The 65523-nt window shown below is 45.0% G+C and overlaps 1 protein-coding gene across 1 annotated transcript; it reads right to left on the reverse strand.

Moving 5' to 3' along the window:
- Nucleotides 1-18435: 18435 nt before the first annotated feature.
- On the reverse strand, nucleotides 18436-56634 carry LOC136648458 (calcium-activated chloride channel regulator 1-like). Its single transcript, XM_066624570.1, has 14 exons — nucleotides 56476-56634; nucleotides 50190-50330; nucleotides 49323-49473; nucleotides 47512-47620; nucleotides 46106-46274; nucleotides 45766-45987; nucleotides 44027-44251; nucleotides 33805-33982; nucleotides 32471-32577; nucleotides 29775-30005; nucleotides 27533-27803; nucleotides 23963-24130; nucleotides 22477-22719; nucleotides 18436-18860 (listed from the first exon to the last, which is right to left on the reverse strand). Exons 1-14 carry the CDS (start codon nucleotides 56632-56634, stop codon nucleotides 18436-18438), a joined length of 2799 nt encoding a protein of 932 aa, XP_066480667.1.
- Nucleotides 56635-65523: the final 8889 nt, after the last annotated feature.

Here is a 65523-nt window from a genome sequence, read left to right on the forward strand (position 1 = left end):
TCCTCTTAGTTCTGATGGCTCAGCTCTACCTCCAGGCTCAGAGGCAGTGGCAGGGGAACAAGGCTGGGAGAAGGCCATGCCTTCTATCTCCTGCTCATAGGCTACCCAGAGGCAGCTAGTTCAGCAGCAGACCTAATGCTTGGCAAATGGGGCAAAAGCCCAGGGTGCTGAGTACACAGCCTCTAGGATTGCGCAGGAAGCCGCATGGAGGCTCCTGGCACGGTCGGAAACTGTAAGTACAGAAAAACTGTAACGGTTTTCTGTAAGTACAGTTTAAGACTGTGGGGAAGCCTCTGAAGGGTTACCCTGTTGGTGCAAAGGTCATGCGAGGCTCCGTCACGCTTGAAAGGCGAGGGACAGCTTCACACTCGGGGGGCTGCATTGCGGACCTTTGCCCCGGGAGTGGGGAGGGTTAAGTCTGCCAAAGAGCTGTGGCCACTGTGGGAACCAGGATGCTAGATTAGATGGGTCTCCGGATTGACTGAGTGGGGCTTTTCTTATGTTTTTTTTCCTCACTCACATGGACTAGAGAAGAAACTGAAAACTGGTAAATATGTAGTCTAAGATACCTCAGTTAGCAGAGTTTGAAAATGGTGTACTTTTATATGGGATCTCCCCATATTTAACCCATTTCCATATGACTTTCTAACCTGAAACTAGGTGCAACAGGCTGTCACCTGATAGCAAAAAAGCCTGTTTCAATTTAATGGTCAAGACCCTAGACAACAGTTCCCTCACAACAGAGGCCTGTCAAAGTAACAGAACCACTCAGAGGATGGAATGTGGGGCTCTGAGAGTTCCATGTCTGCTTCATACACTTGAACAAACAGGGCAGGGAGAGTGGGGACTTCCATTAATTTAATATGTATTTCTTCTTGCAGGATGGAAACCAAATTTTCTAGAATGTATCTAATTTGGCAAAATCACAGATGGCTAAACTGCTCATTAAACTAGTCACAAAGCTTTAAGAAACTTACTTTTATGCTGTCAAGAATTTGGGGGTCTTCTGGGAGTTGAGGATTAATTGCAATAATGATGTCCTCAAATCCACCATTTCTGAGTTTGATCGATGTCCCTGACACCCCATGTAGCCATTGTAACACCAGTACAAGAAGCCTTCTACTGAGCAGCATCTTTGCGTGTGATAACAGTCACTTTTGAAAAATCACAACACCAGAAGGCTGTTTAGGGAAGGGCTTATGTTATATACACAATAGAAGCCCTGTCTGTGTCACAACAAGAAGCCGAAGTTCTGTCAAGAAAATTGAGCTACATGTTAGTGTGGTTAACCCCACCTCTGGTTACATGATAGCAAACAAGAGACTTCTCCGGGTCTTCCCCCTGCCCCAGCCTCCTATTAGGGCTAGCACTAGAGGGCTGCTCTGAGAAGCACATTAGTGATACTTTAGGAGAAGGTGTCTAATCCTTTCGTTCTAGACCAGTGGCCCCCAACCGCTTCCCTGGTGTGACCCACTTCGCTCACTCACACCGGGCCTGGGACACACTCCATAGGCCTCCACAGGTCTCAGGAAGCCTCTCAGAAGTGATAGGCAGATGCAAACCCGGAGGTAAACTGGAAGTTGCTTCTTGTTACTTCCAGTAGGCTTTTTGAGGCCTTAGGGGTATGTCCCAGGCCTGGCACGACCTGGGAGCAGCCTCCAAATGTGGCCAGAGGGCTCCAATTTAGAGCCAACTAGAGACAAGGGCAGTTGGGAGAGGCCAACCTCCTTGGCCTGCAACCTGCTCAGTTTGGGAAATACTTTTCTAGGTAGGGTTACTGTATGTCCCAGTTTGACTGGGATTGTCCCGGTTTAGCCCTGGATGCTGTTTAAAGAGAGGTGCCAAACAGAGAGGTGCCAAAACTGCAATGGATGGAACAGGGACATTGTTAGGCAAGCATGAGTGCCAGGGAGATAAGGAAGGAGACTAGGAAGAAGCTGCAGGGGAGGTATGGGACACAGGCAGAGGCACGTGTGCGTGCATGCATTAGTGTTCCATGTGGTGCGCTGGGGGGCAACACATTGCAGCCTCCAAGTGCCACACTATGCACTTTTACTCACGAGTAATCCCATTCAGCCCCATCAGTAGCCCACCTGCACCCCAATCTTATAAAGAAGACTGTTTGTTTCCTTCCTCCACATTCCCTCCGGTTTGTCTCTCCCCCCAGAGTTGTCTCTCTCTCCCTCTCTCAGCTCGGGTCCCCCTTTGACTCTCCCTGGTCTCTCCCCGCAGCAGGCCTGAGGGAGGCACAGGGGGGTGGAGAAGCGCCACAGTTTGGACTTGGCATTGCCCAAGGCAAGACGGCTCTTTTTTGGCACAGAACCCAAATGCCTCCCTCCCAAGTGGCAAGAAGCCAGGTGGGTGCCACGCCCTGGGGCTGGGGGAATCTCCAGCCATTACCACCCCTGGAACACTGCAACCTTCTGCCCTTACCCTGCTTGAGGTCTGCAGACGCTCCAGGCCTGACACTCTCTTGACACCTGCCAAGAAGCCGGGGTGGGGGGGAAGAGATGGCTGTGAGAAACTCCAGCAAACCCAGAGAGAAATGAACCGGCAGCCCCAGGAGCAGACAGCTCTTTCCCTAACCAAAGTGCCGCTCCCCTCAAGTCACAGCCCCCTCTTACATCCCTCCTGTTCACTTGGAGGAGCAGGGTTGCCTTCCCCATCTCCCTCTGTAGCCTGCCGGCTAAATAAATTCACTTGCAGCCCAATCCTCTGCATGTCTACTCAGAAGTAAGTCTCACTGGAGTCAATGGTAAGTGTGGATTGCAGCCTTGATGGAACATCTCCCCTTTTCTCTGCAACCTGCCGGTTCCCCCAAGTGAATTTATTCAGCAGACTGCAGAGAGAGGGGGGGATGGCTGGAAGGTGAGATACTGGCTAGGAGACATCTCCCATGTGGCAGTTTAGAAATCGCAGGCTAGGAAGCTGCTCTTGCAGTAAAAACAGTGAAGAGCCCAAGAGAGGAGTTCCACCCAGTGCCGCGCCTGGCAATACCCTAGTGCTGGGATGGGCAACCTGTGTTTTTAGAGCCGCATGTGACTCAGCCATCTGCTCTGGCTCCTGCAGGCTGGGATTTAAAGAGGCAGGATGGGCGGCTGCTGCTTTCCCCTTGGGCGGAGGGGGAGATTGTTTTGTGCTGCGGGGGAGGGAAAGGGGGGCTTGGCCGCTCCTGCCTGGGAAGATGGTGTGCTGGGGCTTCGCCTGCTCCCGTAATGCGCTGTGCGCCCTCTACGTCGTGTATATGGTGAGTGTGGCTGACAGCAGCCAGGCTCCCCTCCTGGCTTCCTGCCACCCTGAGTGTGGCTGGCAAAGGGTGGGGGCGCCAGGTGGGTGGGCTTCCAGTGGGGGGGGGGTCGGTGGGGGGCGCAGAGGCAGGAGGGGAAGCCCAGGCAGGGCTGCCTGGGTGGCGGGAGGCAGGGGCAGCTCCCAGGAGAGGGCAGAAGGTGCCTGCAGTCCCCTTGTGGGCATCTCCTGTGCAGACAGCTGTGGTGTGGGGCTTGGCACAGTGAGGCAATGGGGATGACCTCACTTTTGTCTTGTAGGGCAATAGGTGAGGCAGAGCAGTGAGGGGGGAAGTGTTGACTTTGCAAGGGTGGGTGGGTGGGAAAGAGGGAGGCTGTGGAAGGGCTGCCTGTGTAACTCCATCTTTACCTTGCTTTTCTGGGGTGCCATGGGGAGCAGGAGGGCAGAGATGGGGCTGTGGGAGCCTTAGAAAGGGGTGCTCTTTCAGGAGCAAGAAAGATGGGGGTTGACCTGGGGAAAATGAAGAGTGCTAAATTCAAGGGTGCCGTCTTAGCATGCACCGTCCCAGCGTGTGCCCAGAGGTCCTCTTTTTCCAGGACAAGTCCTATTTTTTAGCCCCATGTCCTGGAAAAGAACTTAAATGTCCTGCTTTTCCCTGTGAGCAGGCAACGTATCCCCTCTTGTAATTAATAAATTATATGTAAGTCAGTTTTAAATTCAATAATAAGTAATTTTAAATTAGGCACATGAGATCAAGCTAACTTCCTCTCAGGGTTTAGCAGGGGCCTGCTCTTGCTGGTTGGAGGCTTGGAAAAGGATGTGGTGCAAACAGAGCAGGCAAATCTGGGTCAGGGAGCCAGAGACAGGGATCCGATCATGACCAGGCTGAAGGCAGAGTTCTGGAAAAGCCAAGCCAGACCAAGCCGCAAGCTTTTCAGAGGAGCAGCACAAAGGGAAAGGCTTCATAGGTGTGAGGGCTGAACTGTACATTTTTAGCAGATGAACTTCCCAAGGAGATGGACCAGAAGTGGTGCTTTTATCTTAAAAGGACTTCAGCAGGGAAGTGTGGTCTAAGAGTGATCAGGAGGCAGGCGCATGACGACCAGGGGGAGGGGTAACACTTTCCCCATGGGGGGAGGTAACAATTCATACCACCGCCACTTAGCCCTATATACTTGTATATACTTCGACAAATTTATGCCTTGAAATTCACTCAGAAAACCTGGGTTGACTTCTACATGGATCAGTGCTGTAAGCCCAGCTTGGCTTCTAAGAAGCTGCTTGGTGAGGTGGTGGTGGTGGGGGAGACCGGGCGGAGAAGTGGGACTCACGGGCGGGCGTGTGTGTGAAAAAACAGCCATCTTACCGCGCTCCGATGCACCATGGAAACGGAGCTATTCTCCCAACAGAAAGGAACGTGAAGGGACTTGTGGGAAAGAATGCTGGTTAGAATACAGACCACCTGGCCTGGCAGTTCCAGCTCAAGTCAAGACTGGGCTGTGAATTGCCTACCTCTAACATGAGGATTGTCCATGGTTGGATATATTTGAGTCTCTTTGGAATCCATTTCTTGTAAAAGCTTTTTAAGTTGGTGAAGTGTGCAATTTAAGTAATGTTTATGCTTGGTAACCAATGTATCCTTTTTAAAAAAATTCACTGTACGCAAGTCCTTAGTTGTGCACTTTTTAATTGCTTTTTTAATTTAAAAAAGGACATCCAGCTGCCTAGCATTGAAGCATATTCATAGTACAGTGTGGGTCGGGACCCACTAGGTAGGTCGTGAGCCAATTTCAGGTGGGACCCCATTCATTTCAATGTGTATTTTATTTTTAAAATAGACTTGATGTTAGCATGGTATGTGACTGCATTTGGAGAAATGTTACAGATCTGTACTATGTTACAGGCCACTATGTATAAGCTTTTAACAATAATAGTCAATGGGGCTTACTCCTGGATAAGTGTGGACTGGATTGAAGCCTTTGGGATGTTTGGGGAATTTTATTTTAAACAGATCAGCAACTGCTTGGAAGGGTTAGGATGGTTCTTTATTTTTAATAAATATTTAAACTTATTGTAAACTTTTAATTTACTTACTTGATTGATTTGATTTGTTATAAGGGGGTGTTAAAAATTTTTCCTGCTTGATGATGTAACCTCTGGCCATGACATCACCTCTGATGAGTCCCAACAGATTGTCATTCTAAAACTTGAGTGCAGGTGCTAAAAAGTTTGAGAACCACTGTTATGGCTGATGACTGAGCACCCAATCCTATCCAACTTTCTAGCACTGGTGCAGTTGCAGGGCAGCTCCGTAGTATGGGAACAAATGTTCCCATTCCTTGACAAGCCCTCTGTGATTGCTTCCCCACCACAGGATTCAGTGCACACCCCATTGGCATGGCTGCACTGGCACCGGCAAATGGGATAGGATTGGGCCCTGCATTGACAAGAGATTTAGCAGGGAGGAGGGAAGGCTATTCTCAGAATTAGGATGGGGGCCTTTGGGAAATCTGACACCAAGTTCAAAGTCAGCTCCAAATGGTGCTGCAGCCTCATCACTTTGAAAGGCACCATGAAATCCACTCTGCTGTCAGCAGTCTGGAAAGTGGGAAATCCATGCTGTTGTCAGCAATCTCAAAATAGGAAGTTTCAGCTCCCTTATGCATCCATCACTTCCTCCTGTGGCCCATCGGCATTTATACCTCCACATCACAGCCTTGGGCAAGTAGAATCAGCTGGCAGCACTGCTCCCAATAAGGCACTACAGGAAGCAACCAGTGGGTTGCAACACTGTTTGGGAAGCTCCATCAGGAAGTTGAAACCTGTCCTTTGTGTTTCAAAGGATGCTTTTCCTTGCTCAGGAGCCCAGGGAAGTGGCTAGGATCATAAACCATTCATTCTGCTGTTCAGCAGGAGTTAGAGATGAAAGGATTCATCTCCATTTTGGAGGTGTGAAAACTACGCTAACAGAAACAAGCTCTGTCTCACTCTGAGCAATGAATTCCAGACTCAGATAGGAAGTGGGTGGTGGGGGAGGGATGATTACATGGTTTGAAATCTGAGTGTGGCCAGAGAATCTGTGGTCTGATCCCAGCAGTCCTTCTACTGGGCAATTTACTGGTCTGGCCTGTTGCTTTCTAGGCAGGTGCTTAGCACCAGGTAGCCTTGTTACAATGTGTGTCTCCTGCACATCTTGCATTAAATAGAAATACAATATTGACTATGTTACACAATGTTTATGTACAGAAACATTCTCAAAACAGTTTTCTTAGCAGAAGATCTTAAAAATCAGTTTTCAGTCCCTAAGGGATGTGACAGAAAAGTTAACATTAGGTTGACCAGGTAAAATCAGAGCAAGGAAAGTCTCTGCCTTTAGCCATGTTGCTAGGCCTGAGCTGCAAGGCCCAGCTGCAACCAAGAGTTCTCATTAGCACATACCAGGTCTGAGAGAACTGTGGAAGCGGCCGCTTTACAGGGCCCTCAGATAAGGTATCTAGCTGCTAAATTGGCTCCAAGGCTACTTGATTAACAACAAGGTGCAGCTGTGAACTTTTCAGGTTGGGGAGTCCACCATGAGAGAGAAGGCTTGTGGCATATCCACACCTAGAATGTTTGGCTGGACCCCAGTTCTAATGGGTCAGGAGACCTATAAAGGTGGAAGGAAGTAGCTGTCTTGGGGGGCTGAGCTTCTGATCATTCTGCCAAGATGGACCTGCCTTGACTGCAGCAAGGATGGGTTGGACTGGAACTCTGAAAGTGTAAGACTTTGGTGAGTGATAATTAGAGTTAGGCGTTAGCTCTTTATTGTTTTATTATTGCTGGGTGTTGTATTGTACTGAAATGATCTAATCTAAATTTGGAAATCTATGACTGATGTAGTGCCTGTCTGTATAACTATTTCTTTAACTTTCTTTTCAATAAATCCCATCTATTACAGCTGACTGGATTATTGGACTGATGGAATGAGGGGACTTGGTTGTGGGAGCTAATCCAGAGTTGGTTGGCATGTGAACTGGAGACCCCAGTAAAGGAGACCTGCTCCTGGGTTCAAGCTGAGTCAGGGAGGCTCAGGCTGGAGTACGGCTCAAAGGGTTTACTAAATTGACCTGACTGGTCAAGTAAGCATTTACTATTGACCTGACTGGTTTGGAAGCTCTTATGGTTATAGAGCAATTGGCAACTGAAACAGGAGAAGCCTGAGAGATGTTAAGTGGCTGGATGGTTTTATGGCCAGCTAATTACCTCTAGGGGCAATAAGCAGACTGCGCAGCCCTCTGGGGGAAGGTCGTGAAGCCTGTGGCAAGGAGCTCAAAATCTAAACTAAAAAGATACATTACCAACAGCCACAGGGTCAGACACTATGCTGGGATGAACAGGAACGGTTTCTGCCCCCTTGCTAATATAAGAGAATTGTCACTTCAAAAGGTGCCTGTTTCCCCTTTAGCAGGGTTAAAATGTAAGTCCATCAGAACAGAAAATCCCCAACCACTATCTAGTAATCACTTTATTGGTATTTCCCACCCAACACAAAAACTTAAGCATGCTTTTGAGTTCTCCAGCAGTGGGGTAGCTAGTGGGGGGCAGCGGGCAGTCTACCCTTGGGGGAGTGTAACACCACAAATGTCACAACATCCCTAGCATTGCTAAGGTTAGGAGTAACTCCATCATGCCATATACCGCTGGATGCAGAATTTCCAGCGGAATGCAATGCAAAAAACTGGATTGAAATATCTTCATCAAACGTTATGGCCAAATAACAAGAAACAAAAAATGTATTGAACCCTATGGAAAATGAAACAGCCATATTTTGCGTTTACTCGTGATTAGATAAACTTGCCATAGTTTGTCAGAAAGGGCAGGCTGAGAGGAATCCAGAATGGTTCCTATCCAATGAAAGCAGCCCCCCAAAAACACCCAAGAAGGAAGTCCCTCCCTCCAAGCAAATGAATGTATTGAGCCCTATGGAAAGTGAAAGTAAGCCACATGGTCATGTTTACTCATGAGTAAGCAAATGTGCCTTGGCTCCTGGTCAAGTCAGACAAAGAGGAATGCAAGGCTAGCTGCATGGACCCCATCTAATGAAAGTGGAGCTCAACAAATGCTCCAGAAGGCAGCCCCCCCCCCACAAAAGAATAAACCAGAGGCTTGAGCTGGTAAGGTGGGCACTGGGGAGGGCTGAAAATCTCACTGCTTTATTTGTGGGGAGGGTGTTATTGCAGGCAGCAATCCCTCCCCAAAAGAATAAACCAGAGGCTTGAGCTGGTAAGGTGGGTACTGGGGAGGGCTGAAAATCTCACTGCTTTATCTGTGTGTGTGTGCGGGGGGGGGGGGTTGTTGCAGGCAGGCTACAGAGAAAATTCACTTGGTGAAACAGGACTGGCTTCCCCTTATTTATCTGTTTTTCTTTAATTTAATTATAATTATTTTATTTTGCTTGATGATGTCACTTCCAGCCATGACATCACTTCCAGTGGGTCCTGGACAAATTGTCATTCTAAAAAGTGGGTCCCAGTGTTAAAAGTTTGAGAACCACTGCCTTAACTCAAAACAGGCCAATGAGATATCGGGGGGGGGGGGTGATAGGTGACACCCTAGTGACCAAAATTCTGGAAATTATGGCTTTTAGGAATAATACCATCATGTTATATACCATTTGATGCAGAATTTCATCCATTGCTTGTGGGGAAATATTCACTGCATTTATTTTTCTGGCCATTATTATTATTCATTCCATGTCATGACTATTACTATCTCTGTCTCAGCTACCTCACTGGGTTGTTGTGAGGACAAAATAAGGGGAGGAACCATGTGCACCACTCTGAGCTGCTTAGAGGAAGGGTGGTAGAAAAAGTGAATTAATTAATTAAACAATATAATTAATAATTAATTAATTAAGCTCCATATGGGGTGACAAAAATTTATGGGCCCCGGCTGTCAAATGACCTAGCTTTGCCTCTGTTCTTCAGAACTCTCCATTGGGCTGGTACCAGAAGTTTGGGTGCAGTTTGGGATCAATATTTAGCACCCAGTGAGGCTAAACAACAAGAACCTTCTTCATTCCTTCAATCCTGCAGACTCTCACACCATGCCCAGCTGCCACTTAACATCCATAATGATGAAAAGTTCTGGAGGACTAGAAAATTTGCTTAAGTTTTTGTTACTTTTGCATTGGTTCCAATAAAAGTATCTAGCTAGCTAGCTAACTAGAGAGGAACTAGCTAGCTCGCTCACATTTTTATACTGCCCTTCTTCCAAGGAATGCAGGGTGGTGTATATGATTCTTTCCCTTTGTCCTGACAACAACCCTGTAAAGTAGGTTTGGCATAGAGATGTGAAGGCCTGGACGAAAACCGGAAAAATTCAGAAAAAACCAGTTTTTTTCTGTTTTTTTCCTGAAGACTTTTTTGTTTTTTTCTGAAAAGTTGGATAAATTGAAAATAAAATAAAAAATTGATTATGGAATGTTTTATTTTAACATGATGAATAAAATATTTTAAGACAAACTGTTCAAATATTTTCCAAATCATTTTTAAAAAAATATGTATGGTATCAGATTATTCTAATTTCTGTGCACAGAGGAAAAGCAAGTCTGAGGTTACAAACTGAACCCTTGAATGCAAGAACAAGATACAAGATGCATTTCTTCCTTTAGGAGATGCTGCCATTGTCACAAGAAAAGAAAAAGGTTTCAGTTTTGTTTTTGCATATGGATGGGTATGTTTGGTTCTGTTCTGTCCTCTTCACTAGGCCTCAAGACATTGGAAGAAAATACAGAGCAACAAAAAGGACATGAAAGTATATACTTAATTTTAAAAGGTAAGAGTTTAAATTTATCTGATTCCAGAAAACTGAATCATTTAGCTACATTAGTTGATCTTTATATATGTTGGCAACCTTCAGTCTCGAAAGACTATGGTATCGCGCTCTGAATGGCGGTTCTGGAACAGCGTCTAGTGTGGCTGAAAAGGCCGATTCGGGAGTAACAATCCCTTCCACACAGGGAGCAAGTGCAGTCTGTCCCTGGTCTGTCTCCCTGGCTATGGGCCTTCCTTCTTTGCCTCTTTGCCTCAGACTGTTGGCCAAGTGTCTCTTCAAACTGGGAAAGGCCATGCTGCACAGCCTGCCTCCAAGCAGGCTGCTCAGAGGCCAGGGTTTCCCACCTGTTGAGGTCCACTCCTAAGGCCTTCAGATCCCTCTTGCAGATGTCCTTGTATCGCAGCTGTGGTCTACATGTAGAGCGCTTTCCTTGCATGAGTTCTCCATAGAGGAGATCCTATGGGATCAGGCCATCATCCATTCTCACAACATGACCAAGCCAACACAGGCGTCTCTGTTTCAGCAGTGAATACATGCTAGGGATTCTAGCATGTTCCAGGACTGTGTTGTTTTGAACTTTGTCCTGCCAGGTGATGCCAAGGATGCGTCGGAGGCAGCGCATGTGGAAAGCGCTCAGTTTCCTCTCCTGTTGTGAGTGAAAAGTCCATGACTCGCTGCAGTACAGAAGTGTACTCAGGACACAAGCTCTGTAGACCTGGATCTTGGTATGTTCCGTCAGCTTCTTGTTGGACCAGACTCTCTTTGTGAGTCTGGAAAACGTGGTAGCTGCTTTACCGATGCGCTCGTTTAACTCGGTATCGAGAGAAAGAGTGTCGGAGATCGTTGAGCCAAGGTACACAAAGTCATGGACAACCTCCAGTTCATGTGCAGAGATTGTAATGCAGGGAGGTGAGTCCACATCCTGAACCATGACCTGTGTTTTCTTCAGGCTGATTGTCAGTCCAAAATCTTGGCAGGCCTTGCTAAAACGATCCATGAGCTGCTGGAGATCTTTGGCAGAGTGGGTAGTGACAGCTGCATCGTCGGCAAAGAGGAAGTCACGCAGACATTTCAGCTGGTCTTTGGACTTTGCTCTCAGTCTGGAGAGGTTGAAGAGCTTTCCGTCTGATCTGGTCCGGAGATAGATGCCTTCTGTTGCTGTTCCAAAGGCCTGCTTCAGCAGGACAGCGAAGAAAATCCCAAACAAGGTTGGCGCAAGAACACAGCCCTGCTTCACTCCGCTTCGGATGTCAAAATCTTTATAACCTTTGTATAAATAATGATTTAATTATTACTAATCTGGTTCTTTACTTCCCCTACCCACAACCGTAGATTAGTGTCTTCTTGCAAACTAGGCATTAAATTATTTTTCTTTCCTGCTTTCCTCAGGAAAATGGTGAGACCAACATCTAGCATAGGAGGCATTTTCACATTAGAAGTTCTTCTGAGAAGAAAAATGTGATTTGCAAATATTGTCCGATGAAATATTCATTTCCAAATGCTACCATGATGACAAAACACATTCTTGTATGTAACAAGTGTCCTGTAGATATTAAAAAATCCTTCATGGATCTAATAGGACCACAATGATGAAAATGCACATTGAGAAAAACTATGTTCTCGTTCAAGAAGTCCTCTTTCTACTCCATCTGTAACATCAGCAGCCACACAAAGTGTTGTTGTCCCATCAGCAGCATCTTCAAGTAAACAGATACTGAAGACAGCTGCATCAAAAAATTGTTCAATAACTTAATTTCTAGACAAGAAGACACCTGAAGATCAGGAAAAAAAAAATGATCAAGCTCTTGCAAGAGCAATATATTCTTCTGGAACACTATTTTCAATAACTGAAAATACATGCTGGCAGGAAGCTTTGAAATTACTAAGACCATCATACCATTTGCCCAGCAGACATTCTTTGAGCAAGCCTCTTTTGGAGTTGGATTATGAATGTGTCATGGAATCTGTGCAAGGAAAATTAATGAAGCACTGTGTCTTGCACTACTTACAAATGGATGGACAAATGTGAGAGAAGAAATTATAAATTTTGTTATAACAACACCTCAACCAGTTTTTTACAAAAGCATTGAAACAGGAGAGAACAGACATCCTGCAGAGTATATCAGCTGTAAAATATGTGAAGTAGACTACATGCTAACATGGTATGTGACTGCATTTGGGGAAATGTTACAGATCTGTCCTTTGAACAGGCTACTATGTATAAGCTTTTAATAATAGTAGTCAATGGGGCTTACTCCTGAGTAAGTGTGGACTGGATTGTAGCCTTTGGGGTGTTTGGAAAATTTTATTTTAAACAGATCAGCAACTGTTTGGAAGAGTTAGGATGGTTCTTTATTTTAAATAAATTTTTAAACTTATTGTAAACTTTTAATTTACTTTTTCTACAGAAGATTGGGAGTGGTAAAGTATTTGCTTTGCTGACTGACAATGCCAGCAATAAGAAAGCAGCATGGGAGATCATAATGGAGAAATATCCACATATTACTGCAATAGGATGTGCATCTCATGGGCTCAACTTGCTTCTTAATGATATTATGAAACAGGACACCCTTCAAATGATCTATAGAGGAGCAAAAGAAGTTATAAAACATGTCAAAGGTACTCATATTGTAGCTGCAGTTTTCAAGAAGAAGCAAGTAGAAAAAAATGCAAAGAATAAAATAGTGACACTGAAGCTCTGTAGTCAAACTTGGTGGTCTGGAGTGGTGATCTCCTTTGAAAGTTTACTAAAAAACAAAGAACCTCTTCAAGAAACAGTTAATAGCTGAAGATCTTAAAGTACCCAGGAGTGTGAGGAAACGCTGTTCTTGATCAGGATGTCTTTTGGGTGCAGCTGCAAAATTCCCTGAAGACTCTAAAGCCAATTGCTGCAGCAATCACTGCATCTGAATCAGATAGTGCACTTTTGTCAGAAATTCCTTATTAATGACCAAGATAAAAACCTCAGTATATCTCCACTTGCAACTATAAAAGAAAGTAAAGCGAAAGATTTTATTTAAAAAAGGGAAGAATTTTGTTGCCATCCAATTCATGCTGCTGCAAATCTGCTGGATCGAAGATTGAAAGGTAGAAATATAAATGATGATAGCACTGCGTTTGACTAGATTACAAAACAAGCATCACATTTAGGACTTGATGTTGGGACTCGTACTTTCAAATGTTGCAGAATATAGAACATCTTCAGGGATTTGGTCCAGGAATGCAATCTGGGATTCTGCCAAACATATTCCTCCTGCAACACTGTGGCAAGGTCTTTGCACAACACATCCTCTGACTCCTCTTGCTTCTTGCCTTCTTCAGATTCCTCCATCTTCTGCAGCATGTGAAAGAATCTGGTCTATGTTTGGAAACACTCATGCTAAATCAAGAAATAAACTGACATGTGAAAGGGTAGAGAAGCTTGTTTCCATCCTGGCAAACCTTCAGTTTTTAGAAGTCCATAATAACTGATAATGACAGACACAACAGAATAGCTGCAGAAGCAGAGACTGACACTGATAATTACAGCTCAGAAAATGATTGATTAAATTTCATGCCCATTCATTGAAACTTAGTCCCACTCCCTTCTATACATGTCCCCCCTCTTCAATTCTTTTTATCAGAATGGGGTTTTTTATTTTTATTTAATACTGTGGAGAGGAACTATGACTAATTGTTACTTCCGAATTTTTAAGAATTGTTTTGTGGAGGTTTTCTTCTCTGTTCCACATAAACTAGTAAACAGTTCAGGAGATTGTAATTGTAACAAATGGAGCAACAAATATTAAAAAAGTAAATTCTGTTTGTAATAATTGTTTGGATACACTATATTTTTAATATGCTAGTAGTGATAATTTTATGCTAAGTCAAATTGTCCATAGTCATATTTTATGTTCCTAAAGTAACAGAATGACTTTCAATCTGGAAAAGAAAAAAGTGCTAATGTAGCATTTTTTCAATTTTTCAAAAAAATTCCATTTTTCCCCAAAAAAACCCTGGTAAAATTACCAGAAATTTTACATCTCTAGTTAGGCAGAAAGATAGTGACTGGCCAAAGGTCACACAGGAAGCTCCATGGCTGAGTGGGGATTTGAATCTAAATCTTCCAGGTCTAAGTCCAACACCTGAACCACTACTTCAGCATCCTGGCTAAGTGCAATCATATGCATGTCTATTCAGAAGTAAGTCCCACTGTGTTCAGTGGTACATTCTCAGATAAGGGTGCATATATACAGGTTGAGTCTCATTATTTCCATTCCCAGAACTCACATGGATGGCAAAAATCACATTAAAGCAAATTCATTTAAAAAACAATGTCCCTTTGCTCAGTGATTTAAAAACAGCCTTGCTGACCTTTGTGATATAAAAGAGTCATTAGGCAGACAATCCATCAATCATTCTCTCTCCAGGAGCTAGGAAAGGCTTCACTCTGAGCCAGCAACCCCTCCCTTTACCCAGAACAAAGTGATTATCTTTCTTTCATGTGCTCAGGGGGAAGGGAGGGGTTGCTGGCTCAGAGTGAAGCTGTTCTAAGTGCCTGGAGAGAGAATGGTTGATGGATTGTCAGCTGGCTGCCCTCTCTTGTATTAAAGAGGCTATTGTTAAATGACTGTTTTCCTTTAATGGGCCCTTCTCATCAGGTTAAAATAGAAAAAAATTTCCACTGTGAAAAATTTGTGGATACTTGGTTATACCTGTAAGCATTTGCATGACTGTCTCTCTACAACAGTAAGAAAAGCTGTTTTCTTTTTAAAACTGTGATTTTAAAGTTTTAAAAACTGTGTTTTTTTCCCCTTCTCCAGGGATCAGCACATTCCTCCTCATTTGCAGTGGCCATTAGTTTGAGTCAAATCTGTGTAAAAAAGAAAAATCAGTGTATAGCAGGTTGGACCTGTACTGCAAATATACGTATATTACAGGCTGTAGCTCTGAATCACCCTTCTTCTTGTTAGTCTTCAGGCCCACACTATATTTTTCTAACATGTATATAGATTTCTACTTCTTTGTTGTGCATTTTATATATGTGCTTTTGGGGGGAACTTATCCCTAACCTACATACTCATGCTAGTCCAGGTTTGTGGTACCCACACCTAGCTGAGTAAGCAAGCCCCCATGAAACATCAGATACTCCTGAAGTTGGAACCAGGGCAAATGTGCAAAGTGAGTGTGTGCATGAACCCACTTTTTATAACCTGTGGGTATTAACCTGGTTCCATGTGTAGGATTGAATATATTGGTGGGGAGGGGGGTCACCTGAAGTCTTGACTTTCCCAGGAATCAGATGGGTTTCATGGCACAATGAAGTGATTAAAATCTAAGATTTTTGCTTATCAACCAGTTGGGAAAGAAGAAACAAGCAACAGGACTTATAGGGCAGAAAAGTCTTCAAATATATCAGCTGCCATTCTGGCCCACTGATGCCTTACAGGAGTCTCCTAGGAACATTAGGAAGGGTATCCAAATGGTTGCCCAACCTAATGGTTTTAAATAGGTTTGTATTAGAGGTTTTATTTATTGTCTTACATATTTATTAGGGATCTTTGTAAACCTCCTTCTGCATTTGCTTCTGCATAGGAAAGGCAAGATATAAATTTTTAAATAAATAGCTGACAGGAGGACAAAGAAATAAGGGGGGAAAAATCAAACTTTTACACCAGAAGGGGTAGGTGGGTAATTCAGTGACAGGGAAGATGTTTTAGGCATCCCCATTGCATTAATTGAGTGTGATTCTCTCCCTGACTTCACATATGCATACCAAACCACACTGTTCTTGCTGACTGTTTTCAGTGGCATAGCTAAAGAGGTGCAGGGGGTAGCAGATGCACCAGGCTATAGCTGCTGGAGGGGCAACATCAGGGGCAACAACTACACTCTTATGTAGGAGTACAGAATTCCTGATCAAATTGTTCCGCTTATGAATAACAGAAGCCACGACACTTGCAGTAATTTCATGTGTGACTTGGACTTGGCAACAGTTGTCCACTGTATTGCTGCGTGTAGCCGAGTATAAGTTGTGCATGTGGCAACAGACTACACTGTTGCCTAGACTTCAGCAGGTGGGAGAAAGCAGGGAAGCCCCTCGGAGGGGGGTTGGGGAAGCCCTGCCTGGTATGTCCTCACTTGGACAGGAAGGGAAAGTGAAGGGGGTGTGGGGCAGGCTACCTACCCATCCGCCCGCACACCCTTGGCAGAGCTGGAAAGGAGGTGGTGGTGGTGACGGCAGGCAGAAACTGAGTGGGGAAAATGCCGGCAAGACGAGCCAGCTCTGCTTCGCCCCAGACCTTGGTGGGGCTGGGGCAGATCTTTGTGGACTAACTCAATGCTGGCACCGCAGCCCCCCACCCAAGAACCAACAGCCGCCCCACCAAGGCTTGTGGGCGCTGAGGCAAGGGAGCTTCCTCTACGGGGCTGTAGCCGCCTCCATCTCGCTCCTTGCAGCAGCGGGAGGGGGAGGTGTGTTGCTGCCGCCGCCACCTCCTACCTGCACTCTGAGACAATACTAGGCATGCCTACTCAGAAGTAAGTCCCCTTATAGTCAATGGGACTTACTCCCAGGAAAGTGCGGCAAGGATTGGGGCCTCAGTCAGTCAGGTGCGGCTTCCTCCCACCTGCCTGCCCCTGGTCCTCCTCCCCCCTCCCAGCCACTGGCCTGGCGGCTTCTCTGCAGCCTCCTCTCCCCCCTGCAAGGCAGCTGCAGGACTCAAGCTCTACCTGCGGGGGGGGGGAGGGGATGCCCCAACTTCCCTTCACAGGCATGCAAGGCTTGCCTCAGAGAGACAGTAGTAGGGGTTGAGTGCTGGGGGGAGGTGCTGGTACTTGGGGGACGTGGCACATTTTTTATTTCTCACTTTTTGAAAAAAGTGGGTATGAAATCAAAACCCAGAAGTGATGTCACTTCCAGGGCATCATTTTGTGCTCGACACCGGGCAACAGGATCCTTAGCAATGCCACTGGCTGTTCTATACATTTTAAGGGTGAAGTTCCAGGAAATTAACACCAGGAAGCAAATGAAGCTTGAGGATGGTTCCATTTATTGCATTTAAAAACACATAAACAGAACAAAGGGTACCAATAATTCTTCCTTGCTTTGGGTTCTTCCCTTGAGGTGAATCATTTTTAAAGGCTAGAAACAGAAAGTGCTCTGTGCATTAGCCATTGTGCAAGGAGACACTCTCACGTAAGAGTACGGAATTCCTGATCAAATTGTTTCACTTATGAATAACAGAAGTCATGACACTTGCAATAATGCGAAGTATTATTACAGATATGCTACTATCATTGCTAGTAAAGTAATGTTTTTTGAACGATTTGGAGCAATAGTATTCTGAAGACTAGAAGGCAAAGCTAACTTGAGCAGAGCTGCTGTGGCTATTATTAGATACTTTCCCAACACTGTTGCTTTTATCAGTGGCACAAATTGCAAAGTAGATTGTTTTGCCATTTTCCAAATTTTCAGGCTTAAACTGAAAGGATTGCTTGGTCCTGGCAGCAGTAGCTGTCAGACACAGAAGTGGCACTCTGAAAGGTAGCATCTCCTAATTCCAAGGGGTTTCAGTCATTTTTAGTTCATATCTCTCAGATGCAAACTAAGAGTATTTTTTACAGGTTTTTCACCCTGCCCTCCAGGCAAATCTTCCCATCATGATGAACAACGTTCAAACAAATGATAACTGTTAGGGATGCAAGTTATGCAGGAGCGAAATCCACCATAACTGATTGACCCAGTCTTATGGCTGGCCAATCAGGTGGTGGATCAAAATCCTACTGTCTGATTGGTGCTGTTGAAACACTAAACTAGAAGGCCAATCATGGACAATCTGGGCAGAGCTAAGGGGTATAAAGCCAGGGGTGTTTGCCTTGTATTTTCATTGCCAGGTTCTGTTCTGAAGATGAAATAAATGTGTTGAGCTGTTATCTCTATGCCTTCCTTTATTTGTATGGACACACTATTTAACAATAACAGTGCTTATTTTTTTTTAACCCTTCAGGAAACCTATCCCAGGTGCCTAACTGCCTCAAAACAAAAAATAACAACAAAATAAGAACATGAAGAAGAAATTCAGTAGAAGCAGATTCAGCATGATGGCCTGGATGGACTATATAGTCAGGGCAAGAACAATGTACATCTATCTGTTTTTGCCATGTGCTGTGTGAGTGGATTCCATTTTAAATGTGAATGGTGGCATGGAGTTTCCGTGGGAAGGAGAGAAGTTGTAGTTTTGACTGAGTGGAATGTGGGTGGGAGAGTTGTGGTTGATTTTTGCTGTTATTACTGTAACTTGTAACTTGATTGCTTGAAGGGAAAAATCACTAAACTGAGTTGTTGTTGGTGGTGTTGTTGTTCCTGAAGGTGAGACCACTGAAGCCACCAAATTAAGGCTTCTGTAGTTCTAAAGCTGTCACACTAAAATTTCCATATTTTCGTTTCAGCAAGATGTGAACTATTGCAATTAAAATGCAAATAGTAACTGCTAAAGCACATATCACAGTAATTGCTACGAGAACAGAATTTGTAACACCACTGCTTTCAGGTGAAGAGGGTAATGGTGAAATGAGCAAGACAGCTCTTGCGACATTGGATGCTTCTCCAACGTTGCTGTTGCCATCAATGGCACGAATTGCGAAGTAGACAGTGGTGCTGTTCTCCTTTGTGAAGTTTTCAGGTTTAAACTGATGGGATTGTTTGGTCCCAGCAACAGCCGGTGTCAGACCCGAAGTGTTCACAGAAATGGCACTCTGAAAGGTAGCATCCCTTAATTCCAAGGGATTTCTACTCATTTTGATTTCATACATTAGAGCTGCAAAGCAGAGTATAAGGAACACATTAGAATATAAGTTTTCACTCATACATCAAGACTAACACAGACAAAAGTGAAATCATAGTTCCTTTCAGTACATTTGAAACTTTCTCAGGGAGCTCTCTTTACATTGACTGGAGATGCACACTAGTCATGGTATCCCTGCCTGATGCCCACATATGAGGGCACACTTTCAGCTTGTGTAAGACATCAATTAGGATTAGGCAGCATCCCATTTGAACGGGGAGGTGCTTTGAAATGTATCCAGAACTCCAGTGGTGTAGCTAGGTCATTTAACACCCAGGGCCCATAAATTTTTGTCACCCCATATCATCCATTCATTCATTCACATTTTTATACCACCTTTCGTCTAAGCAGGGGTGGTGTACATGGTTCCTTCCCTTATTTTGTCCTCACAACAACCCAGTGAGGTAGGTGAGACAGAGATAGTAATAGTCATGACATTACTTTTTAGAGAGACAGAAATAGAGAATTACTCTATTCTCTATTACTCTAAGTAAATAGAGAATTACTCTAAATAGAGAATAGAGTAATAGAGAAAGTAATTGCCCTATCTCTACCTATAGTTTGACACCAAGTGCTCACTCAGAAGCTGCAGTCTTTAAAAGCTGCCACAAACTGTAAAGAAGACTTTCCAAAGCCAGGAAAGGGTTTCAGTTCACATCCCAAGCTAAGCCCACAGCACAAAGTTTGCAAGCTGCCATAAATAAAAGGAAGACTGCTACTTCATCAAGCAGTGGCATCAGAGAGACAGGAACAGTGACAGCTAGGCTGCGTATATGAAAGGAACGGGAACTGCAAAGATTATTCTGAAGTTGATTTGTTATATGAAGTTTCAAAACAAAAATGCAGCAGAGAGTAAATTCTTTAGGGTACTTCATTTCAAGGAACATCAGTCATTTGGGACCCTAAGTTACATATTTTAACTTCTGCTTCTGCCTCCCCTTTCCCGCTTGTCACTGGAATTATCATCACACTGAAATTGTAGAAAAGAGCTGGTGGCACTAAAGAAAATCAATGCAATGGTATTTCAAATATCTTCTCCCAATTACTCCTTTTGTTTGCTTTTTCTTCAATTGCAGTCCTTGTCAAACTGCAAGACCCACATTGGGGACAATGAACATTCTCTAAGGTAAAAAAAAACAACACAACAGAAGTATCTGCCTGTTAAACCAACATCAACTCTACATGCCACCTCTGTTCTGTGGCGGAGGGTGCCACGACCCACTTCCTTCTCTGGTGCCAGGCCTCGACAGGCCTCTGGAAGAACCAGAAGTCATTTTTTTGCAGTGGCGTAGCTAGGGCCCATAAATTTTTGTCACCCCATATGACATGATTAATTATTAATTCATTCATTCACATTTTTATGCCGCCCTTCCTCTAAGCAGCTCAAGATTTGAAATGATTATTATTATTATTAACAGTATTTATATACCGCTTTTCAACTAAAAGTTCACAAAGCGGTTTACAGAGAAAAATCAAACAACCAAATGGCTCCTTGTCCCAAAAGGGCTCACAATCTAAAAAGATGCAAATGAATACCAGCAGACAGCCACTAGAACAGACAGTGCTGGGGAATAATCATAATGGCCAGAAAATAAATGCAGTGAATATTTCCCCACAAGGAATGGGTGAAATTCTGCATGAAATGGTATATAACATGATGATATTATTCCTAAAAGCCATGATCTCCAGAATTTTGGTCACTAGGGTGTCACCCCCTCCCCAAGAATGTCTAATTGACCTGTTTTGAGTTAAGGTAGTGGTTCTCAAACTTTTAACACTGGGACCCACTTTTTAGAATGACAATCTGTCCAGGACCCACTGGAAGTGATGTTATGGCTGGAAGTGACATCATCAAGCACAATAAAATAAATAATTATAAATAATTAAATTAAAGAAAAAAATAGATAAGGGGAAGCCAGCCCTGTTTCACCAAGTGAATTTTTCTCTGTAGCCTGCCTGCAGTAACACCCCGCCCTCCACAAAAATATCAGTGAGCTTTTCAGTCCTCCCCAGTGCCTAGTTCAGAGTAAGTTCTTATATTTCAACCATATCAATCTCAGGACTCACCTAGATTTACAAGTCTAAAATATAAAAATTGACCGTACCAGCTGAAGCCTCTGTTTTATTCTTTTAGGGAGTGGGTGCTGCCTTCTCTAGCATTTGTTGAGGTCCACTTTCCTCAGATGGGGACCATGCAGCTAGCCTTGCATTCCCCTTTGCCTGACTTGACCAGGAGCCAAGGCACATTTGCTTACTCATGAGTAAATGTGACCTGTGCCTTACTTTTGCTTTCCATAGGGCTCAATACATTCATCTGCTTGCAGGGAAGGACTTCCTTATTAGGTGTTTTTGGGGGGCTGCTTTCATTGGTTAAGAACCATTCTGGAGTTGTTGGATTCCTCTCAGCTTGCCCCTTCCAACAGACTAAGGCAATTTCACCAACTCACAAGTGAACATGCAATATGACTTGGTTTCACTTTCCATAGGGCTCCATCCATTTTTGGTTTCCGTTTTTTTGGCCATAACGTTTGATTGAAGGGCAGTATTTTACTCCGGTTTTTTTCATTGCATTCCGCTGGCAATTCCACGTCCAATGGTATATAGCATGATGGGGTTATTCATAACCTCCATTATGTTAACAATGTTGGGTCATTTGTGGTGTTAGCCCCCTCCCCCAAGGCTGGTACCTGGGGCGGACCGCCCCTCTGCCCCTTGCTAGCTATGCTACTGTAGCACTCCCTGCAGTTTCACAACTCTGGGGAAGATTTAGGGTGCAATCCTATCCTGTGCTGGAAAAAGCAAGCCAAGAGGTTTGCGCTGTATCCCCCATCCATTCTGCAGGATAGGGGCCAGAATTGGCTCAGCCAAAGGCAAGGGGAAACTTTTCCCCTTACTGTTGGGCAAGGTGCCCTGGCCCATATAGGTCTCCTTGGACCCGTGCCACCACTGGAGGTGGTGGCAGTCAGAGGAGAGCAGAGTGGCTTCAAGTTACTCCGAGCTCCTCAGGAACGGGGGTTGGGATCCGGGAGTTCACTCCCACTCCCCACCTCCCTCCAGGGTTGCCCACCACCTACCCTTCCCCCACCCAGCAATGCCTTCCTCCTGCCTACTCCCTGCCTCCTCCCCCCCCCCCACCCCAGAGCCTTGTGTCAGCCCAGCTGGGCTAACGTAAGGCTCACCGCGCAAGCCATGACAGAAGCTGGATTCAACTGGATTCAGCCTCTGTGTGCCGGCACACCTCTGTGCACCAGCATGGCTTGCTTGTGAGGAGGTGCAAACGTGCTTTAAGGCACATTTGCAACCCTCCTGGGCCAGCAAAAGGGACTTGCACCGGCCCAAGCGCAACTTAGGATTGCACTGTTAGTAAAACAGTCAAAGTTGCAAAGGAGATCTCTCTCCACATGAATGGAGCAAGACTACGCTTACAAATGTTGAAGGAACAAAATGCCTGTGTAATGAAAATTTCTTTACTGTAAAAATTTCTGTGTAAAGTAAATTTCTCCAATTTACAATAAGACAACAACTTAATTTTTGGATAATAACCAGTAACAATAAGAGCTTTCTGCTTCAAGCTGCATTTCACACTTACCTGTCCCCACATCATAGTTATCCCCAGGAGCTGTCCATGACAAAAGGAATTCATCGGCATCATCAATTAGCACTGCATCAAGGTCAGTGATTTTACAGGGTGGAAAGACATCCGGAGGAATTCCTGGGGGAACGTTTGTCACTACAAAAGAACCTCCTGATGCAACTCTGCTGAAATTGCCCACATTTGCTTGGAGTTCATCCTCACTTGGTTTAGGTCTTGGTGGGTTCATTCGTATTTTCCCTATGAAAAAAGGAGAAAATGTTTTGTCATGCCATGATAAAACTCAACACTGTTTTAATATTTTGAGACCCTATTTGATTTAATTCCTTTTCAGAAAATAGCTCTGTGGTGATTATAATTATTGTTCCCTTATTAATCCACATCTTTTCCCCCTCCCTCCCCCCTCTCTCTTCCATCTCTTGCTTCTTTATCTTCAGTTATTTCATGGTTTTTCTTCATAAACATGTAGTACAGTTATCAATTGAATATAAATTTTCAAAAATAAATTGCTTGTTTTACTGCTTCAACTTTTCATGATTCCTGGGAAACAATGTAGTTCACTCAACAAGCAAATCCACAGTCTATGTTCTATGTTGTTCAGATCTCTGTTCTTGCTAAAACTAGTCATTTCCCCCCATCTATAACATTTTCACAATTCATCTATTCTCTCCTGTTGACATTGCCCAAAAACACTTCTCATTTCTTATTTTTGGAATCAATTATTGAAATATCATTGTACTTTGTTTCCCTTCTTCTTTTGTCATAAATTCTTCTGTCTGCCTAATTTTTCTTTTCTCTTGTTGGGATTTCATAGGCTGAATTCAGCTTCTCTTATGTCTCTTTGTGGTATCTTGCTCTCTTCCTTATTTTTTGTTTATTCTCCACCTTGATCTCATCATTTATTAGATGCTAATAACCTCCTGTTCAACCTCCCACCTTTCATATGCTGTCTGGTGTTATCACAGGTGTCTCCAGATATTCGGTGAAAATGTAATGATGTGGGCAGGACAAACATGTGAACATTTCCCAAACAACTGTTACAACACATAATGCAATTCTGTTTTATGTGGGTGGTCTAACTACCACAAAACAATTGACTACTTGATTTGACGAGGCAGATCATGGAAGCACCTTAAGGCCCCAGAGAAATATTTTAAAATCTTTGAAAAACTGAGGAGGTTGCTTCATTACATTTAAACCCCATCAATTCACACAAGAGGTTAGGCCAAGCAGAGCTGATTACAGTATTATACGAGTATCGTACTTAGGAGAGAGAGTAAGAATGTATGTGTACGAGCGAGCTATACTCAGCCTCCTGGATAGATCAAGACCTACACAAAGTCACTAAGGTGAGGGGATTGGAAGGGGAAGCTACTGTCTCCACAGAGGGGCCCATTTCACATTTTGAGAACTCTTGAGCTAACGTGCCCCTGTCCTTCTGCAGTTTGTCAATAAAGCAATGTTGTTTCTGATGCATCCTTACCATCTTCTTCTATATAACCTGGTACATATAAAGCCTGGCTCTGTCTGCGGACACGTCTGACAGCCTTCTCTTTCCCTTGCACATGCACTTTCAAGTTGTATCTCCCATTTCCTTTGAAGGAAATGAAATACCTTGTGTAGATTCCATCGTGCTTGAGAATATCAGCACCTTGGCACACAAAAATTTAGGATTAATATCTAATATTAAAATCCTATACATGCTTACTTGGAAGTAAGTCCCTGACCTCATTGGGATTAGATCTGAGTAGTCATGCCTAGGATTGTGGTGAAAAATAACCATTTTACTGCTTACAATTGATAGATCACCAGACAGAATATTTAGAACATGTTCATGTCACAATGCCTTCCTCTGTTTTACCAAAACTAATGAATGCCTGAATCAGTTTGTGGTTATACAGGAACATTAACAAATGAATGTGTTGTTTTGCAATATTACCAATACGTTTCCAATAACTACCACCAATGCCGGTCTACACAAGACATGATACCCACAAAGTCAAACAGAATCCACCAGCATCTATTGTGGCTGACCATATGTTTGACAGATCCTATGTTTTGGTAATTCCAAACAGTCAACAAAAACAGGAGATTTATCAAATCTTTGATGGGTTGCCAGTTCAGAAACACTAGACTGAGTTCTGAGTGGATAGTCACTATACCCCCCCCCCAACTTTCCCCACATAGGGACATCCTTGACCATGAATGGATGGAGATGAGAGTAGAGTTATGGCAGCCAAGCAGCATGGCCTGGTGCACAATGGTAAAGTCGAAGGAAGCCAAACTAAAATGTGCCAGGCGCAAGAAGAATATCTGACCATATGCAGAGTCCTTTTTCTTCACTACTGTGCAACTCGAGTCTCCTGCACCTCTGCCTCATCATGCAAACACAGAATTCAGTCCAGGATTTCCAAAGGTTTCCTTTCACTTTTTAGAGAATAAACCTTGATTCCCTCTTTGTTGCCAACAAACTAATACTAGTTAAGACCTGTATCCTCTTCCCTTTCCCACAAGTGGGAGTCATAATGAGTTCTCCCCCTTTTCAATACACAAGATGAATGAGGAGACCCCTATGTTGTACTGCTCAATCTCCCTTAAAGGCAGGAAAGCTCAAGATATGGAGAGCAGAGGAGGAGAGACACCTCATGCCCTGTAGGCCTTCCTGTGAGGAAGAGACACTCTGTGGCGCAGATATACCTCATGCCCTGTAAGCCTCTACATTAGCCTCACTTATCCACCTAGAAATAGTAGAGGGTGAAACCTTGTGGCCTTGGTTAGAGAATCTATAGGATACAAACAAGGCCTTGGAATGTCTAAATGAAGAAGTGCAGGACAGATTTTAAAAAATACTCACAGCCCTACAAATGTCCAAGGTTGTGCCACTCCCTCTCCCTGTGATGAGAGGGATTAGGACAAAAGGATAGGAGGACCACCTCCTTTGAATGGTGAAACATGGAATTTACCTTGGCAGGAAGGAGGTGGTCTGAACTCAGGATCAATCTATTATCCTGGGTAGAACAGAGGTCCATAGATATGGAAAAGGCTGTGAGCTCTGACACCCTTCCAGCCAATGAGATACCAACAAGAAAGGAGGTCTTTAAAGACAGTTGTCTCAGAGAACAAAGTAGTCATGAGTTCAAAGGAGGTTCTAGAAAGTGCCTGTAAAACCAATGAAGGTTCCAGGTGGGGGCCCTTGAGACAGGAGGTGGGTTTAGCAGGGAAACTCAGAAACTTCCTGACATGGGGGTGATATGACAGAGACTTACCTCTTGGAAACCCTAGAATTGAGGCAATGGCAGAAACTTGTCTCCGGAAAGTCGCAATACTGGCAGCCCAGTCCTGAGCTGCCCGGTGTGCCGGGCTGCAGCGGTACCAAAAAATGCTGCCGCTGCATCCTGTGCGCTCCAGGCAGCCGCCGCCGCCTCCTCCTTGGGAGAAGGGGACTTCCTTCCCCTTCCCCTGGGTAAACCGAGTAGCCCTGCAATGGTCATCATAGCCCTCAGGTTGCTGTAGAATCATGAGCCTCCATGTCAGGCAGCCAGCCTGACAGAAAAGCTCTGGATCCAGTGGAGCAAAGCTCCACCAGTCCCGCCTCCCTCCCGCCCCACTCCCTCCCTGCCAGCATGCCTCCTGCCCATCCTCTCCCTGCCCTTCCTCCGCCTCCCCCTGCCCCGGAACTCCTCATCCCCACCTTTCCTCATGCCCCCACCTACCACTCTGCCACTCAGTAGTCCGCATGACTGCTGAGCGGAGGAGCTACAGTGCTTCACAGGTGCTAGCCCAGCACTGGCTAGCACTGAGCTACCACTGGCAGAGCATCAGTGCTAGGGCCTGCAAACGTGCCTTACGGCACATTTTTAACAGTGCACACCGGTGATGAGCCAGTGCACAAAGAGTAGGATTGGGCCCTAAGACCCTTATCAAGTCCTTCCTGTAAAATTTCCAGAAGATGTTTAACTCTGGGCTTGGAAGACTGAATGCTGTGCTGCTCACACCACTAAGAAGATCTTCCATGTGGTGGAATAAATTATATTATTGGATTTACATCTATCAGATAAGAAGGTCTGTAAAGAGCTTCAGAGTAGCTTAAATGGAGAAGACACCTCCGCTCAGTCTCCAAGCAGTCAGCTGTAGCAGACCTGGCTGAGGGTGTAGGCTGAGCAAATCCAGGCTGGGAGGGAAAGGAAGAGGATGGGCAACGGACAATTCCAGGAGATCTCAGTCTCTTTAACTTCTCTTCCTCCTTCTCAGAGGAGATGGAGCAGAAGCTCTCTGAATCTCAGAGGAAGAAGCAGAAGGACAAGGAGAACCAAAGGCTTTTGGCCCAGCTGGCAGGCAGGTTTAGCACATCCTTTCCATGCAGGTGGCCCCATCCCTAACTTCTCTAGCTATGAAAAAGCACACTAGACAGTTTTGGAAGCTGGAGGGACATTGCCAGTCAGATGGGACAATGCTGGCTGGGCTACATGGGCCAAGAAAGGTCAGACTTACTACATGGCAGCATTATATGCTCAGAATGTTTGAAATCTATGCACAAAGACAAATTCTGCATAATATCATAGATCAGTGTTTCTCAAACTGCTGGGTCGTGACCCACTAGCTGGAGAATCACTGCCCCTTTCCCTTTAAGCGGCAGGAGCAGGGGGAAGGCAGTGACAAAATCCTCAGGATCGCACCGCTATGGAGGAAGAGAAGGCTTTTAAAAATATAATTTACCTACTGCCGGGATTCAGGGGAGCACTGTGGAAACCTCTCAGGGCTCCACAGGGCTTGTAGAAAGTAAAAAAAAGTGATTGTGACCCACTTCCGCTTTCATGATCGCAACCTGGAAGTGGGTTGCGATTGCTTTTTGTTTACTTTCTACAAGCTGCAGGGAGCCCTGCTGGACCCCAGGAGCAGGTAAATTTTTTTTTACAAGCACCCTCTTCCCCTGCAGCGGTGCAATCCTGAGGATCGCATCACTACTCTTCTCCCCGCCCCTGCAAATACATTCGGGCTCAAACTCTGAGAGAGTTTGAGAACCAGTTTCATAGATGCTTCAAAATAAATGTACCTGAACCATCATCAAGGAGTGTAATGTTTTCAGCAGTTCCAGATTCCGATTCAACTGTGGCTATGACGTTTGCACCAATCACAGGCAAAAACCCTTGACTGACCTCTGCATAAATGACCATTGGATTAGGATAGCTGTTGGAGTCTAGATTCATGTAGGACTTCACAGTCACTGGAGGCTCACTTAAAGATGCTGCTCGGGTGGTGACCGTCATCGATATGACTTGAGCTGCACTTTGGGTATTCTGAATGAAGTAAGCCCAGTCTCCCATCTGCAAATCAAAATTTTTGGAAATTAAATGAAATATTCAATATCCAGGACGTAATTTTTATAAAAGCAGCCTTCCTTTCCTTGGGTTATTATGTCTGATAGGCTCTTTTAAAGACACAAAGTGCATGCCTCTGCATGTCAAGTCAGAAGTAAGTCCCATTGTGTTCAATAGAACTTACTGCCAAGAAAATGTGTATCTATAGGATTGCAGTCAAAGAGCGTTGAGCATCAGGGAAGGATAATTGTAGATTAGCTGCATTTGTGTGGCCTCCAGTGAGCCTGGGTCATTCTTATTCCTATACATGTGAACCAAAACTCTTTTGGGGTGTAAGAGTTAAATGTGCCTCTAACTCAGGAAGTCAGGAAAATGTGACCCTTGGCTAGCAGAAGATTGGGAAATGGAAGCCCAGGCATCTCATGAAAGTTGTGAACGCCACTAGGTGTGTTTCTTCCCTCAGTCCATAAGAGCATAAGAAGAGCTCCACTGGATCAGGCCAAAGGCCCCTCTAGTCCAGCTTCCTGTATCCCACACTGGCCCACCAAATGCCCCAGGGAGCACACAAGACAAACACAACCTGTGTCCTGGTGCCCTCCCCTGCATCTGGCATTCCAAAGTAACTTAAAATCAGGAGGTTGCACATACCTATCATGACTTTTAACCCTTGATGGACTTTTCCTCCAGACATTTGTCTAATCCAGTGGTTCTCACACATTTAGCACTGAGACTCACTTTTTAGAATGAGAATCTTGTCAGGACCCACTGGAAGTGATGTCATGACCGGAAGTGACATCATCAAGCAGGAACATTTTTAACAATCCTAGGCTGCAATCCTACCCACACTTACCCAGGAGTAAGTCCTATTTACTAGCATTGTTAAATGAATATACATAGTAGCTTGTTAAAAGTACAGGTCTGTAACATATCCCCAAATACAGTTACAAACCATGGTAGCGCCAAGTCTAATATATTAAAAATAAAATATTGAAATGAATGGGGACCCACCTGAAATTGGCTTGCGACCCACCTAGTGGGTCCCAACCCACACTTTAAGAAACTGTGGTCTAATCCCCTCTTAAAGGCGTCTTGGCAAGATGCCATTCACCACTTCCTGTAGCAGTGGCACTTTCCAACTCAACACTAACATAAGAAGCAAAAGAAACATAAGAACAGCCCCATTGGATCAGGCCATAGGCCCATCTAGTCCAGCTTTCTGTATCTCACAGCGGCCCACCAAATGCCCTAGGAGAGTCTGCAGAAGAGTGTGCACATGCTTCAGGTGAGCCTCAGGTTCAAGGCAGTTCCTGAGGATCCAGGTGGTGTGCCTATGCATATGTGTGCTCATACATGTAGGAGCTGTGACACATCTTGGCAATGCATTTCAAGCTGCATGACCAGCCCTCATAATAAAGTTCTGGGGCTAGAGAAATGCTAATGAGAGCCATTGGAACAGTTACAGAATGATGCACCCTGAACTTCTGGAACTAAATGGGCTTGAGGAAATCTTGGAGCCTAGTGAGGCTGCATGACTCTTCCCTATTTGCTGAATTCATGAGGATACCTGAGCTGCAGCAATATACTCTTGTTGACAGTGCTTGACCGCTTTCTAAAATGAACAGTCACTTTCTTAACATCCATAGACACAAATACAATCAGTCCTTGCTACCTACAGATTTGCAACTCGTGAATTTGCATAGAGATAAGGATTAACAACTATCTTGGTTTATTTGCATTGTCAGCTGTGGTTGGTTTCTGCTGCCTTCAGAAGGTCTCTGCTGGCTTCCTGAATGCAACAGAGACCTTATTAATATCTCTGCTGGTTTCCTGAAAGTCTCTGCTGCCAGTTTCTGCTAGATTTTGAGGCTTTCCCCTGCTTGTAGGTAAGCTATGCCCCTCCCCCCACTGATCCCATTGGATCAATAGTTTAGTATCCACAGATTTGCTGTCCTCTGGGGTAGCTCTTTCAGCTCATACCTCTGCAGTTCCTTCAATCCTTAGTCGAGCCATTCTGACATTGGTATTATCAATTTCAAATTCTTTTTGGGAGTATCTTTTCCCTTTTGGATCTGTCAGGCCTATTTTTGGTGGAGCTGTGCTTGCGCCCCATGTAACCACAAAGAACGTGTCATTTCCCACAGTTCTGTCAATGGGCACAGCAGCATACAACCATTCGGAGGGACTGATGCGTTGGCTTGTACTTTCAAGCTGTAAAAAAAAAAAATGATCCTATTATAAGTACTGTTTCTTTTATTTCATAGAAAACAAACAAGTCAGGTTTCCCTTAAATGTTGCAACAATGCATATTCTTTTAGCAGAACACTTAATAGTTGTATATACAAAAATGGAACAAATTCTTGACTGAATGCAGTTGATGATCAACACAAACAAATGGTTGACATCTCAAGTTACAAATCTCAATTCACAAATGAAGAGAAGAAAATGTGCCATACATGTGACATGAAACAGAGAGTTAGAGAAGATATTCTGTGTGCCAAATACTGGGAAGTACAAGGAAATTGTTTTCTAAAGAAATAAAACTTCCCATAAAACCGATGATAGTCTACAAAGGTGGCCCCACATGACATAGATTGCTGCCACCACATCAGAATTTATACTGGTGAGCAAAAGCTTCAAATGCTCTGTATTCACATGTACAGGTGGGGTCTCTTTATCTGGGGATTTGACCTACTGCGAATGCCGAACCCTTGGATAGCCCTTCCTACAGACCTCCTAGATGCAACTGGAACCTTGTTCTGGCGGTGCCTGAGAGGCTTTCGGAGCCTTGGAGAGGCTGTGCATCACTTTGCAGCCTCTGAGGCTCAGAACGGCTCCGGACACAACCAGAGCAAAGGTGGACTCTGAAAATTGCAGATGTCCTTATCCACAATTTTCAGTATTCACAGGTTGTCAGGGAATGGAACACCTGTGGATGAAGAGGCTCCACCTGTACAACTGAATTGGGGCCAGAGAGGGCCCAATCCTGTTCAACTTTCCAATGTCAATACAGTCATGCACCACATCCTGTGGTTGGGGGGAGGGAAGTCATGTTGGAGGGAAGAACATCCCATGGTTGGGGATAGAGAACATGTTCCCTTTCCTCAGGGCTGCATTGTAGCTGCATCGGTGCTGGAAAGTTAGATAGGATTGGGCCCTGAAATTGACTTTTTTCTTTATCCTCAAAAAAAATCCTATAACAGATTTAGTTATTTAGTTATTAGATTTGTGGACTGCAGAATTTATTTAACTCTCAATAGTACAATTCCATCACTGCAAAGAAAGTGTGACTCGTTGCTATTAGTATTTGGCTGAAATCTCCACTGAATTGGTGGCGAAACATGAATTGTAGTGCTGACATGATCACTCATAAGAATGTTTGTATGGGGGACTCATCTAAGCACTTTCTTTATTATTAACAATGGCAAAATAAGTACTGCTGTCATATAAATTCTCACATGTCAACAAGATTCCACACAAAAAATCCCAAACATCTCATTTATTTGAGAAACTAACATCAGTGTATCACTTTTATGCTAGTCAGTTTTGCTAAATTTCTCTTGCTTTCTCCTCATCTTTAGTCCAAAACAGGAACCTAAAACAGTAGTTCTCAAACTGATGGATTGGATAAAGGTTCCCCTGTCTTTGTAAGGGGCGGGGGAAGGGAAGAGGGCAACGAAGCAATCCCCAGAATTGTATCACTAAGGGAGGACAAGGGGGTGCTTTTTACTTACTTTCACTAACATAGGGCTGTTGCAGCCTCCAGGGGCGTGGGCAGTCCCGTGCAGCCCTGTGCAGGGCTTTCCGATGCTTGGAATGTTGAAACATAAGTGCGGAAAGCACTTCCTCATTGCTTCGCAAAAAGGAAGTGCTTTGGGTGCATTTATGTCTCAGCTTTCCAAGCATTGGGGAGCCCTGCAGTGTGGAACTCCTTGTGCCCCCTGGAGGCCGCAGCAGCCCTACATTAGTGAAAGTAACTAAAAAGCACCCCTCACCACCCCTTAGCGAAGCGATCCTCAGGATCGCCTCACTGCCCTGGCCCCTTCCCTGTAAAAACTGACTTGGGGAGTAAACCTCCCTAAGAGCTTGAGAGCCACTGACCTAAAATATTCAAATCCTCAAATACACACATACATCCTACCCTTTTAAAAAACAACCAGAAAAAATTTTAGCCAACCCATGCATTTAAAGCAATGCGTGCTTTGTCTTTTAGAATCAGCCCAGGTTTGGCTTGTGTAAAATACTGTATTTATTTGTATACATAAACAATGTATATACGTACAATGCATGTATTTGTATCTTTTATGTGATAATTTGAAATTTATATTATATATAAAATACAATTTTAAACAAGTAAAAAGTTTGATTAAAACCACATGGTACTGGGGGGGAAAAATAACTCGGGCCTTGGGCCAGACATTAGCAGTGGCCTCTGTGCAGTACTGAGAAACTGGCATCTGCCCAAGGAGCAACTTGCTGATGCCTGCCTGCTACTTGAGAAGCACCAGTTTGGAATGATGTGAAATTGGTAGTTCAGTTAATCATAGTACTTATGACTACACGTTTGCTGTTAGGAACTGTTGACTTTTAACATTTGTGTGCATGCCTACCTAATAATAATAATAATAATAATAATAATAATAAGCAAAGCCCAGCCTGCTCTTTGAAATTCAGACCTGAATTGATTGTTGAAAGACAGATCCACTTCCTGACGAAATTCCACTGAAAGCGTCTATGAGGCCATTGGAATCCAAACTATCGGTGGCAGCAAATTTCAAACCTCCTGTAGCACAGTACAATAATCAGGATAATCTGTCAGTTGCAATTAAAACTAAAATATGCTTGTATTGCACCTTCCCATAGTATTTGGCAAATATGCAACCACCATCTCATACTATGATATGATATTATAAATTTATGAAATTTGGAGAGAATCTGGGGGGGCTTTGAGAACTTGCTGGGAGTTTTGTATTCTCTCATACTGCACAGAGCATCTCCAGATCAAGCTTTAATAAAACATAAGAGGAAGATACAGGCACAGTTGTCAGATGTTGAGTGGACATATATCATAACACAAGGTCCTCTAATCACTTTATGTGTATAAAAGAAAATATGTTTATAATTTTGTAGGACAATTGTTCTCACAATTTTTCTATGTGGTAGGGCATAAGCAACATTATATAATTTTGGAAGTAAGTAGACAAGACATTTAAAGAGGTTGTGGATTATAATATATAGTAGCCTAGAGGTTACCTCCAGCCTCTTCTCATGTGCTGGTTTACATCGTTCTAATGTATCCAGTGCTGCTGCCTCTACCACTTCCTCTAAGAGTGAAGAGGGAGAGGTGCACATGTGCTTCGGGGTGTGCGCACTGTCTGTGCATTTGCTTGTGGGATGCATGCCCTTGCTGGGTAGCAGGGGTGGGTGGCAGAGCTGGGGGTGCGTGGTGGAACTAGGGTAGAGTCAGGCAGTGATTTGGCATGGGCCGTTCTTGAGAAGATGCTATTTGGACACCATGTAGGGAGGTATTAGGAGGGAAGAGTCCCAGCCCTTTAATTCTTTGTGGCATAATGGGATGAAGTTTCAAGAACATGAGAATTGAGAAAATGTCATTTCTCCTTCCCATTCTGGGATTAGAAACCTCCACTTCAGCTGGCTTGAAACCCTGAAGAAAAGCACGGCTGGTACCACTGCAAGGATCTACTGCAACCTTTTGTCCCAGGCCTCCACTTCTGTCTGCTCACTCCTTAGCCCTTTATGTGAGCAATATCACAGCAGGGCCCACTCTGTTGCCCCCAGCATCGAGTACTGCCTCTGATCCTGGGGTTTTTACTGAGCTGCCATGGCTAGTAGGAGAGGTTCCATGGATGAAGCAGTTAGGAGGAGCTTTGTGTGGATAAGAGGAACTTGGCAGAGCAGCTGGGAAACAAGGCAGTCCACTTTGGGAAGGGAGCAGCTACCACCATGTTGCATAGCTTGCAGGACTTGGGCATTCTGCTTGCTCATGTACCTGTCATGTGTGACAACATCTCTAGTTCTTTTGCAGCGCTTGGTCCCAAGGCAATGGTGTGAATTTTTGACCCACTTCCTTTTACTTCAGCAAAGCAAGAGCCGATACTTGAATCTTCTCCGTCTGTCAAGAGCACAATCTCACAGCCTTCAGTACTTGGATACTGCCTTTGAAACACCTGTGTTAAAAAGAGTGTTTTAAATTTAAGCAAAAATAAAGAACGGAATGGGGAAGGCAGAGGATGCTGTTTGGAATTAAAATGTTGGGAAAAGTCTACAGAGCTCTACAAACATGATGTTCTTGTTTTCATTGCTCACTGGCATGGACGTGGACAGAATTCACTTTTCTACCTCCTGGGGAGAACAGGGCTGTGGACCACCCAAGGCAAACAAAGGGTCCATGCACCCGCCATTCCATAGTCCCAGTTTTAACCTCCAATGATTGCTATTCTGGAAGCAGCAAGTACACAAAGAAAAGCACTTGCAGAACATGTAGCTGGGCCCTCAGCATCCTGTTTTGACTAGGCACAAAAGGGTAGAGGAGGCACCCAGCAGTTCTAGCTGGGCCTGCAAAGTGGCACACTTTAGCTCCCTTTCGTCAATTTCCTCTTTTTCCCCTCCTGTCTCCCACTCAAGTCAGTAGGATGCTGGCAGTAGCCTCAAGTCAGTAGGATGCTGGCAGAGTACACAGGAATTATAGCCCTGCTGGCACCAGTTCTTCATTCTTCTTAATGCTGGAAGAGAGGAGGAGCATGTTCTGTAGCCACAACATGCAACATCTACTCAGGGCAGTTGCAGAGCAATATAATGACTATGGTATTTTTACACCTCTCTGTCTTTTGTTTTAGTCTTGGCCCCAGGAGGTTATTTTGGAGGGTGGGTTGTCTTCAACTAGAACATTTTCTGCTGTGCATTCTGACTATAAAAAGTCATTTAGTAATCTTCCAGTTTCCTAAATAGGCAACCTTAGTATCTGCAGATCCAGCATACCCAGATTCAACTCAATATGGATGCCAGAGAATACCGGAGTCACCATTTAAATGCCTTCAAAAAAAGAAAAAAAGTGCAAAAAGAGCATTTCCTACCTTCACATGATGCATTCTGGGGCAATGCTGGGAGAAGCCAGGAGCCTGTGCATTACCCAGGTCATTAATGCTATTTGTAGCCATGAGAGGCTCGGAAACCGCACGGTTTTATTGTGTGAAGGTAAGAAATGCTCTTTTTGCACGTTTTTTCTTTTTTGAAGGCATTTAAATGGCAACCCTGGTATCCACAAATTTTGGTATCCATGGGGAGTTGCAGAACAGAACCCTTGCAGAATCCAAGGTCATACTGTATGCACTTACATGAATAAAAAGATGCTTGGCAACCTTCAGTCTTGAAAGACCATGGTATAAGCCTACAGCACCCGGTATTCCCAAGCAGTCTCACCCTGCTTAGCTTCCAAGGTCAGGCATGTGCAGGATAACAGTTGTTATATGAATAAGTGTTGCTGAATGTAGTGAGATGGGCAGTGTAATCCTAACTTGCACTGGTACAGGCAAACTGGCAGTCCTGCACTGTACCCAGCGCAAGTTTTGGGCTGTCTGAGGCTTGGCCCAAGGCAAGGGGAAATCTTTCCCCTTACCCTAGGGAGAGCCACAGCAGCCCCAATGGGATTACTCAGATCTGTTTCACCTAAATTGGTGATGCAAATCCGAGCAGCCTGAAATTGCCTCAGGCCGCCCAGGAATGGGGCTAGGATCTAGCATAAGTGCCGGATTCTGGCTCTGGCTCTCATTCCCTTTCTACTCACCTTGGGAACACCCGCTGTCCGCGCTCCCCCTGCCCTGAATCGCCTCCCTCCCGCCTCTTCCCTGTCTCCCTCACACATCCCAACCCCTTTGCTGACTAAGCTCCACCAACACACCCATCCCTGGGGTCTGCCTCATCACAAGGTCCTATCGCCCTAAAGAGTGGCGCGAAAGTGCTTTACAGCACTTTCTTGACACTTTTCAGTTGATGCAAGAGACTAGTGCTAGCCAAAAGGGTATTTTGGATTGTGCCCTTCTCAGTAATCAGGCATATGCTTGGACTGAGTCTTTTGTGTATCAAACCAAAAGATACAAATGTATGAATCTGATCTTTTTAAAAGTTTAATTCTAGCACTCTGCATAATTCAATATCCTGCCTCTAGCAGCAGTGAAGAAGCCTCATTACAGAGGTATAGCACAATTGCCTCCTCCTTCCTACATAAAATCCTAGAACTCCCTAACTGATCCTTATACCGCCCTCTGTCTAGAGCAGGGGTCTCCAAACCTTTTGGCCACAGGGCTGCATCAAATGTCTGGTACGGTTTTGAGGGCCAGAAAAAAATTTAAATATAAAATTTATAAAAATAAATTAGAGATGAAACTTAGATGTGTGAATAAATGGGCTCATTCATTCAACCTCTCTGGCCCTTAGAACATCCATCAGATGCAACCAGAGTATAGTTCCAGTCATGTTCGGCAAAGTGGGCCAGAGGCTTCCAAGGGACAAGAGGCTGGCCGTGGGCCACATCTGGCCTCCAGGCCGGGATTTGGAGACCCCTGGTCTAGAGCAGGGGTGCCCAAACCCCAAGCCCTGGGGCCACCTGCAGCCCTCGAGGCCTCTCAATGCGGCCCTCAGGGAGCCCTCAGTCTCCAATGAGCCTCTGGCCCTCCAGAGATTTGCTGGAGCCCACACTGGCCTGACGCAACTGCTCTCAGCATGAGGGCGACTGTTTGACCTCTCGCGTGAGCTGTGGGATGAGGGCTCCCACCACTGCTTGTTGTTTCACGTCTGTGATGCAGTAGCAGCAGCAAAGGAAAGGTCAGCCTTGCTTTGTGCAAGGCCTTTTATAGGCCTTGAGCTATTGCAAGACCTGCATTCATTCATATAAGTTCATCTTTAATGGATTCATTTATGTAAACTTATGTAAATTTATTCAAATTTTAAATGTAAATTAATTCTTCCCCCCCCCCCCCGGGCTCCCGACACAGTGTCAGAGAGTCGATGTGGCCCTCCTGCCAAAAACTTTGGACACCCCTGGTCTAGAGCAAGAATGGGAACTTGACGGAGTTGCAAAAATGCATGTTTTTCGTTGACTCATGGACAGCAACTGTTACCCTGCACATGCCCAATCTCGTCTGATCTTGGAAGCTAAGCAGGGTCAGGCCTGGTTAGTACTTGGATGGGAGACTGCCTTGCAATACTGGGTGCTGTAGGCTTATACCATAGTCTTTCGAGACTGAGGGTTGCCAACCATGGACACTTGAGTCGCACGCATGGAAGACTCAGAAAAACACTCCAGTCAAGGTACCTCTGACTTGAAACACATCCCCATGCATGCAGACTTCTCTGTCAGGGTATGCTTACCTACTGTTTTCGGGGCCTTGTGGGGCCATCATTCATATTGGGTGGGCAGCAAGGATGTTACAGCCAGGAGGTAGGGAAGGGTTAGTGTTTACTTTTGCATCTGAGCAGGAAGGGGGGAGGTGGGAGCAAGCTCTTTTGTCCATCTCTGATAGGAAGGAAGGAACTGAGAATCATTGGACAAAGGATGTGAGGTTAGACATTTTCTTCGGCTAAGATAGGGCAGGAGGAGGAGCCTAAGGGGGTCCTTGCCTTACAATTGGCTGAAAAAACCCGGGGGGGGGGAAGAGGCAGGGAAGCTGGGGGAGGTAGTTCATAGCGATCATGCTTTCCACTACATGGCTGCTGTGAATTCCATTGTTACCTGGAGGGAGGAACCCTCCTTGAATGACCGGCTACAGTGAACCTACTTCTGAATAGATCTGTCAAGGATTTCGTCATCCTGGTAAGCCTTGTAGTTGCTGCACATGGCCCTCCTCCCCTCTTGCTGCTTCTGTCCCCACAGTCCCTCCCAGCCACCCCCACCCTGTTTACAGATGGGATGGAACAGTAGGGGAGTATTAAAGGAGAATTTCAACACATCCTGGCAGCAGCCCCATTTTTTTCCATGTCTGGGTTTTTAAAGGAGATGACTCAACTCAAGTCCTTTACAGTTGCAAAAGGGTGATTCAGCAACTCCATTATGACTCATTTTCGAGTCGAGTTGCAGGGGGGCAGAGATGTGTGACTCAAGTCACACCACACTGGATTTTCTCATTCCTGGTCTAGAGCAGGCGTCTCTAAACTTTTTGGCCAAAGGACCACATCAAATATCTGGAACAGTGTCGAAGGCTGGAAAAAAAATTAAATATAAAATTTAAAGAAACGTGTTAGAGATGGAACTTAGATGAATGAATAAATGCATAGGCTCAAATGTCCCCATTCCCCCACCCCACAACTCTGGTTGTGTTTGGTCAACTGGGCCAGAGGCTCTCGGGATCAGAGGCTGGCCGCGGGCTGGATAGAGGCTGGCCATGGGCCGCATTTTGGGGGTTTGGAGACATCTGGTCTAGAGACTAGCCAACCCCTGTTAGAGACCTTAGCATGGTTGAGAATGATTAAATTTTGTTTAAGAATATACTGTAACCCAGACTATAACAGCCAGACATATCAGCTTTTATCGGACTCTGTTCTGCCCATCAGGACCACAGATCTTGTAAAAAATTAAGACTAATAGGATTGATACGGATTCATTAAGTGCGTTAAGTCAAACAGAGGATATTAGAATGGTCAAGGTTAGATTATTGGACATAGAATGGCAGGAGCTTTGGAGTCCAGCAATAAAATATGCTCTTCTCTGCACTTGCACTTTCCTATCAAGGCTGGCCAATTGGATTTCTTTTTTTACTTTCTAAAACTCCTGCAGGAGTGCTGAGTATATTCACTAGCAAGGTGTAACGCCATGCCTTCAGCTATACTGTATGGCAGATTCAATAGGACTCCTTACGTTTAGAGGTGATGCTCCTGTGAGATGGGTTGTGTGGAAACACTCGTGCACATGCTGTTATATTGCTCTCTATAAAGATCTCTATAAATTTGTAGGAAATATCCTGTTCCGTTTTTAGAAAGGATGCAGGGTTGGTTGGATTTTGATAAAGTGTGGTCTATCTTATCTGTTGAGACGCCTTAAGTCCTGAAGAGAGTAGCAGTCTATTTAAACTGGATTGTAAAGCCCCGAGAAGTGAGTTCCTCTGTCTCTGCATCCAAGGAAAACTAGCTGGCTTAGTCCTATGCTTCGCGCACCAGCTTACCGCCAAAGCTAGCCCAGCGCGAGTAGTGGCATAACTAGGGTTCATATCACCCAGTGCAGGATGCCAGCACATCACCCCCATGCAGTGGGCGGGGCAACACCCCAGGTGGTGGGCGAGGTAATGTACCATCACTCCGCCTCCACTGATTTTTTGGCTGTCCCTTTTAATAGAACAAGATAGAACACATTCTGCATGAAATTACACATTGATTGATATATAACATGATGGTATTATTCCTCCAAACTGTGATTTTAATTATTTTGGTCACTAGTGGTGTCACACACACACACACACACACCCACACCCACACACACCAGGGTGTCAACTTACTAACATCTTATTGCAGCAGTTCTCAAACTTTTAGCACTGGGACCAACTTTTTAAAATGACAATCTGTCCAAGACCCACCAGAAGTGACGTCATGGTGAAAGTGACACATCAGGCAAATTAAAATAAAAAAGTATAAATAATTAAAGTAAAACATTAAATAAGCAGAAGCCAGCCCTGTTCCACCAAGTGAATTTCCTCTGTAGCCTGCCTGCAATAATACCCCCCCTCCAAAATCCGTAGTTTTCAGCCCTCCCCAGTGCCCAGTTCAATTTAAGAACTTCTGTTTAAACCAGATTACTGTCAGGATCCACCTGGCTTTGCAAGTCTCAAAAAAGTTCACCTTATCAGCTGAAGCCTCTGTTTTGATCCTTTTCAGTGGGGGGCGGGGGGAGTGGGAGGCTGCCTTCTGGAGCATTTGTTGAGCTCCAGTTCTATCAGATCAGGACCATCCTGGTGGCTTCACATTCCCCTTTGCCTGGCCTGACCGCCAGCCAAGGCACGCTTGCTTACTCATGAGTAAACGTGACTGTGAAGCTTAGTTTCACTTTCCATAGTGCTCAATACATTCTCTGCTTGGAGGGAGGGACTTCTTCTCAAGTGTTTTTGGGGCTGCATTCATTGGATCAGGACCATTCTGGTGTCGTTGGATTCCTCGCAGCCTGCCCTTTCCGATGGACTAAGGCAAGTTCACCTAATCATGAGTAAACACATGATACAGCTCAGTTTCACTTTCCATAGGGCTCCATGCATTTTTGTTCTCCGTTTTTTTGGCCATAACTTTTGATAAAAAGGAGATATTTCACTCTGGTTTTTTGCATTGCATTCTGCTGGATATTCCACATCCAACATGTAACATGATGGTATTACTCCTAACCACTACAATTTTAGCGTCTCACCCCCCCCGTGCATGTCATCCCCCCCCCCCCAGTGTGCGGCCTGCACCACCCGCACTCCTCTAGCAATGCCACTGAGTGCAAGCCCACACTGGGCCAGCTCTGGCACTAGGCCAGCATTCCACCACCTAGTGCTCTCCCAGACTACTGGGTGGTGGAGAGGTGAGTAGGGGCATGGGGAAGGTGAGGTAGGCGCTCCAGGATGGGGGGGGAGGGTCAGGGGGAGAGGGCAGGAGCTTCAGAGCTCAGCTCCGCTGGATCCAGGCCTTGTGGCCTGACATGAGGCTTCTGATCCTGCAGCAGCTCCAGAGATGCCACAGAATCAAATAGCCCCATTGCAGGGCTACTTTCCTTACCAGGGAGAAGGGAATGAATGTCCCCCTCCCTGGAGGAGCCCAGTGTGTGCAGGATACTGCGGCAGCCATTTTCCAAGCATCTGTTTGTCATAAGTACAGATGGCTTTCAATGCAGCAGTATTGGCTACAAGGAGAGAATAAGTAGCAGAAGTTGCAGTGTTCACCTGGTGCAGTTCAGGAACCACCAAGAGAGAATGGGAGCTTGCATCTTGTGGCACACCTATACTTAAATCTTCAAAGATCAGCATGGAAAGGAGCAAATGACATCACTGAAACGTGTTAGCACTTAAAATGCTCACACTGGCCCATCATACTACAGTGCCTGAGCTTCCAAAGCCACTACACCCATTTGTTCCTTCCACGACAAAGTATGTGTAAGCCAGCCATGGTCAATACACCCAAAGACACTCTCTCATGAACAGCCCACATTTTTTCACACTGCTTCTGCTTGGATGTTTGGCTCTTAAAACAGAGCAATGGAGCTTGGAAAGGTTCATAGCTGGGAGTCTGCTAGTGTTAGATCTCCAACCTTTTACCAGGGGAAAAAAAGTGATTCTTCCAAACAGTATTGTACACTAGCAGCCCAATCCTACCCAGTGCCAATATAGCCATGCCAAAAAAGTGCACGCTTGCATCCTATGGTGTGGGTGTGTGATTGGACAGCCCGCAAAAGGTGAGTGAAAACATTTTGTACTTACCTCCTTGTAGGTTGCTCGAATGCCAATAGGTCTCCTCAGACATATGCCTCCTATTTTGGTGGTGTATGTCTGAGGAGAGGAAAGAGTAGGAAGGTTTAAAACAGAGGGGATAAGATCTGGCATGTGCCACTGTCACTGGATTCACCCCATCCTACCTCCTTTCCACTCCAGTTCCCCCCTTCCTACCCAGAAATGTTCCTGGTCCTCCTACGCCTTCCCTACCCATGGCCCACCCCCAGCACTGCCTTATCTGTGCCAGGGCTCCAGACAAGCCACTGTCATCTGGCTGCCCAGCTGCGCAAAAAGGTGGGTCATGTTTTGTGATCACCTCAAAGCATTCTACACTGTCAGTGTTCCACTGCCTGGAACACAAGTTCCAGGGGTGCAGCAGGCCCACGAGATTGGGCTGCCAGTTCCTTAGGTATGTACCAGTTCTGTTCAGGAAGTCTGTATGGAAATTGAAATGTACATAGTTTGAAACAGCTGGCTCTTGCCAGCCCATCGCTATCATATCTGTGCAAAAGCACCATCAAGGATGTACTGAACCTGGGCAAAAGCAGTGACGCAGTTGTCCATAACTCAGATGTCTGCAGCTCAAGAAACCAGTGTAGGGGGCGGAGCCAACACTCAGCGAAGTAGCTGTGAACCTCGGGGGGCTCCCGGGGGGACCACTAAATAAATGTGTTTTTCATGTGCCTCAACAACTAAGGCATGCTTCGTTGCCAAGATGATGGTACGAAGAGCTGAGAGCTTGAACGGGGGAGTCTTTTGAAACAGGCAATTTCAAGGATTTCTCTCCGTTTGCTCTGTGCTGAATCACATTCTATCCCAGACGCCATTTTGGAGAAGATCTGGAAAACTGAGAACTTCCCCTCCCACGGCCTAGATACAACAACATGACAGCGAAAAAAGCTTTCAAATGTAAGTAAACTTGGCTCATTAAAAGGCATTAAAGAGAACTGCAATCAAGAGGTCGGAAGGAGGAAAAGATAATTTTAAGATTATTTACGTTGGCTGGTAGCCACCCAGAGGGGAAATAAGCGAATTTGGATTTCCCCTGCTGGAGCAAACACAAGATTATTTTGTTTAATGGTATGCACCGAAGAGAAATAAATAAGTAATCTTCAATGGAAGAAATAAATTTTACTTTCGTTTTCCCAGCAAAAAGCCTTGATTCAAGCCTGGTCATTTAAAGGCATACTAACTTAATTTGACAGTGTTATGGTCCTGGATTATTGATCCACCCTTTTTGGAAAAAGAGATCTAAGATAAAAATTTGGATGACTCTTTAATTGTTTGATTGATTTGACATTGTTATTGATTGGACTTGGAACGCTGATTTATATTTTTTGGACACAAAAATTGGAAATTAGCCCTACAAGAAGTGGCTGGATTTGATATGGACAAAAATGGCACTTAAAACATTAAAGGATGTTAGTAAAAGCCAGTCCTTATTAATGGATTTCTTGATGGATTTTAGAAGTGAAATGGAGCAACAGGTCAGAAAATTATCTGAACAAATGAACCAGACAAACTCCTCCCTGTTAAGCAAGCAGGAACAGATTACAAATAATAGACAAGAAAAAAGAATGGATCCAATGTTGGATGAAGCTAAAGAAGTGGAGTACTTTGAAGTGACAGGAGATGGAAAAAGCAACCGTCACTATAAGAATTAAGAATTTGAAGGAAAAAAATAGAGGGACTGTCCAGAGAGCACGCTGTCCCAAGAAGAGGAAGAACTTTGGGATTAAATCCAAAAGCAACAGAAGGAAGAAAAAGAAGGAAAAAAAGAGAGGCCAAGAAATTTAAGAGATTTAAGAAAAAGAAGAAATGGAAGGAGTAGTGGGAGGAACAAGAAGGAAAGTACCAAGAAGACAGAGAACAAAACAAGTATTAAGAAAGAAGTTAAAATGGCTGAATAGCAAGTAGAAATTTTTTTTTATGTAGCATTAATGGTTTAAATTTTTTGTTAGAAATGAAGAGTATTTTATTAATCATATTAAATTAAAGTAGATGAAAATGGAAATTTGGAACACAAGTATTGTGAAAACTAAAGTGATATTAAGATAAATAAAAGGGTTATCTTTTAAAAGAGAAGTTATATACAATAATTTATAGATGGCAATTTATTTTACAGAAAATAGTAAAAGTGTACCCTGGGTCATCAAATAAATGTTGGATGAGTAAAGAATTGAGGGAATTTTTTATTATATGTGGTGGTTAGGCGAAAAAATAAGGAAATTTTGGAAAATGATACATAATATGTTATAAGATATATTTAAGTGTGTAATACCATTGTAACTGGAGACATTCCTTTTAAATGTGATATTACAAACTAAGAATCTGATAAGAAATTTTATTTTAAATATTAGTTTAGTGGTAAGAAGAGTGTATAAGTAAAAATTTGAAGACTTTTATGATTGGTTAGATAAGGTTAGAGAAAAAATATTGATTGTTTAGTTAAACTATTAATCAGTAGATCAATAAATATGATAATTTTTGTATTGATGAATAATTTCGTTTGGATTAATGTATGTTGTAATCGATGGCCAATAACCTGATGTGTAACCTATGTAATCCCAGCCCTAAGTCTATCCAATGTTCCTTACCTGTATCTGTAATAAATAAATAAAGTATTGCAGGGAAAAAAAAAAACCAAGAAACCAGTGTAATAAAATGGGCTGGTTTTCCAATATTGAATTCAAAAAGAATTTTCCTAACTAGAAAATAAACAGCATAATCAGGAAGGGATAAAAGTAACGGGAAAATGTACTTCTTTACCTGAAATCCTTCATGCACTCCTGAGCAGATGCTAGTTCCCCCATCTGCTACGGTAGGCAAATGCGTTGTAAGAGAATTGCGAACACTGTCTCCAACGATTTGTTGCAAATTACTCTGGGTTTGTGCATTGTTATTGAATGTGACAATTCCAACCCAGGAGTTTGTTTCAATGATCTGAAGGAGGAAGACTTCTGCAGCTTGCCTCAGTCGACTGATGCGATCATGCTGTGTATACAGAAGAAACGTTGGCAATGCCATTCAGGAAAGGCAGCAATGATAACAGCAAGATGACAATTCTGGTAGATCATCGCATTAGGAAATATACAGCTTGATAAACACATATGCCTATACAGTATAGACCAGTGGTTCCCAAAGTCCTTGTCAGGGGGGAGAGGGGTGGCAGGAACACAATTCCCAAGATTTCACAGCTGCTGGTGCTGCTCAGGGGTGGTTTACCTCCAGGGGTGGTGACCTCCAGGGGGTATAGGGAGCCCCGCAGAGCCCTCCATAGGGCTCTCCAAGTCTCTGTAAGTGCAAAAAAAGTGATTGGAAACCACTTTTGGTTTCCTATCGTGAAACTGGAAGTGGTTTCCAGATGGTTTTTTCAGACTTACAGAGGCTTGGGGAGCCCTGCAGAGGACTCCGTGGGGCTCCCTGCACTCCCCCTGGAGGCCGATGCTGTGGAAGGTAAATAAAAAGAAACCCAATGAGCCCCGGCAACAGTGTGAGCCTGGGGATTGTGTTGCTGCCTACCCCCTGCCCCTGCCGCTTAAGAGGCCAGAGCAGAGTGCTTCCCTGACTAGTGGGGTCACAACCCACCAGTTTGGGAACCACTGATATAGACAAATGCATAATCAGTCCCTTTGCAATATGCAGCCATCTCATTCCTTATGGAATCTGAAAACTTCTTTGGTTGAAAGTGGTATATAAATATTCTTAATAACAACAACAGAGCTGCCTGAACAACCTCACCAGCATGCCGTGTCCCGAGTGTAATTCTTACAGCATTACAAAAAAGAAAAAGGCTAAAATTCATTTAAAATATTCTGAAGTTTGGTGCTGAGCAATACAGCTGTCTGTGCTCTTCTTTCAGCCAACAGGAACTACATGTTCTGGCTAACGCTGCTCCAACAAGAGCAGTGCACTCTGGCCTATGTGGGGCTCATTGCTTGCTGCCAGGAAATGCTCTGGGAGAGGAAACGGTGGGCAAGGCAGCCACCCCTAGATGCCTTCTTCAGCAAGAAGCCCGGAGTTCCCAAGGGTGAGTCACAACTTGGCTCAGCCTCCAGGGACCAGCTCCTCTCCTCTTCCACTGCCTCTATGTAGGAGGAGTGGCTGAAGCAGTGGACAGTTATGCAGCAGGCTCTGACCTAATGCACTACTGAGTACAGTAGTGTCAACACATTACATTAGAACAGTGTTCAGCTCCTCAAGCTCTGCATCACACAATGTTCTCTGTGGGAACATGTCCTGGAACACATCCACAGCATTCTAGGAGATATTACTACACAATATGCATAGATGGGTGGATGTTACTAGATTCTCTCCTATTTGAACCTGTGATTGTAATCTGGTAAATGTATAAGCTGACATACCTGATCAGAAAGGACAAATATTGACTTCAGTATGTCAAACACAGTATTTGGTATAGGACAGAGATGCTGACTCAGAACTCCTTTAATTTCATCATTCAAAATGTCAAATTCTCTGAAAACAAGCAATGGAAAAGACAGACTCACCAAGCTCATACTCCCAGAAACATCAAGTACTAGACACACAACTCTGTCCTGTGCTTGCAGCAAGGAGATGGTGGGGGCAGGTGGAGGGGCAGCGATAGGAGACGAGCTGGCAAAGTCAGCAGAGTCCATGATAACTTCCCAGGTGCTCCTGTAGTTGCACAGTTTGTTCTGCATGTTTGTGGCCTGGATATTATGGTTACTTTGGTTACAGAACTGGGTAACCTTTTTTAAAAATAAAAAATAACAAAAAATAACAAAAAAACCAGGAAGATAGGTTAGAAGGACATACAAGAACTGAAATAAGACTCTTAGCCTCTCAAATGACATTAGAAATACTTACTGAATGTAGACTTTGCATGTACATTATGGATGCTGGAGCACTTTGCTTTCTTTTTGGCACAAACTGGCATCCAGCCTCATACAGTCCATTTTGGCGATTAATTCGGCATTCTCTGGTTTTCCCTGTGCTTTCTTGAAATACATTTACACCAGTAACTGCAGCTGAGCATCTAAACAGCATAAAAAGCAAGTATTGTTAGGAAGTCAAAACAGTACAGAATTATTCCCCCATGATATAAATACAACACATGGCTAACAGGCATTTGGTCCTGGTAATACACATCAGCCACAGTGGTGCAAAGCAGCGCTACACCATTGCTATGAGATGCACCCAATATCCATCAAGCCTCCTTCCCAGGCACCACCCTCAGTCCTACACTCCCAGAAAGCCAGATAATGAAACTGGGCTGACAACTGGAGACAATGCCAAGTTTGAAGGAATTGAGTAAAGGTTATACAGCAAGCTTTAACTCCTGCAGGAAACTGCCATAGATGATGTCTCCAATAAATCAATGATCTAAATGTATGCAAACATAAGCAGATCCTACATTCTACATCAATGGTTCCCAAACGTTTTAGCACTGGGACCCACTTTTAAAAACAATGCTCTATCAGGACCCACCTAGCTTTATGAGACTAAAAACAGAAAGTTCTGCTTTGCCAGCCACTCAAGCCCATTTTAATCCCTTTTACTAGGGGGGACAACGACAGACTGCCTTCTGCAGCATTTGTTGTGTTCCATATTGGATCAAGACCATTCTGTTGGCCAAGGCACATTTGTTTCGCTTTCCATAGGGCTCAATATATTTTCTTTGTCAGCGTGGGGATGATGACTGCCTTCTTGAGTTTGTTGGAGCCTACATTCATGGAACTGGAAAGATTCTGGTGGCATTACGTTGCCCTCCTCCTGCCCTTTGAAATGAACCAAGGCACATTTGCCTATTCATGAGTAAACACGCATATGCTACTCTGTTTCAGTTTCCATAGGAATCAATTCATTTTCCTTGTCAGCTATCAGCTGGTCTGTTTCACGATCCACCATCAGATCATGACCTACTGGTGAGTCCTGATCCACCAATTGGGAACATGCATTGATGAAAGCTGTCAAAGAAACTTGCTTCAGAAATTACATTTCTTGATGTGCCTGCCAATTGTTATTGTCTATTAAATCTAAATTGAGAATACAAGTCCCCAGTGGCTGTGGACAGACTGTGACTCAAATCTTAAAACACAATTGTTCAAATTCAGATCTGTGTCTCAAGAGAAATGTGAAAAGTTCTGTATCTGTTACTAAACTATTACTTAGTCCCCTGGACAACCATTCACAACACTCCAAATCTAACAAGCCAAAACAAATGCCGCCAGTGCAGTGTTTTAAAAGTGTATCTTCAACTGCTAGGAGGGTACCTTGTTGCTTTGGCTTCATTGGATCCAGTAACATAAAAAGGTGCATCACTGTTATATTCATCAAAGACACCCCATCGGAGATGAGCCCATTCGTGGACAAAGAGTTTGCCTGCAGAACATCAGGAACAAGCCTAACTGTAATTGTTTATTTACATTTTCAATATACAGAGCTGATTTCATTTTCCAAAAGGAAAGTTCTATAATAATAATAATAATAATAATAATAATAATAATAATAATAATAATAATCACTCCTGAATCGGCCTTTTCAGCCACACTAGACGCTGTGCCAGAACCACCATCCAGAGCGTGATACCATAGTCTTCCGAGACTGAAGGTTGCCAACATGAATAATAATAATAATAATAATAATAATAATAATACAGGTATTTATATACCACCTTTCTTGGTCGTCAGATTTCTCCTCAGACTTTAATTCAAGGCGGTTTACATAGGCAGGCTGTTTAAATCCCCGTAGGGATTTTTACAATTAAAGAAAGGTTCTGTCTTTCAAGAACCACACAACATTTCAGATGGAACTTTTGCAGTCTGTTATCACTTTCTGGCCTCCTCCCACACAGGCTGACAAGCAGCTCCTTCCAAAGAGCAGGTGGAATAACTCGGCTCAGCTTGTCAGCTGCTTCAAGGTCTCGCCGTTCATGGTGCCAGTGGCCTCGAACTGGTGACCTTCAGATGCAAAATCAGAAGTGCTGTGCAATCACACCAACAACTGAGCAGCTACAACAGGGATGGGCAACTTTTCAATACAAGCACTCCCATATCTCTAAGACTTGTGATCCTGCTGCTGAAGATATTCTTTGGGTCCTCAAATTATACATACAAGTGGGCCCCCCCTTATCCACAGATCCGGTACTGGCTGGTTCAGTTATCTGCGGATCGGGGGTACCCTACGTGCCCCCCACATGCACCCATTAGCGTTACTGGACATGTTTTTTACAGACCACATCTCATAAGCATCCTAGCTTATAGTGCAATGTGGGCAGGCTGCTGGCAGCCTGAATGCTTAAAGAGAATAGATCAAAGGTTAACAGAAAGCAGAAGTTAACTGCTTTGTTCCAGAGTGGGGGGCGGGTGGGGGGCAGCCCCAGGGGCGGGCAGGGAACATGAGGCTGGGCTGGGACCCAGCAGTTATGCCGGATCCCAACCCCCGTTCCCAGGGAGTTCAGAGCGGCTTCAAGCCGCTCGACTCTCCTCAGACTTCAGTCACCTCAGGAGGTGGCGCAAATCCGAGGAGACCCATAGGTGCAAGGGTGCCTTACCTGGAGGAAAGGGGAAAAGTTTCTCCTTACCTCTGGCTGAGCCACTTTGGGCACCTATCCTGCACTGGATACAGCGCAAGCCTCTTGGCTTGCCTGTTTCAGAGCAGGATAGGATTGCGCCCTTAATTGTGTCGTATGGGTGTGACAAAGATGCATGGGCCCCTGGTGTCAAATGACCTAGCTGTGCCACTGCATTACACCAACCTTGCTGAGACTAAAAAGAACTAGGTTGAACTAAGATCTGAATGGAAGACCTGCTGAAAAGTCCAAAATAAGGTAACAAATAAACAATTATACGAATTGCATGGAGAGTGCTTTTAAGGTTTGAAAATGTACCAATAAATTGAAAATGGAAATATAGATAGTTCTGTAGCTAAACTTAAGGCCTTTTTGAGAGAGATTGCGGAATAAAATAAAGCTCCAAATACTTCCTTCTTTCTCATATTATTCTGATTTTCTTTCCAAACGTTGACTATTTAATATTGCAATAATAAAAAAACAGAAAGACTAATTTGAATTATCTGGTAGCACCTCGTGGTCCGTAAACTTTGACTGAATTATCATTTGTCAAGAAGTTAGGTGTGAAATGAATGTATCGTCCCTTCTCCCCACATCCTCCATACTGCAGTGTGTAGGGTTCATCTCCATACTTCAAGTAAGGATCCGCCACTATGACATCAGCCTAAAATACAACAGAACTTGGTTAAAGTTCACCAATAGCCAGCACCACATCTCACAAGTACATTTACACTGCAGTTTAATGCACACTATCCTGGGAATATGCCCCACTGAATAAAGTTAAGAATAAACATGCAAAGGATTGCCATGAAGAGTATGTGCAGTATAGTTCTGTTAACATTTATTCAGGACTAAGGGCCCAATCCTAATTGATGCATGCTGGCCCAGCACCAGTGCACACTGTTGCACATCTGCCATAAGGCACACCTGTGTCAGTCATTGCCAGCCCAGCACCGGAAAAGGCTTGGCACGAGCCTGCACCAGCGGAGGCCAGCTGAGTGCCACTTGGTGCTCCGTACAACCACCAGGCGGCAGAACAGGAAATTGGGGTGGGGGGAGGCATCTGGGGTGGGGGAGGGTGGGGGAAGGCATGGCAGAGGAAGGAGCAGGTTGGGAGGGGGCCTCCTGGCTCAATATGGAGCTACTTTACTCTGTGCCAGTTATTTTGCAGGCACAGCGTTGAGTAGTCCCATTGCAGGTAGCCCCACTGTGGGGCTTACTTACTTGCCCCCTTAATTAGGGGAAGGGGACAAATGTCCCCAGCCACTGTTACCACCCTGTTAATGGATCGGTAGGGCTTTTCTTGTCTGCTGTTAGTCAAATCCATGGATGGAAAAACTGCGGACGAGAGGGGCCAACTGCACACTCTTCTACATTCACCTTTTCATAGGATTCTGTAGCTGTTCTTTTATATTCAGGCTTGGATGTCCATGTCAGAGGAATGACAACTTTAACAGTCTTGAAATAAAATCTATCCTGTGTGGCTTGGAACAGAGAAGTAGATGCCTCTTTAATCATGTCCTATCAGAAAGACAAGAGAGCATATTCTGTATTTAAAGCTGTGTACATGTTATTTATTTAAAAACATTTATAGGTCATGGTAATGTCCATCCTGGAGCGGCCCCCTCCCTGGGTGGCCGGCGGAGGCATTGCGCTTCTCTACACAAAACTGGAGCAGTGGTCAGCAGTTTCTTGGTGTGGTTTAATCAGGTTAGCAGCTTTACACTCATGGGGTCTGTTACATCACAGCCCCTTACACATCAGCATGAGCAGTGCCTTTGAGCCCTGCCCCCTCTTTGCCACATGACACACCCCTCTTCTGGCTCCACCCCAGGGGTGGGTCCTGCACTGGGTCTTGCCTTGGCCTTTGCTGTTGAGCGAGTCAGCGCCCAGGGGCCGACACCTTGAATCGCAAGGTCCTGGAGTGTGGGTGGCAAAGATGCTGGGTGGTGAAAAGGCACTGGGTCAGTCCCTGATCCAACCTCAGTCCTGGAGAGAGGGACCCAAAAGGAGGTCTGAGATGGGGTCCATTTGGCTCCCAAAAGCCCCTGGCAGTGCGGCGCCAGGGGGTGGTTCCCCATTCGGGGTCTCCCACAAGGACCCCTTCAGGTAAAGGAATGGTATTGGCAAGGCATACAAGAGGTTTATAGCGCCCCAGGTCCCCACTAGGATGCTGCAGCCTGGCGACCTCTTGCCTCTGCCTTCCCAGCCCTTATGAGGCACCCAGCTGGATGTCTGGGCCCTGCCCCTTCTGCCTGCCCCAGGTCTCACAAGACAGCAGGCGGGCTTTTATGGGGCTCTGCCACTTCCAGGGCAAACACCCAGGTTCCACAGGTGGCAGCACTGTCCGGGCACCTGGTCCCTCCCCGGGCGTCAAGCGGGAGGCTCAAGTGACCCCCCCAGGGGGCCCCCCTCCCTCCAGCTAGTGTGCTGGTTCTGCGGAGTCCCGCCATCACCAGCGGGTTGTTCGGGGAGTGGAGCATCCCCAGGTGACAGTCATCTTTCTGGAATAGAGGGAAAGGTGGCTGACAACAGTATTTAAAATTACAATAAAATAATTAGTAAAAAAAATATAACCAATCAGGAAGCTAAACAATTCATCTCAGATTGATTGAACATCTGGTGGTAAAGAAATGTCTTTGCAAAGTGATGAAAAGGCATTAGAGAAGGGGTAAGACAAGTCTCTGTTGGAAGAATATTCCACAACCTTCCTGTAGCTATAAAAAAAGGCTCTCTCTTGCATCCCAACCAAAAACAGTTCAAACCACAGTTGCAGCCCAATCCTTTTGGACACTCATGCTGACCTATGGCAGCATGTGAAACTAATTGCTGCCGGGGCACCAGTGGGGAGACCACAGTGGCCCCGCATGTGGTGCTGGACCAGCCCACCAACCCTGGTAAGTATGGAAGAAAAAAGGGTGGAAGATTATGAAGCAGAAGGAGGGGAAGATAACAAAGGGGGGGGGGACAGGTGCAGAGGATAATAGGTGCAGTCTGTACACCTCATGGGATATGTGGAAGGCCTATGTGGAGGGAGCACAGAAGTATGATACACCCTGTAATGTGGAGAGAACAGGACCTTGTTGGCTGCCTCAGGTGGTGGAGGTCCTTTGGTAGGGCCACATTCATGTGTTCATGGGATATAGAGGAAAGCATCTGAAGTTCTTAATAAGCAAGCAGGCTCATATGAGAGAAAGTGATCCTTAAATTACCCTGGACCTACGCATCAGTGTTCTGGCTGTAAAATATTAGACCACTGGAAGCTTCCAGATACTTCGGAGAGATAATCCACATACTATAGTCAACTCCACTGCAGTAATCCAGATAGAATGGAATTGCAGGACAATAAGACAGTATTTGTGTCAGATCTGCCTTCTTCAAAAGCAGACTAGTCCAGAGCATTTTAGGAACTCTCACACAATTCAGGAGTCTTTTTGATATGTGTCAGGCACAGCTCTGCAGAAAAAAAACAGAGCTTGTGTGTGTGTGTGTGTGTGTGTGTGTGTGTGTGTGTGTGTGTGTGAGTGAGAGAGAGAGAAACACTCCCCTTATGTTCCTGCCCATCCCATCAGTAACCAAAAGCTCTGCTGTCCTCCTAGTGAAGGTAGCAGTGCAGATGTTGGTTCCTGACAAACCCCACCCCTGTTCACATCACAACTCCCGATTCCACCCTCAGAAGGGGTGCCAAGCACAGATGGACATACAGGAAGGGAGGAGTTGTCCCAGTTCAGCAAGGTGGAAGGGGGCAGGACAGACAGCGGAAGGGGACAAAAGCAGCAAACAGGAGAAGGTTGTGTTCCAGCAGCTGGGGATGCTTATGTTAAAAGAGTACGACCCAATCCTTTGCAGCTCTACTCAGAAGTAGTCCCATTGCCTGTCATTCAATGAGGCAGCTTCTCCCTTCCAGGTAACAATGGCCAGAGCCATTAAGAACTGCTTCCTGGCTTCCCCACCTCCTTGCTCCCCCTCCCTGGGTTTCTCCAGCCAATCATAATGCAAGAACCCCCTTGGCTTCCTCCTTCTTCCCTCTCAAATCCAGAGGGGAAAAAAGAACCACCTTCATCCAATGATCATTGGTTCCTTCATAGTGGACAAGTGAGCTTGATCCTGCCTCCCTCCCCCCCACCTCCTGCATGATGCAAAACATTAACCCTTCCCTGTCTCCTGGCTGGAACTTTCCTGTTGCTTGCCCGGTTTGAATTATGGCCCCACAAGGTGTTCCACACACCGAAAAAAATAAGCAAGCACACCCAGACACAGAAAGATTAGAGTCTGCTCACATGGGGACTCATTTCTGAGTCTGCGTCTCAAATTAGAGTTAGTGCCCAAGTCAAGGACACACCTGAATTGAGAGTACACGAGTAAGCGCAACACGTCTGTTTTTGTGACTCAAACTCAAGTCATATGACTCAAGTTCCCATCCCTGCTAAAAACACTTTGGTCTTGTATGGATGAAGTTTCAATTTGTTTGCCAATGTTATCCAGTCCATAACCAAAGTCCAAACACGATTTTGGAACCTCAACAGCCTCTCTGGCATAAGATGGAAAGAAGAGAAAGAGCTGAGTGGTGACACTGTACTCCAAATCCCAGACATACTCTCTCAGCAATTCCACGTAGATGGGGAAGAACATGGGGAACAAGATGGAACCCTGTGTGGTAGCTTTAGTACTATGGCTAAAGCACTTCAATATGAAACCTTCAAGCCCTATCTCAGCCAATCCCCCAGAACTTTCTTCTAATGCCATCCATCAAGGAAGGACTACAGCCACTGTCACATTAAACCCTCAAGCACAATTCCAGCCAAGTTATTCAGAAGGATACAGTGGTGGATGGTTTTGAAAGTCACTGAGAGGTCCAGCAGAATCAACAGAGAAGCACCATACTCTCTAGTTCCTAGCACTGGTCGTTCACCCAAATGGTTAAGGTTGTTTCCAAAATGTGACCTTAGCTGAGATAGATCAAGATCATTCATGTCTAGTCCTGGCATCTGGTTTTTCTAGAATTTTCATTTTCTGCAGCACACTCTTCTTGATGTTCAGCTGGGGCTCTTCTATGCAGGCTTTGGAAAGATGCAGTGATAGGCACACTTGTTACAACCAATGGCGTAGCTAATAATTGTGTAGTGCAGTGCCAAGCTCAAAATGTTGCTGCAGAAGTGATGCCACAACCGGAAGTGACATCACACCTGGGCTTTTTAAAAAGTGAAAATTAGGAGGAACCCACCTTCCCCCCCCCAGCAGCTCACCACCCACTTGCTCTGCTGCCTCCCCCCAGTCAGCGGCATAGCTAAGGCATATATCTGCTATCCGGGAATAAATAAAATTTTGTAGCTCTCCTGCATGATAAAATCAAATTTAATTAAGGAAATAAATAAAAAAGTTATTGGTTCCATGCTGTATCATAATAACATGGCACTTAGTCTCATAGGTCAGTTTGGAGTTAAGCAAATCCACTTTTTGTTCCATAAGGTAGTTGTGTTCTCATTTTCTGTTTAATTGGCCACAACGTTTGATAGAATACAGATATTCCAGTACGGTTTGTTGCACTGCATTCACCATTAAATTACCTTTCCAATGATATATAACAAGGTGGCATTATTCATACATACCAAGATTTAATAATTTTGGTCACTAGTGTTAAGCTCAGCTTGTTGCCCCCCTAAAGCTTGGTGCAACTGCTACCCCCTGCACCCCCTTAGCTATGCCACTACCTACATCCCAGCCTCTGCTAAGTGGATCAGCTCAATGCATGTCTGCTCCTTGCACCTTTCTATTGGCCCTCTGTGTTTTTAGCAGCTATTTAACACGTAGGAATTTGGCAGATAAGGTTTTTCCAGAAATGAAGATAAAGGGTGGTAAAAAACAGTGCCTGCTCAATATTTATATGCAAAACTCCTGTTAAAGGCACATGGCCAGTTTAAACAGGTAGGAGCCCTATTGTTAACTACATCATGTCACCTCAGTGCTAGAGTGCACAAAGACTACCACTGAATAAGAGTTACTTCTACATTGCCGGCCAAGTTGAAATTTGGCATGCACATAGCCAATGTGAACAATTGCTAGAAATGTCTGAAGTGGAGAAATGTGTATGTATCTTCTTCAGGAGTCGGGGGGTGGGGGGGGAGTGTGTCACTTACTTTCTTATACCCACTTTCCTAGAGGACAAAACTATCAATTGCTAGTAATCCTGGTGGCTGTATGCTACCTCCAGTTTCAGAGACAGAATATCTCTGAATACCAGTTGAAAGAGAGGGCTATGCCTTCCACCTCCTCCTTGTGGATTTCCTAGAGCCAGCTGGTTAGCCACTGTGGGAATAGGGATGGTGAACTAGATGGCCATCAGCTGGACTCAGTAGGGTTTTTCTTCTGTTCTTATCTAGTATTTGGGTACTGTGAGTAGGTAGGAAGCTGAAATCCGATGCACATACAATCCGAGATACCTCAATTAATTGCAGTTTCAAAATGGAAAATGTTTGTTCGTGGCCCCTCAAGCATATCCCAAAATATTTACTTTACTACCATATCACCTACCAACTAAAAATAGGTGTAGCAGGCTGCAGTCAAAGATACCAAGATTAGGAGAAAAGTCCGGAAATGGGACATTTCAAAATTTAACCGCCAAAACTCAGGTACAGAACTCCCTGACCAAGGAAGGCCTTCCACTCTAGCATGGAACTATGTGAATCACACACGGGTCAGAATGTTGGGTTCCAGGACTTCCACAGCGGGTCCATACACCTGAATGGGGGGAGGGGAGGAAAGTAAGAACCCAATTCTATCCAATTTTCCAGTGCCAGTACAGCCATGCCAATGGGGTGTGCACTGCATCCTGTGGTGGCGAGGCAGTCACAGAGGCCTCCTCAAGGTATGGGAACATTTGTTCCCTTACCTCGGGGCTGCATTGCGGCCGCAACAGGGCTGGAAAGTTGGATAGGATTGAGCCCTAAGTTTCCAAAAAGGAGCCCAGAATATATATTCATGTTCACAGAATACAAGCTGTATTTCATTGTATATAATAATTTGACAGAGCTCAATCCTGAGCTTCCCGGGGTGTGTAGCTGCAGCGGTGCTGAGAATAGCTGCGACCACATCCTGCACACCTCAGCCTGCTGCAGGCAGCACCTCAGAAGGAGGGGACTTTCGTCCTCTTCCCCCGGGTAAGGGAAGCAGCTCTGCAATGCGGATACTCACTTTACCGCAGACCAAAGTAAAGGCGATCGTGTAGGGTGCCAAGCCTAAGCTGAGCTCAACTGGATCCACCTCATGCCTCCCCCTGTCAAGCCTCCCACCTGCCCTCTCTCCACTTTCCCCATGCGTCCTCCCTACCCGGAACACTTCCTCTCCGCTCCCCTCCCCGCCCCCGCTTTCCATGCCATGGCTCAGCAGTCCGTGAGATGACCGAGCAGCGGAGGACAGGTGCCCACCGGGCACTAACCCAGCACTGGCCAGCGGCATGTTACAGCACGTTTGCAACAGTGCGCTCCAGTGGAAAGCCGGAGTGCTGAGCTCAGGATTGGGCTCTAAGATGGCTAAGAGCACAATCCTAACCAGGTCTACTCAGCAGTAAGTTCAATTTTGCTCAATGGGGCTTATTCTCAGGAAAGTGTGGTTACGATTGCAGACTAAGTTACTAATTTAATCTATTTACAACTATTTAACATCTCACCTTTATACTGTTAACAATTTTTTGATCTTCAGGGAGGTCAGGACTTAATGCAATAACGATGTCTTCAAACCCACCCAAGTTGTTCAGCTTGACCATGGTCCCATTCAGCTCACGTAGTAGTTGTAACACCAGGAAAAGAAACCATCTACTGAATTCCATCTTTTCTTGATTCTCTTACACCAGCCTCACTGAGGGAAAATATGGAGCACAAGAATTATTTATATAATACCAGGCATTTATGTACTATGTGTACACACATATACATAGAAAACCTTTGTATGTTTGATGATTGAACAACTTTGTTCCACCAAGAAAATTCATTTTTTTAAAGTATATATTGCAGTGGTTCTCAAACTGGTGGGTTGCGACCACCAGCTCATGTAACAATGCCCCGTTCCCTTTAAGGGGCAGGGGCAGAGGGAAAGCAGCAAAGCAATCCCCAGGATCACGCCCCTGCAGGGGAAGAGGGTGCTATTTTTAAATAAAACATACATGCTCCCAGGCTCCAGGGTGTGTGGGGAGCCCCATGGAGCACTTGCAGGGCTCCCCATGGCTTCTAAACAGTGGAATTTCCGGTTTCGTCATGTTTGCAATTTTCACTGTTTAGTAACTGTGGAGAGCCATGCAAGTGCTCCATGGGGCTCCCCACACCCCCAGATCCTGGGAGCATGTATGTTTTGTTAAAAAATAGCACACACACACCCCGGCAGGGACACGATCCTGGGGATTGCTTTGCTGTCCCTGCCCCCGCCTGTGCAAAGACTTACTCCGGGAGTAAATCTCCTGGGAAGTTTGAGAACTACTGATATATTGTTAATAGGTAGTGCTCAGCATTGCTAAAAGGAATTCTTTTGATAGGCTCAATGGCCCTCCCTCTCTAAGTTACACCCTCATCAACTGTCTCTTTCCCTCCCTTTTCTCATTTGTTATACATATGACCAGTGGTGTAGCCGAGGCATCTGCTTTCTGGGGTCACAGAAAATTTGGTGCCCCCATACAATGGAATCAAAATTAATTAATTCAAATATATTATTAAGAAGCAGTAATACATTATCAGTCTCTAGCTATGCAATTCAGCATGCTCTAACCTCATAATTTAGACAATTGAGGGAAGAAGTGAAATAACAACATGAAAATAAAACTGCAACATGAAAGTTGACAGAGGGAGATGAATGAACAAATGAAACGAGCAAATCGGACCATTTTTTCATAAACATTTACAAACAAAGCTGAATTCATTTGGGCAGTGGGTTGTAAGCAATAAAATCAGCAATGACAAATATTAAACAATGGAGTGAGAAAAATGTATAAAAACAAACTCCATGGAACTTGTAGACTTAGCTACACTGGAAAGGAGTTTGAGCATCACCAATTCAAATATGAGCAATCATATCCTAGGCAGGATTAACAAAAAAACTTGTTGTGCTAAATTCCATGGAGCAATCAATGCAATGCTGATGGGAAAACATCAAGTGTCATTTGGGGTTAAATTAGCAGACACACTGGCTACCTGACAAGGGGTAATACTGCCTGCTCCTCTTTTTAAACACAGATTAAACCTCAATTCAAAGAATATGAACCATGTTATTGACCAGAATTTGATCCAATGCCATGATTCTGCATTGTCAAAAGTCAACCCCAGTTTTGCTTTGCAGCAATAAAACTCGTTCACAGACTATTTTTGTATGCTTCAAATGAATTACCTTGACACCATTATTTTCTGCATCAACATTCCTATAATTTTAATGCTGCCTTCATCCCAGTTATTGGGCAATGGGAATGTATTACCCTGGGGCACAAAGCGGTTTCATAAAAGGAGAGGTGGAAGAAAATGGACGACTCACTGCATGGTTAGGTTTAGAGTTGCTATGGCTCCTTTCCACTGCAGTGGTGGGGGAACTATTAGAAATATCTGACGTTTATGGATGAATTCTTCATGGTTTGGGGAGATTTCCCTGTTGCTAGGGATGATGGTTCTACCATGGCCCTCACTGGAATCTGGAATGAGGAAATGACCAGAGCTATTGATATGATTGTACCCAAGTATCCTCTTCCCAGTCACAGAGCCAAGTCATCCCCTTGGTTCTTGGGAAGCTGCTGGCAATGAAACAACTGCGCAAGTGTCTTGCACCCATAATTCCCCTCCGCAGCCACCTCACATGAGAACAGAACCTTAACTTAATTACTCCCCCCCCCCACCGCTGCTTTATGGCTTGAAACAGAGTGACAGAGCAATGTGGAACAATGTCATAAGAACAGCTCCACTGGATCAGGCCATAGGTCCATCTAGTCCAGCTTCCTGTATCTCACAGCGGCCCACCAAATGCCCCAGGGAGCACACCAGATAACAAGAGACCTCATCCTGGTGCCCTCCCTTGCATCTGGCATTCTGACATAGCCCATTTCTAAAATCAGAAGGTTGCACATACACATCATGGCTTGTAACCCATAATGGATTTTTCCTCCAGAAACTTGTCCAATCCCCTTTTAAAAGCATCCAGGCCAGATGCCATCACCGCATCCTATGGCATAGAGTTCCACAGACCAACCACATGCTGAGTAAAGAAATATTTTCTTTTGTCTGTCCTAACACTCCCAACACTCAATTTTAGTGGATGTCCCCTGGTTCTGGTGTTATGTGAGAGTGTAGCGAGCATCTCTCTATCCACCCTCTCCTTCCCATGCATAATTTTGTATGTCTCAATCATGTCCCCCCTCAGGAGTCTCTTTTCTAGGCTGAAGAGGCCCAAACGCCATAGCCTTTCCTCATGAGGAAGGTGCCCCAGCCCAGTAATCATCTTAGTTGCTCTCTTTTGCACCTTTTCCATGCAGCGACCAGAACTGGACACAATACTCCAGGTGTGGCCTTCCCATTGATTTGTACAACGGCATTATAATATTAGCCGTTTTGTTCTCAATACCTTTTCTAATGATACCAAGCATAGAATTGGCCTTCTTCACTGCCGCCACACACTGAATCGATACTTTCATCGACCTGTCCACAACCACCCCAAGATCTCTCTCCTGATCTGTCACAGACAGCTCAGAACCCATCAGCCTATATCTAAAGTTTTGATTTTTTGCCCCAATGTGCATGACTTTACACTTACTGACATTGAAGCGCATCTGCCATTTTGCTGCCCATTCTGCCAGTCTGGCGAGATCCTTCTGGAGCTCCTCAAAATCGCTTCTGGTCTTCACCACTTAGAAAAGTTTGGTGTTGTCTGCAAACTTAGCCACCTCACTGCTCAACCCTGTCTCCAGGTCATTTATGAAGAGGTTGAAAAGCACCAGTCCCAGGACAGATCCTTGGGGCACACCGCTTTTCACCTCTCTCCATTGTGAAAATTGCCCATTGACACCCATTCTGTTTCCTGGCCTCCAACCAGTTCTCAATCCACGAGAGGACCCGCCCTCTAATTCCCTGACTGTGGAGTTTTTTTTAGTAGCCTTTGGTGAGGGACTGTGTTGAACGCCTTCTGAAAGTCCAGATATATAACGTCTATGGGTTCTTCCGTATCCACACGCCTGTTGACCTTTTCAAAGAATTCTATAAGGTTCGTGAGGCAAGACTTACCCTTACAGAAGCCATGCTGATTCTCCCTCAGCAAGGTCTGTTTGTCTATGTGTTTTGAGATTCTATCTTTGATGAGGCATTCCACCTTCTTACCTGGTATAGATGTTAGGCTGACCGGCCTATAGTTTCCCAGGTCCCCCCTCTTTCTCAGGAAGGAGCCCAGCTTCACTTCCGCTTCTTCTGATTTTCTTTTTCTGTCCTGCCCTACCATGTTATTTTGGAACAATGTAGCTGATCCAGAAGCAGGTAAGAGGGAGCAGGCAGTTACCCAGGGGAGGGGTAGTTGGCAGGACACAGAGCTAGTTTGCAGAAGTGAAGAAGGTCATCACTGCTGTCATCTTCTCACTTGTGAGGGAAAAGGAGGAGGCAAGCCACCTCAACCATCATCTTTGTCTTCCCCTCCTCCTCCACCAAAGTTGCAGAAGAGAAGGCAGGCTATTATCTTCCCCATCTCCTCCTCACAGCATGATTTTGTCTTGAGCCAGATCTGACAGTTTTTTTGTGTTCCTCATTCTCCATCAGAACTGCTCCCATCCCAACTGCACAGTTTCCTGCTGAGTTAGGCATACCCAGCAACAAAACCAAGAAAAACTCACCACATTCAGTTTTATCCCTCAGTTGGGGTTTTAGTGGGACAGACATCCAAACCAGTCATAAACTGCAATCAAGGGGATATGCGTTTTGTCAACATGCCTGAAAATCCATACTATAATGCAAGCCAAATTACCCCCTTAAAAAAAAGATTCTTTTTTCATGCTTTATGAAATCCAAATGCATTGATATACTCATGCAAAAGGCAGACCTCAAGAATCTTTTTAAAAAGTCTTTTTATACCTTCTTGTACTTCATACCTCTGTCTTATAAAGAGGAGGGTTTAAAAAACCACACTACATCTTTATCATGATTATTGGGGGAGATTCTTTTTTCTCCTCAGGATGTAATTAGAGACATCAATTCCCCCTTTGTTTCTAGTTCATCAATATAATAATTGTGGGACCAGTTGGAGCATTTATTAATATATTTTGTTTCATCTTCCCTAACATTTTAATCTACAAAATTATAATATTTGGGCAACCCCACCGAACATGCATTAACTTAGTCCTTTTCTGCAGATCTTTTCTTGCATATCAGAGGATAGAAGTTCATACCTGCATCCAGGCCTGCTTGGACGTTGCAAAATACAATGGGGTGCTTTTTTCTAATGGCCAAGGCAACAGAAGCACATGCCTGAGAATTCCCACCTTAACAGCTGTCAAGGGTTTGATGTCTATCCTTACTGGGTGTCCAGCATTTTATAACTCCTCTGACTGGCGGGGTGGGGGGTGGGCATGGCATTTCTGTAACAATCCTTCTCAGGTTACTGGAACCTATACAAGAAGGATATGGAGATCCTGCTGGCATTTTTGTGCTTGCTTTACTCGGTTTCCATGCTGCATTCATTGTCTTGTTGAGTAACTCTGAACTGTTCCTGCTTGTGCCTTTGTTCACCAAACTAAATAAATAAACTTAAGTTATAAAATATTTTTTCAAGCATGTTGCATGTGGCAGGTTATTGTTGACAATTTTATTAATGAACCGCAAATACATCTTGATCAGTGCGGCTAAGCTGCAGAATCTCCACAGAGGCTATAATGGGCATGTCAGGAACCCAACCCCTTCCCAGGCCTGACAGCATTACATGGGGCTTCCTGGATTTCTGCCAGCAATATCACTGGTGCAGATCTGAGGGTATTTAACTCTTTCTTCCCATGCCCTTTTCCCAAACTAACCAACTGCCTTCTCTGGTTTAGCAGGGATCTGCTCTTGCTTCTTGGGTGCTAAGACAAGAGTCTGGTCCAAACAGACAAAGTCAAGGATAGAACAAGTAGAGCAGGGTCCAAGTGGCCAAAGGTAGAAACTTGACTGGGTCAAAGGCCTATTTCCAGTAAAGCCAAACTGCTACTCAAAGTGACAAACTGCTTAGACTGATAGACCAGCTGTGAGGTCAAAGCTTTTTAAACTTAAACAAGGTGGGATTTGCCCTGTGCATCCAACTGAAGTGCACCGAAGTGCTGGTGGTACCCCTCCACACTGAACAGCACAATTGGCCTTCCACAGAGATGCTCAACAGAAAACAGAGGGTTTTTTAAATCCTGAAATCCCTTAGCAGGGCCAGTCGTAGGAGAGGTGGGACCCAACTGGAAACATTTTTTGGCAGACCCCAGATTATGCTGTTCTATAATTAATGTATTATGTAACTTACAGCCCAATCCTGAGCTGCCCGGGGTGCCCAGACTTGGCAGCACCAAGGAGAGCTGCTGCTGAATACAGCGCCCCCCGCACTACCGCAGGAGAGTCCTAGGGAAAGGGGACGTTTGTCCCCTTCCCCCGAGTAAGGTAAGCAGCCCCACAATGGGGCTACTCAGTTTACAGGAAAAGGCACTTGTGTAGGGCACACAGCCCTCCACGAGTGCCCTGGATCCTGCAGAGCACAGCCCCTCCTCCTCCAGTCCCAGAGACTGCTGAGCCATGGATCCTGGGTGACCACCCCGCACTAGCCGGCACTGGGGTAGTACTGGTGGGAGCCCAGCAGTGAGCCCCGCAAACATGCCTTACAGCACGTTTGCGACTGTGGTGGGCAGCAGGACTCCATGCAGCCGACCATAGGATTGGCCTCTAAAGCACAGTAAAAAACATTTCAAAATATAAATAATATAAACAAACACTACAGGTGGAGCCTATTTATCCACATTAGTTCCATGACTAGGCAGGATTAACAAAAAAACTTGTTGTGCTAAATTCCATGGAGTTACACAAATACACTGCAGCCTGACACTTTTGGATGGAAGGAAACTAAGGCAGCTGTTATCAATCCCCTCTGTACTAGGCCCTCCCAGTTGCCAGCTCTCCTGCTGAGTTTAAGAGTCCAGCCCTATGCATTTCTACTCAGAAGTAAGCCCCCTTGTAGTCAGTGGGGCTTACTCCCAGGAAACTGTGGTGCAGGAGAGCCTGCAGCATCTCAGTGGGGGGGGGGAAGGGAGAGAATTTGGCAAACACTCCCTGTGTTTTTTAAACCAATCTCCTCTCCTCCCCTTCCTGCCTCCCCCTTCTGAGCCCTCCCTGTTGCCAGCTTTTAAGAGTCCAGCCCTATGTGTTTCTACTCAGAAGTAAGCCCCATTCCAGTGAATGGGGCTTACTCCCAGGAAAGTGTGGAGAGGATTGTAGGCTAAATCACATGCTTTGCTTACTGGGAAGGCTTACCTGTATTGGTGATAGCCTGCACCATCTCAGTGGGGGGGGGGGGTTGCTTGTGTCAGTGACTGCCTGCACCATGGGGGGGATTCAGCAAACACTCCCTGGGTTTTTTAAAGCAATCCCCTCTGTTGCTACCACACCTGCCCCTGTGAGTGTGAGATAGAGCTCCACCTTGCTGCAAGTGTTCTGACTACAGAGGTTTTCTGCCTCCCCCTTCCCATCTTCAGCCTCTTTGCTGGCTCAGGGGCTCCAGGAATGTTACTGTTCCTTGCAAGGGGAACCTCTTCCAGGGCTCTAGAGCTATTTCCCTGCCTGGGCAAGGCAGAGCCTTTTTGCAGTGTTTTGGGCTGCCTAGAATTGGAGCAAGAGGCCAGTGCAGGGTAAAGGAGGCAAAGGTGTGTGTGACTTTCAGTTTCCCCACCCCATTGAGACAAATCCGCAGATAAAAAGTCATGAATAGGCTACACCTGTAGATTTTTTTTTACATCTACAAGATGCAAAGAGCCCTACAGAAGGCTCCATGGGGCTCCCCACACCCCAGCAGCAGGTAAGTCATGTTAGAAAAAAGCCCCCTCATGGGGATTGCATTGCTGCCTTTCCCCTTCCCCCACCCCTTAAGAGGCCAGAGGGTGAGGTCCTCAGGCTGGGGTATCATGACACCCCAGTTTGAGAACCTCTGGGCTATAGTTCTCATAGATCATAAGAGACATTTTTATTCACTAACTTTTTAAATTGTTCTCTCAACAACCATTTGTAAGCACTATCAGAGTAAGGCCACAATTCCATCCACACTTTCCTGGGAGTAAGCCTCATTGACTTTAATGGGACTTACTTCTGAGTAGACAAGCCTAGGTTTGGGCTCTAAGTACACTGGAAACAGCATACCAGTAGAACCATTAATGAAATCCTCCTTTAAAGTGCCTGGTGCCTTAAGCCAAAAGCTCTACATAGAACAAGCAACCGGGAGTGTGCAATTCAGTTCACAGTAGAGAGATAAGCAACAGGGAGTGACTGAGCAAGTGCAGCTGCACATAGTTGCACCTGATTTACTTGGAAGTAGACCCTCTGGAGGAAGGGCAGCTGCGCTCCTGTGGAGGTCCTGGCAGGGGGATACTGCAGAAGCAAGCATGCTCTCCTAAAAGCTTACTACATAAGCAGCTGTTGCAAGTGCTTCCTAGCTCCTGCCAGCATGCAGCTAAGATCTCTGGCTAAAATACCTGTTGCTGCAGAATAATTCTACTTTAAATTCTACTCTCTGCTTTTCCTGTGTTTTGCATCTTTGCAAGGTCTCCAGGACCCTTCCAGTGAAAAGGACACACACACACACACACACACAGGGAGATTGCTGCTTCTCTTTCACACAGATGCTTCCCCCCCCCCCCCAATACACAAATGCAGGGACTTTTCCCCTCCAGTCCAACTTCATTGATGAAGACAGGGGGAAATGAGGTTAGCAAGGAGGTTTGCAAAAAGTTTTGCAAAGGAGAGACTGAAGTGTGACTGTATACAGTAAAGAGAGGTAGAGAGGAAAGCAAGAGGAGGGAATAGACTGGGAGCCCAATCCTAGGCATACCTACTCAGAAGCAAGTCCCTTAATAGTTAGTGGGGCTTACTCCCATGAAAGTGAGGCTAGGATTGTAGCCTTAACGGTTTTAAATGTTTGCTTTCTCTCCAGAGCACATGCACGCTCTCACTCTCACACACACAAACTTTTCCTTTTATAAAAGTTAACTCTTCCTCTCCCCCCAGTACAACTTCATCAGTGGTGAATGATTATGGGGAGAGGGGCTAGCAAGCCTCAGCTTTGCAACAGAGCATTTAAAGTTTGAACTCAATAAGGAAGAGGGGGCAAAAACAAGAAGGAAAGAGGAGATGGACTTAACCCTTTCAATGGCTTGAGAAACAAAGGTACAGCCTTCTGCAGGCTGCCCCTGTCTCTCTCTCTTTTTGGGGAGATGGGGTTAGCAAGTTGGGCGTTCCAGTGGAGTGCTTGAAGTTTAAGTACAGTAGGAAGAGGGGAAGGGGGAACAAGAAGGAAAGAGGAGATGGACTCAGCTGTTTCAAATGACTGCTTCCCCCTCACTCAGACACCCGCACACACACCCCCCCACACACACACACAGCTCATTGTCTCCTGCTCTGTCTTGGGTGCCGCTCCAGAGATGCCTCCGTGGGTGCTGGTGCTGAGCAAGGGGGGCTGCAGTGGCAATTGCCCTGCCCTGTGCTTGGAGCTTCTG

This window comes from Tiliqua scincoides, chromosome 4, assembly GCF_035046505.1.
Source record: "Tiliqua scincoides isolate rTilSci1 chromosome 4, rTilSci1.hap2, whole genome shotgun sequence".
NCBI lineage: Eukaryota > Metazoa > Chordata > Lepidosauria > Squamata > Scincidae > Tiliqua > Tiliqua scincoides.

Bases quoted from the DNA above. Each gene is read 5' to 3' on its own strand.
- LOC136648458 (XM_066624570.1), bottom strand. From the start codon at position 56,634: ATGGAATTCAGTAGATGGTTTCTTTTCCTGGTGTTACAACTACTACGT. The intron at 47,621-49,322 runs GTGCTACCAGAT...GATGTTCTGCAG, and splicing joins CAAAGTTTACGGACCACGAG to GCAAACTCTTTGTCCACGAA. The intron at 30,006-32,470 runs GTCTGAATTTCA...TTTTTTTTACAG, and splicing joins TCTTTCAACAATCAATTCAG to CTTGAAAGTACAAGCCAACG.